Source organism: Onychomys torridus, chromosome 2 (genome assembly GCF_903995425.1).
Source record: "Onychomys torridus chromosome 2, mOncTor1.1, whole genome shotgun sequence".
Taxonomy (NCBI): Eukaryota; Metazoa; Chordata; class Mammalia; order Rodentia; family Cricetidae; genus Onychomys; species Onychomys torridus.
The window spans coordinates 162,379,570-162,435,582 of NC_050444.1; the positions used below are offsets into that span (position 1 = coordinate 162,379,570).

General features: G+C 46.0%; 1 protein-coding gene and 1 non-coding gene across 2 annotated transcripts; both read left to right on the plus strand.

Annotated features, from left to right (window-relative positions):
• The first annotated feature begins 20,135 nt into the window (after nt 1-20,135).
• On the plus strand, nt 20,136-35,803 carry Tnfrsf9 (TNF receptor superfamily member 9). The gene is made up of 7 exons (XM_036177399.1): nt 20,136-20,232; nt 21,490-21,594; nt 24,634-24,771; nt 25,333-25,402; nt 25,941-26,068; nt 26,867-27,004; nt 35,712-35,803. The coding sequence occupies exons 1-7, from the start codon at nt 20,136-20,138 to the stop codon at nt 35,801-35,803; spliced, it is 768 nt and encodes a 255-aa protein (XP_036033292.1).
• Nucleotides 35,804-50,754: 14,951 nt separating this feature from the next.
• Nucleotides 50,755-50,913, plus strand: LOC118579063. The gene has a single exon (XR_004944426.1). It is a non-coding gene; the product is annotated as a U1 spliceosomal RNA (small nuclear RNA).
• Nucleotides 50,914-56,013: the final 5,100 nt, after the last annotated feature.

A 56,013-nucleotide genomic window follows, 5' to 3' on the forward strand; every position in this document is an offset into this window, starting at 1 on the left:
GAGTACCTGGCCCCTTGTGTAGTCCCTGACTCAGAAAAGCAAAACTGCTCCTTTTCTTCTGCTTCTCTTCTCGATGCTGGCCAGAATCTATGCTTTTAAACTCCCTAATACTCAGCCTCTTCTTTTCTAAAGCTCCTTCCCCACTGTGTGGCTGCCTGCCACCATGTGCCAACCTCTGCGTCCACGCACTGACCCCTGCCTCCATGTGCTAACCTCTGCATCCATGTACTGACCCCTGCCTCCATGTGCCGACCTCTGCATCCATGCACTGCCCCCTGCCTCCATGTGTTAACCTCTGCATCCATGCACTGACCCATGCCTCCATGTGCCCACCCTGCCTCCATGTGCTGACCTCTGTGTCTGTGTGCTGACCCATGCCTCCATGTGCTGACCTCTGCATCCATGCACTGACCCATGCCTCCATGTGCTGCCCCTGCCTCCATGTGCTGACCTCTGCATCCATGCACTGACCCATGCCTCCATGTGCTGACCTCTGCATCCATGAACTGACCCATGCCTCCATGTGCTGACCCTGCCTCCATGAGCTTACCTCTGTGTCCATGTGCTGTCCTCTGAGGCCATGTGCTGATACCTGTGGCCATTTGCTGACCTCTGCCACTATGTAGCTGACTCTTTGCACTGTGTGGCTGTCTGTCTGTCTGTCATGTGCGGACATCTTATCATCTCCATTCTTTCTCTCCAGACTACTTTGAAATGAACAGCTTGCCTGTTTTGGGATTTTCCTTTCAAACTCTACTACATAATCCTCAAGCTTCTTTCTGTTTGAACCCATTCTTTAATTATTTTAGTAATGAAGAGGAGACCCTGATTTCCCCAGGATCATATGCTGGCTCTATAGACATTTGCTGTAAGCTGCAGGAATGTAGTAAGAATTCAGCTAATGGAGAATTAAGATCAGCAATGTGGAAATGCTGGAACTTTGTCAAGCAGCAATGGTCACCGTGCAGTCCACACCAGGTAATAAACTGCTAAACAATTTCTCATCCCTTTTTATTTCTTTTAAGATTCATTTTTGCCAGGCAGTGGTGGCACACGCCTTTAATCCCAGCACTCGGGAGGCAGAGGCACATGGATCTCTGTGAGTTTGAGGCTAGCTTGGGCTACAGAGTGAGCTCCAGGAAAAGCATAAAGCTACACAGAGAAACCCTGTCTTGAAAAAAACAAAACAAACAAACAAACAAACAGATTCATTTTATTATTGTTATCTTTGTGAGTCCACATGAATAGTATAGTTTGAAATCAGCTGTCAGCCTGTGTGACCCAGTTCTTCCTTTCTACCGTGTTGGTTTGAGGACCACACCACGTCCATCAGTCTTGGTTGCGAGCACTTTTACCTGCTGAGCCATGCCATGATAAACACTGAGCCCTGATATTTTTTTGTCAATTGTTGGGTTTTTTTTTTTTTTTTTTTTTTTTTTGTTAAACAGGCTGATGAAGTTCAGGCTGACCTTGACCTTCAGACCTTTCTGCTTCCATCTCCAGTTGCTGGGATGACAGGTTTTACTGCCCTACCCTGTTTATGCAGAGGTCTTGTGTGTGCTGAGCAAGCATTCTATCCAATGATCGCCATTTGGTATGAAAACATTGATGTAGCTGAGTTTTTCATACACAGGTCTACACTGAAATCCTGCCCCAAACCAAACCAAAACTGCAAACACAGACGTGCGTGCGTGTGTGTGTGTGTGTGTGTGTGTGTGTGTGCGTGTGTGTGTGTGTTTTGAGATGGAGTCTGTCTCAGTTGCCTAGACTGGCCTAGAACTCACACTGTAGCCCTTGAATCCTGCCCCTCAGCTTGGCTTCCTAAATTCCTGGGGAACAGGGCTGGACTAGGGAGTGAGCAAGCCAGAGCACAGAGTGGCCTAACTGTGTGTCTGGGGGCTCACAGGCAGTAGCCAGAGGTGCATGACAAGATCAGAATGTTCCTAGGATTGGATTAGAATCCAGAACCTTGCTTGAAATGGAATGCCACCAGTTCAGCATGGAAGGATGGGAAGAGGCCCAGGATTCAATCCTCTTGGGGTTGAAATGTCATGAGAGTCTCATGTGGGCTAGGGCCACAAATGCAGTGTAAGGCATTGTTTATGAACAGAGAGATATACACTACTGAGGCCATGGTCATGGCTCTGCTGCAGCTTCAGTGGCCTCATATAGAGGGTGAGTGAGCAAGTCAGGGCCCTGGACAAGGACAAGGAGAATGATGAAAAGGAGGCTTCCTTCTTGCTCACTGGTGGAACGCACTAAGCTGAGATTACGCAAAACTGAAAAACCTCCCAGGTAGCAAAGTATTGCAGAATCCTTCCACTTCTCACATGGGAAACTGAAACAGAGAAGGAAGACAATCATGGCTAGAGCAACTCTGGGTATTGTTCTAACTGGTTATTGTAACTATGGTAACAAGTGTGGTGCACTTACATCTGTCTGAATAACAGGCATAGGGAGGTAAAGTCACTCAACAAAGGCACAAGACAATAAATAGACCATTAGCAGGATTTGAACCCATGTATCCCAGGTGTAAAGTTTTTAAGACTGAAAAAAAAAAAAAAAAAAAAGAATTCAGCTAACTATGGTAAAGCTATACCTGGAAGAATCAAGGAATTCTTCCAAAGGAAAAGCCAAATCTCAGGGAGTATTTAGTGTTATTCAGCTTTTAATATATCAGCTGTTTCCTGCTATGAATTTCATGTTCATTCTCATACTAACAGTGTATTGTATCTGAAATACCTCTCAAGCATCCAAGGCCAAAACAGCAGACAAAATAAGCATTTCAAACCAACTGCTGATCTCCTGAATTAAGGTAAATATCCATGTGGAGACACTGCCTAGGTACATAGCTTTATTTCTTGTGCAAATTAAGCTCAGACCCTCCTTTACAACCTTAGTAATATCTCTAGAACTTCCCTTTTGACATTTAACTTAGAACAAAAGGGTTTTTGCATACCAGATACATCAAGCTGTGACACAGCTGTTTAGAGATCCCCACCCTGCCAGTAAATAGCACAGCCGAGTTACTGAGACAGTTAAAACCCTAAAGAAATATAAGCAGTTTTATTTTACTCGTAATTTATACCAACATTATAGACTCCTAACATTTTACCTAACCACTTCTAAGAATGTAGTTTGAGCACATAAATTCCCCTTTTCTGATATTATAGCTCTTAGTTGACCTCCTCCTTTAACCACTCCCATTTGGGGTTGTAAAAGAAAGCCTGACAGTCTCTGCCTGAGGATAACTCTTATCTGCCTTGATGATACTGTAAGAATTCAATGCCTTAGCCAGGGCATTGCTATTGCATGGGTATATAACTGTAAACCTCAGAGACCAGGGAGAACTAGATTGGAGGATGAGAACTAGGATGAGATGGAAGATGAGGAAGAGCTGGGTGGGTAAGAATGAGATGAGAAAGACCAAGATGGGGCAGAAAAGATGAAGGAAATAGGATAGCACATAGAGGGAAAGAAGCTGAGTAAGAGCAGAACAGAAGCTGTGGAGAGAGAAAAATGACTCAGAAAAATAAAGTGAATGGACTAAAGAGTTTCACGTACATAGATTCATTCACCATCCTTAAGATTAGATTATCAGCTGGTTGCAGATTATTCCACGGACCCTGTGTAAGGATTCTGTCCTTAATTACGTCATCAGCCTGGGATGGCAGCCCAGCCTAAAAACGGGGGGGAGGGGGCTCTGTGTGTCTCCCTTTTCTCTTTCCGCTCTCTTCCCTCCACACGATCTCTCTGTTTCTCTGGTCTTCTCTCTCTCTCTGTCTCCCTCCCTCTCTCTCCCTCTCTCCCAATAAAGCTTTAAAAAGGTAACTATGGCTCATGACTCCAGTACTCTCCTCTGTTGGCATGGCCTCCACCTGCGGCGGCCAGCCACGAGCAGCGCCAATTTAACCAACTCCCTGGGAGAGGGCTATTGAGGGGCTAGACTCCCAGTGAGATTTCCCAAGATTTGTGTTAATACATCCTTCTTGCCTTTTAATTCTTTAATTGGAAGAGAATATGAACCCATTCCTGCATCCCTAGACAGCATCACTTGAGAAGCTGAGGCAGGATCTCAAGTTCCAGGCCAGCTTGGGCAACTTAACAAGACCCTGTCTCAAAGCAACAACAAAATATGGCTGAGGTTGTAGTTAAATGGTAGAATGCATGTGTAGCTTGAGCTCCCTCATTCCAAACCCTAGTACTAAAAGGGAAAAACAGAAAAAGGAGAAAGTAACTAATACAGTATCATAATTTTCATTTTGCAGATATGAAGACTGAGGTAGAGGAGAATGAGTATAAGGTTTTGCAGGCTTGGGAAAACTCAGATATTCTGATGCCAAAATTCACACTCTGCCCACCATACAAGCTGCCCAGCATTAGGCACTAGTACCAGTAACTCTCACGACACCTCAAACATTTCTCACCACACATTTACAGAACAAAGCCAAAAAATCCAACCATTTACCAAAATATATTATTGTAATACTGGTCATGAAGACACCTCTTAGCTACTCAGAACAGCCCCATCCTATCCACAAACTTTTTCACTCAGCGTTTGACAAGTTATGCACTGTGGGAAGAAGTATAAGCTAAACTTATCCCCGCTTCAAGGAAGTCGGTGTGCTGAGCAATCACCTTATTTAATCTATTTCTCACATCAAGGTCTTTTGAGCAAACGGTGCCTGTGACACGTGCACTTGTAGCATGAAGTTAACGTTTTCATCTCTTTTTTGCTTCCCTGAATTTAAATCGCAGGTACGGGGCAAAAAGGCCTTGGGACATTTCCCGAAGTAAAAATTTTAAAAAATATTTTAATTTATTTATTTGCTTATTTATTTGTTCATTATTCATTCATTCATTCATTCATTCATTCAGAGACTGTCTCACGTTGCAACTCAGTCTCGACTAGAACTCGAGCTCACGGCCATGCTCCTGCCTCTGACTCCCCAGTACTGGAAATAAAAGGCTTGCGCCTCCACGCTGAGCTGATACTCGGGTTTCCACTGTCGTGGAGAACTTCCCCCTCGGAGCCCACGAAAGGTCAGGCCGGCGCGATAGGAGAGTGGGCGAGCCCTGACCTTTGAGGCCGCGCTGGCGCAAGGGGGGAAATTCTGACTCGGAGCTCTGCGAGGGGCCGGGACCCGCGCAGCCTCGGCCCGGACCGTGCGAAAGCCTCCCGGGGGTGGACCACCCGGAACGCCTCCGCCTGACCACGGGCTACCGGAAATGGGTCGGCTGACCCGCAGAGACGCACGACTCACTTCCGTCAGCAGCGGCGCCCGCGATTGGCGAAACCTAACCGCAGTGGGCGGGCGCGAGAGCTGCTCGTGCGGGACTCTGTGCGCTTGCGCAGCTGCCGAAGCACCGCAGAAAGCTCTTCTTTGCTGTGTCTGCTGCGGTCCTTGGTCGTCATAGGGTCACGGAGAGCTGAGACCCTGCGGACTTCCGGGAGGAAGAGGGTGGCTTGAAGGTGTGACGCGCTTGCTGGTGACCGAGGCGAATGGGCTGGGTAGAAAATAACACTGTTTAGCGAATTCCCAGCCCTGGGGCTCGGGCTGTCGTGACATGTGTGAAGACACTGTCATGCTCCAGAGTTACTGAGAGCTAGTTCTTCAAGCGGCAGTGAGTCTTCCACAGTAAGGGTTCTGTAACTGGCCTGGCAGAAATGAAAATACTATAAAGAGACGCTGTGTCTCAGCCCATCAGACTGTTAAAACGATGGCCACAAAGAAATGGGAATGTCCCCAGGAACCTCATGTTAGGTAGGAAGGGAAAGGACCAGCCCGAGCGGGACTTGGTTTTCGCAGTAACCGATTGCACACAGTTCTAACAACCGGACTGACCACCTTACAGGATGAGTCCGAAGCCCAGACAGTGATGGACCACAGCTTGACCTGCGACTGCATAGGTGTGCATATCCTTGGCCCTCTATTAGAACTTTGATCAAACTCCAGGACCATAAAGATGACTTAGAAGGCAGTCCTCTGCATCTCTCTGCCCCTCTCCCCACTGTGGCATTGAATAATAGGTTTCTGCTTTTCACTATTACTTCAACTCTTTATTCCCTTATTGAGGACAAGGGACCAGACCTTACTGGGGAACAGATTTTGACACAGACTCAAGATGGATAATAGTTAGAGTAAATATAAATAGTTCCCTTCTACTCTAGGGTAAGCAGTGGTTACCCTCAGCACAAAGACAAAATGGTTGAGTGATGGTGTACCTATTTGGAATTCTGAGTCTGCTTACTGATTGGGGCAGCCACTCCCATGCAGACATAAAATCAATAGTAGATAGGCCAGCCACATTCCACCCTTGCCACAGTGTGGCTCAAAAATCTGTAGTCTCATGGCCCTTTGTCCCAACAACATTATAAGGCAGCGTGTGTCATGTTTGTTGCCTCATCCTCTCCTGGCTGTTAAGCAGTCGAACAGTGCTGTCTGTCTGTACATGCCTCACAAAACAGGAAGATGTTCATGATCGTTTTTTACTATGCTCATTGTGCCAGGGATGTAATGGTGGACAAATGATGTCCTTCCCTGTAGAGACCCACAGAGGTTTCCTAGTGAGAACTTACTCAGGGTCTGAGAATCTGAGCTTGCTTTATCCAGCAGGGCTGCATGAGGGAATGATTTGACCACAGGCATAGTTACCAGGTGTTTGGAAAGGTCTGCACTTGGTGAGCTTTGAGCTAGCAAGGGGGAGGTCTTTTGCCCTGACCCTTGGCATTGTTATAAAAAGCCTTTTGAAGAGGCAGAAGAGGCCATTGGGTTTTGATACAGGTCCTCCTGAAGCTATCCTGTGTTTCTGTCTTTCTCCTCTTCGTTATCTTTCTATCTAAAAGTTTCATATCTCTCTCTCCTCACATGAGGGACCATTTAAAAGGTGGGAGCTGGCCTACCATACTTCCCTGACTCTATAGCAGATTCTGTTGGGTGGGGGAAGACAGTGAACATCAGCAGAGATAAATCCTGTCATGTGTCACCTGATGACGAAGATGTGTTCTGAGAATTGCATTATTGGTTTTGTGTAGACGTCACAGATGTACTTATGCACACTCAGCTTCAACGTTCTTAAGTGAGCATCTGGTACCACGCTGGTGTGTATGGTCTGGTGTTACTATATGTAGCATATCACTATGTATGTGTGTCAGGCTCTAGTGTGTATTATATTGTGAAGGACAGGAGAGGATGAACAGGTGTGTGTGTGTGTGTGTGTGCGCGCGCGCGCGCACATGCGCGCGCGCACGTACATGTGTAACACATCAAGGGACACTCTTATTTCCTTCAAGGAGGAAGCGTGAATAAGATTGGGGTATGAATAGCACAGCTCAGGAAGAGCATGTCAAACTAGAGAGCGCCAACCAACAGGCCAGCCTGCCACAGACGTATGCTTGGTGTGTTGACAAGCAAGAAAGGTAGCTAACATGATGGTGGCATGCTAAGCAGACACTCAGTCCACAGATGCTGGGTGAACTGAAATTGCTGACTTGAGGAAAACACTTGATGTGTCTATTTTTGTACTTGGTCCAATGCATGCCAAGCACACACTGTGTTACCAAGTGACATTGAGAGCATTTAATGACTGTAATATGAATCTTGGAGATTGCTTGAGGTTGAATGTAATGTGTGTGTGTGTGTGTGTGTGTGTGTGTGTGTGTGTGTGTATGTATGTAAAACAAGTTGCACACAGGTACTTTAGAACTTCGATTTAGTGTGGTGACATTTAACAGAAAAAAAAAAAAAACAACAACCAACCCAATGGTTTATGCATCCATCCTTCATCATAAAACAAATTCAAGAAAACAGGAGATGGACACACCAGGAGAACTAGAATAATCTGGAATTATTTGGGTTGTCTATCACTATTTAAAGGCTCAGGGGGTGGTTGGGGATGGGGCTCAGTGCTTGTGCAGAAGCACAAGGACCTGATTTTTATCCCAGAACTCAAATTAAATAAATAAGCCAAGCTTTGTGGCAAATCTAATCCCAGCAATGGGATGGTGGAGATAGGACCCTTTGGGCTCTCTGGCCAGCCAGTCTTGCCAATGGTAAGTCCAGATTCAGTGAGAGATGTAGTGGTATTTTCTCCACCCATGACTTGGGCTTTATGGCCTGAAGGAGGCAGTGCTTCCTGCCATTGTAGGTGACCTCTCTTTTTTTTTTTTTTTTAATTTATTTACCTTTATTTCATGTGAGCTCATGTTTTGCTTGCATGTATATCTGTGTGAAGGTGTCAGACCATCTGAGACTGGAGCTACAGACAGTTGTGAGCTGCCATGTGGGTGCTGGGAATTGAACTCAGGTCCTCTGGAAGAGCAGCCAGTGCTTTTAACCTCTGAGCCACCTCTCCAGCCCGTAGGTGACCTCTTCAGAGGAGAGGGGGAGGGTCTTGAGTTCCTTCTCCCACCAGGTGGACTCACTCATCAGAACAGAGGGCAACTCCATCTGTTTACTCGGTTCTGTATTCATGAGTGTATCTCCTCAATTTATATCTTAATAAATAGTAGACTAATGTGGATTGATCATAACAGAGACCCTATCAATAGCTCAGGGGACGAATTGGTCTTACTTTTCATTTGGACAGCAGCAAGGTCTGACAGAAGTTGAACGTATGAAGTAATTAGGTGAATTTGGGGATTGATTTGGATGGTCTCTCTCACACCTTCACATGCATTTTGTGCTTTGGTGAGCATTGGCGGGGGGGCGGGGGGAGCCTGAACTTCACAAGTAGAATTTGCTGGAAACACCAAGTCACACAAGTCTGGATGTTGCTTGGGAATGATTCTGCCGTGATTACAATTATCACTGCAGTCCAGAGAATATATTTCTCCAGAGTGACATTTGACTACTGTCTAAAATAAACACAGCACGTTTATTTGCTTAATTGTTTTTTGGTTATGTGCTCTTGATGTTTTCATTTTGTTTCTGGGAGCTGAACCCTGGGCCTCCTTGTACATGTAAGTACAGACTGCACCACTGTGGTATTAGCTTTAATTGTCAACCCAACCTAGAATCACCTGGGAAGAGAGTTATAATAAGGGTCAATCTTGATTGGGCTGGCTTGTGGGGGATTATCTTGTTAACTGATGGAGATGACAAAGCTCACTGTGGGCAGCACTATTCCCTAGGCAGGGGTCCTGGATGGTATGAGAGTAAAAACAGCTGAGCACAAGCAAGCAAGCCTGAGTGCATTCATTTCTCACAAGCTCATGCTGCTGGAACGCCCTACTCAGATGGACTACAATCTGGAATCCCGAGACAAGATAAGGCTCTCCTCCTCTAAGTTGCTTTTTGTCAGGATATTTGATTACAGCAACAGAAATGGAATTAGGACCAACAATGAGCAAAAAAGCAGTGTGTGTGTGTGCGCGCAGAAGCCAGAAGAGGGCTTCCGATCTATTGAGGGATATTTGTTTAATTATGCAAAGATGTGTTGCATTTGTTTAACTAGGTAAAGATATGTTGCTGTTTCACCTTGCCTGCCTAAGGCACCTGATTGGTCTAATAAAAAGCCAAATGGACAATAGGGAGGGAGGAGGTATAGGTGGGACTTGCAGGCAGGGAGAGAAAGTAGGAGGAGGAATTTAGGCTTAGGGGAAGAAGAAAGAGAAAGAGATGACAGAGAGACTCCAGGGGACAGACAGACAGACACAGAGGAAGCAGGAAAGTAGGACATACAGAATGAAAGAAAGGTCAAAACCCCTGAAGCAAAATGTAAATGAATAGAAACAGATTAAATTATGTTGAAAGAGCTAGTGGGACAAACCTAAGCTAAGGATGAGCATTCATAATTAATAATAAGTCTCCGTGTCTTTATTTGGGAGCTGGTTGATGGCCCAAAGAAAATGCCAACTACACACTACACAGATTCTCTCTGGCTGGAATTACAGGCAGTTGTGAGCTGCTTGACATGGATACTGGGACTGGACCCTCTGGACGATCAGCAAGTACTCTTAACCACATAGCCTTCTCTCCCAATCACAATTTCTGGAAGCATGGCTCCCATATAACCCCTGACGCTGCTCTTTGTCTCCAGTGTGGCACGGACTGTCAGTCTCTGGGTAGTCATTCACGTAGCTGTGGTTTCTGTCTTAGCTCTCAACCACTGTGTCCACAGTATCACTCTTGGCTGCTGAGTCAACACACTTTTTTTTATTCACAGTAAAACCTGCAGAGCAGCTCCAGAGTTAGTCACCTCTCTTGCCCCAGGTTCAGGTGACTTCTGAATGAGAAGTCCTGAGTTCCATCCCTGGCATGCATCTTCCTTCCTCAACTCCGGCAGGGTGGTTGTAGTTGGAAACCCTGCTCCCTCTGGTGGCAGCCTGAGCCTGGCCCCTTGCTGTTTGAGTATTCCTGAACAAATTGCTAACCCCTCATGCCTCAGGCTCCCTGCCCATAAAACACTGTAGTGGCATCTGTATACTTCGGAATCTTGTCATGGGGATGAAGAGGTGGCAGCAGGTATTGGAACATTGGCCTGCAATAAGCCAGGCTTCCCTTCCTCCCATATTAGAATGGTAACCACAGTTCTGAGTGGATATGAGCTTAATTAAAGGCTCATGACTGTAATCCCAGCATTCAGGAAGCTGAGTGTCTCAGTCTGTTCTGTTGCCATGAAGAGACACCATGACCAAGGCGACTCTTACAGAAGAAAGCATTGAATTGGTGGATTTTTACAGTTTCAGAGGCTTTGTCCATTATCATCATGGTGGTAAGCATGGTGGTAGACAGATGTGGTGCTTGGGAAGTAGCTGAGAACATCCTGATCCACAATGGGGGTGGGGGAGAGACAGAGACAGAGAGAGACTGGGCTTGGCATAGGCTTTTGAAAGCTCAAAGCCTACCCCAGTGACACATTTCCTCTGACAAGGCCAGACCTGATAATCCTTCCAACCCTTTCATATAGTGCCACTCCCTAGTGACTAAGCATTCAAATATATGAGCCTATGGGGGGTCATTCTTATTCACACATCACACTGAGGCAGGAGGATGGCTGCATGTCCAAGGCCAGCCTGAGCTACAGTGTGAGACATGTTCATGCTGCACATAGGTCTCCAAGCTTGCCTTTGCTTCCAAATGCTAAGAGTGCAAATACATGCTGTTGGGGGCACAGAGGTCCTTGCTCCTACAGTTCAATAGGGAAGCCAGGAATGTTAAGCATGCAGGATTGTCTTCTCAAAGGAAAATATGTATAATCTGTTCTTTCATCTAGAAGGCTGGGAATGGAGGCAATAAATAGTCTGGTGATCTGGGTAATCTGAAAGGCCAAGCTCCCACAACCAGGGACAGAGATACTTAAGAGTCTAGATGACCCTTACGTTATCTGTATATCAAGGGGCTCCCACAATTAGGACAGGAGATGGCTAACAGCCCAAATGACCTCGATGCTGTCTGTATGACGAAGACCACGACACTTCCTCCCCAAGGCCCTTAAGCAAAAACAGCCGATCTCTAGAAGCCATCTTTGTGGAAGAAATGATGTGTACTTTGAGTTGAGTTTTGATGTAATTATGTCTCCTTGTACATTGGGGATTGTATTACACCAGGAACTTTTTTTTCCAAACTGTACAGTGTCAATAGGTTTACAATAAAGTTCTTGGAGTCAGACTCCAGACCCAGCCTGACTTTGAACCTGGCTAACTAAGTTGTGCTGACCCATCTTTCCTTCTTCTCTCTCTGTTTCTCTGCTGACCACAGCATTTGCAGGGATCCCCACAATGTGCCACCAGCCCCAGCTTTGCTTTTGTGATTAATTTTAAATTATGGCAGGCACCTGTTAATGAAGAAATTCATACAGTATAAATCCCACATTGGTATTTAAAATTCTTGGTAGGGACTAAAGAGATGGCTCAGTTGGTAAAAACATTTGCCAGCATCTAGAAGAGGCAGTTCACAATGCCCTTAACTCTAGTTCCTGGGGATTATGTATACACACTCAACACAGACGGACAGACAGACACACAGTTAAAATAATTTATTTTAAATTTCATGTTTGACTTTATAGTATATTTTTTCTAAAGCCTGCAAAATTATCTTTAAAATTAAAATATAAAATAAAAATATAATGAATAAATAGCAAATATCTACTATTAAATACTAAAATTTAATAAAATATTTATTTTTAAGCCAGGTGGTGGTGCACGCCTTTAGTCCCAGCACTTGGGAGGCAGAGGCAGGTGGATCTCTGAGTTCAAGGCCAGGCTCCAAAGCTACACACAGAAACCCTGTCTTGAAAACAACAAATATATACATATATATATGTATATATGAAAATATTAAATATGGGATTTTTATTTGTTTTATCTATTGAAACAGGGTTTCTCTGTGTAGCCCCGGCTGTCCTGGAACGAGGTCCATAGACCAGGGTGGCCTTGAACTCACAGAGATCCACCTGGGTCTGCCTCTCAAGTACTGGAATTACAGAGGTATGCCACCACCTTTGCCTGTATTAGACTCAATTTATCTATAATCTGGAATTCGCTTTCACTCTAGATGATCCAGCAAAGATGGAGTTTTTGTGTTGTGTTGTCCATACATTGTATCTGAGGATGTGGAAAGTCACCGAGTATCGCTGCAGTGGTTACAAAGTCCTTGAGTCACAAGGCTTTTCTTCTAGAACTACAAGTTGGAACATTGTAGGATGAAGAAAATGGACTCTTAGGACATGTGGGAACCATGATTTCCTGAACATTCCTACACAGAAGTTGGTTGTACAGGAGTGTGTTGCACCCTCTGTGTCTAGGAGGCAGGGACAGCTCCTCCACCAGCATGGTGGACGGCACCTGCCAGGCCCCAGTCATAGGCACAGATGCTTGCTAACTATGTGTCTGTGGGCCTGGGGTGGAGAGCTCTTTTTTTAACAGGTCTTACCTGACAGATTTCTTCTAAATGTCTGGATACTATGTGTGGGTTTCATGGATACTCTGTTCTGTGCACTGTGCAGGACTGGAACAGTGTGGTTGGTCTGAAGTAAGGTGTAAATATTTATGAGCCACCAATGCAAAGTGGACACCCCCACAGGGAGAGCACAGAAGCTGGAGGAAGCCCAGCAGGCTGGCCTCAGCACCTCACCTCACATACTGCTTCCTTCCTCAGAAAGGTTCTTTTCCGTGGTTTCTTATCCACTTTCCTTTGTCCAAGTTCTGTTTGATTTCTCTCCTACAGGTCAGATAATGTTGGTATTCCAAGTGAATAAATATCTTATCTGATGATTACCTACTGGACAGTTGATACATCTGTCAATTAGATAAGATTGATGCCTTCTCCCCCAATTAATAAGATGATTGGGAGAGAAGGCTATGTGGTTAAGAGTACTTGCTGATCTTCCAGAGGATCTAATCCCAGTACCCATGTCAAGCAGCTCACAACTGCCTGTAATTCCAGCCAGAGAGGATCTGTGTAGTGTGTAGTTATATCTAACAGTCCTTGGATTAGATGTCTCTAAAATGTTTCCGAGGGAACAGAAGCATTTTTCAGAGGAAGGGGCTGTTTTCCTTTTTAGTTTTCTTTTCTCTTCTGATGGCCTCCCCCGTCTCCCTGTCTTTCCTTCCCTGCCTCTTTCTTTTATAGGATCTCAAATAGTCCAGGTTGGTCCTGAACAAACTATGTAGCTGAGGATGTCCCTGAGCTCCCGATCCTCTTCCAAGTCCTGGGTTTGCTGGTGTGCTCGGCATCTTCGTCTTTCTTGTAAACTTCTCCTTTATCTCCTTAGAGTAGATGGGACTTCATGCTGCCCAGCCCCCGAGTCACACTCACTTGAGATGTTCAGAGACACACAGGCAATTAAACCATACAATGCTGGCCCCTGATTCAGACTAAGATCTTAGAATGTGGCGGAAGCAGTTTTATGGATACTGTCAAGGGCTGATGCTCACTGTCTCAACCTGGGAAGATTTTGTAGTTTTGTGATTTTTTAATATTGCATTTGAAAGACAAAATGGATAAAACAAATGACCATCTAAGCTCTTTGCTATCATCTACCCTCTGTTGCCATGGTGATTTTATCACGCAAAACTGCTGGGATGTCATGAAAGCACTCCTGAATCAGTTGGTCTGGTTTAGCTGCAGGCTGATAAAACTAATCTTGAGAATCTCTTAGCTCAGTGGAGACATGTGACACAGGTGGAGGGGCCCAAGTGAATGTCTCTGTGCTGGAAAAGGAGTGACATCACTTCAGGGGAGGTGACAGCTCTGCCCACAAACACCCAGATGGCAGGAGTAGGCAGCACTCAGCTAAATGTCACTGTGCAGCAGGGGCACAGAGCACACGCACATGGCAAATGATATGGCCACTGGGTCAGCCCATGACTTAGAAAACTTCAGGTGATCTGATTGGCAGTGTGGCTTTGTGTCTTTTTATGGTGTGACAGACTGACTTCCAGTCACCAAAGTCAGAGCAGGACGACTCTGCAAAGCTCACAGGGTACATTCCTAGATGGTCACTTCCCTCTGTTTCTCTCCTGGAGCTGCTTTTTTGTGGGTTTTTTAAAAAGATTGATTGATTGATTGATTTTTATGTATGCCTGCAGGCTGGAAGAGGGCACCAGATCTCATTGGATATGGTTGTGACCCACCATGTGGCTGCTGGGAATTGAACTCAGGACCTCCGGTAGAGCAGTCAGTGCTCTTAACCTCTGAGCCATCTCTCCAGCCCTTGGTTTGGTTTTTGAGACAGGGTTTCTCTGTGTAGCCTTCCTGTAGACCAGGCTGGCCTCAAACTCAGAGGTCTGCTTACCTCTGCCCATCCTGAGTGGTAGGAGTAAAGCCATGGGCCACCACCACCTGTCTTGTAGCTGCTTTATTGATGACTGTGGTGGGAGGCTGGAGGTGGAATATTTCAAAACCACATCTTGTGAGAGTTCTGTTTTCTTAGGACATGCGTGCCAGGTACTGAGTTATATAACTAACATTGGCTTGTTTCCTTTGGTCCTCAATATACAGGATAGACCAGAACTGCTATACTATAAAGTCCAATTGGGTAAACGGCTACTTATGAGCGGCGGCGGCGGGGGGGGGGGGGGGGGGGGGGGAGGATCTAAAGTCATATGACCATAAATGTCAGCATCTGGATTCATCCTGGTCAGACAGATGGCCAAATGTGGGCTTGTAACCATCACACCATGCTCCCACTCCTTCCCTTGTGGAATTCCAGCAGTCAGAACCCTGAGGACAGAAAATCAAACCTCAGTGATTTACCACCTCAACACCTCCAGGATGGCATACCACTTTTCTTTAATGGAAAAAATCACCACTGTCAATGTGTGGGGAACTTGAAAGCTCTGTTTGCTATGGATGGGGCTGCGAATTGACGCAGCTGCTGTGGAAAACCCCAGAGTGAAACTCAACTACTACTTGGCACAGGAGTTCCACCTTTAAGGGTACCCCAAAGAGAATGATTCAGCCATGCATACGGCATGCCTGAATGGCAGGATAAAGGCCCTGAGTGGAAGCAACTCAGATGTCCATCAGCTGCTGGACGGATAAACAGAATTGAGATATCCTTCTAAGGAATATTACTATACCAAGAAGAGGAGTGAAGTATCAATACATTCTACTACAGCATTGATGGATCTTAGAGATACGCGAAGTGAAAGAAGCCAGTCAGAAATCCAGATTGGCTAATTATATTTTATGAATTTCTAGAAGAGACAGTACACAGAGACAAGATTAGTCTCAGGGACAAGATTAAAGCTTCTGGGAGATACAATATATGTGGGGTTTTGGTTTTCTTATTTCCTGAGACAGGTTTTGTGGTGGGTATTGTGTTCCCTGAAATATTGTGTGTTCCCCGAAATAAACATATCTGGGTTCAGAGAACAGACAGCCACTAGAACAGAGCCAGAAATGGTGGCTAGAAAATGGGAAGAGTAAGCTATAACAGAAGTTGGGCGGTGGTGGTACACGCCTTTAATCCCAGCATTTGGGAGGCAGAGCTAGCCAGATCTCTGAGTTCAAGGCCACTTTAGAAACAGCTAAGCATGGTGACCCACGCCTTTAATCCCAGGGAGTGGGGGCAGAAAGAAAAGGTATATAAGGCGTGAGGACCAGGAACTAAAGAGGAAAAAACATGTAGTTAGTTAAGCATTGGAGCAACACAGTTTAGCTGAGATTCATGTTGAGGACTCAGAAGCTTCCAGCCTGAGGAAACAGGATCACTTGAGGAACTAGCAAGGTGAGATAGCTGTGGCTTGTTCTGCTTCTCTGATCTTCCAGCATTCACCCCAATAACTGGCCTCGGGTTTGAGTTTTATTAATAAGACTCTTTAAGGTTCATACTACAAGGTTTTCTCTATGTATCCCTGGCTGTCCTAGAACTCACTCCAGACCAGGCTGGTCTTGGCCTCCTGAGTGCTGCCATCAAAGGATGTGCACACTGGCTTTAGGGATTTCTGTTTCTAAATATTTCTTAAAAGCTTGGCATGGTGGCACATGTGGATCTCTGGGAGTTTCTAGCACTCAGAAGGTAAAGACAGGTACAAGTAGATCTCTGTGGTTTCTAGGCCAGCCTGGTGTACAGAGTGAGTTCCAGCCAAGGCTACATACTGAGAGAGACACTGTCTCAAAAAACTAGGAAAACTTGGGGTTGAGGATTTAGCTCAGTGGTAGAGCGCTTGCTAGGCAAGCGCAAGGCCCTGGGTTCGGTCCTTAACTCTGAAAACAAACAAAACAAACAAACAAACAAACAAAACTAGGAAACCTTAGGTGTATGTATGTTTGCCTGTGTGAGTACATGAGTACCATATGCACACAGTGACTAAGAAGGTCAGAAGGGGCATCAAATTTCCTGAAACTAGAGTTATAGGCAGTTGTGAGCTGCCATGTGGGATGCTGGGAATCAAACCTAGGTTCTTTACAAGAACAGCTGGTGCTCTTAACCACAAAACCAACTCTCTAGCCCTGGGATTTCTTTATGATGGGGATGTTATGTAATTAGCTAAAAGTGATAGTTTCATAGCATAGTGAATATACTAAAATCTACTGAACTTTGTATACCTTGAAGGTTGAAATATACATTATAGGACATGGGGCCTTATTAGGGTGAGCTATAGTTCCCAACTTTTGTATGTGGGCACAAGAAGCCATCGGAAGTTTATTTTTCAAGATTTATTTTCTAAAGATTTATTTAACTATTTTTAAATTACGTACATGTGTGTGGGTATGTGCAGTGTGCACCAGTGCCTGCAGAGACCAAAAGCATTGGATTCCCCTGGAGCTGGAGCTACTGGCAGGTATGAGCCATGGTGTGGGTGCTGAGAGTTGAACCTGGCCCTCTGCAAGAGCAGTATGTACTCAACACTGAGCCACCTCTCCACCCTCTTTTTCTTTTTGAATCATGCCTATGTGGCGGATGTGTGCATGAATGCAAGTACCCAGGGACTCCAGAAGAGGGCGCTGGATTTCCCCTGGAGTTAGAGTTCCAGGTCATTGTCAGCCACCCAGTGTGGATGCTGGGAACTAAACTCAGATCCTCTGTAAGAACGCTACACAATTGCAACCACAGAGCCACCTCTCCAGCCCTTCCACTGGAAGTTTCTAAGGAGGGCAGTGACATGATTGGCCTCGTGTAGTCTGGAACATGTTTAGCATATAAGTATATTACTAAATGTCAGCTCCTTCTGTTCCCTCAACCCTCAGCCCAAGAGTAAATCTCCATTTCTCTTGTGGAAAAAAAATATTCCCTTGCCATCTGAATTCTTGGTGGGAAGTCCAACTATTTTAGATATGACTGCCCCTTGTAAAGACAAGGTCTTGCTGTGTAACTCAGGCAGACTTGCAAGTCAGAACTCATTATCTTGCTTCAGCCTTGCAAGTGCTAGAATTATAGCTGTGTACCTCTCTGTCCAGCCTCTCTCCCTATGATCGCCCTCCCGTCCAGGCTACGTTCTCCTGAGCATCTTCAATCCATAGCAACCACTTCCTCCATTCCTCCTCCTCCTCCCCTCCTCCCTCCCATTCTCTTTCTCCCCCTCTCCTCTCCTTTGCTTTTCTTCGCCCTTCTTCTCTTCCACTCCCCCCCCTCAATTTAACATTTCCCTAAAAATCCTCATGGGTCCCACTTTGCCCAGTAACATCACCTAGCGCCTGTGAGCACCAGGCTTCCCTCCCTCCCCCCTGCCCATGTTTTTCCTTCCTCCCCAGTCTCACGCACACTGGCGCAGCCCAGGACATCCTGCTCACCCTCTGCCTGAGGACCCCTCACACCTAGAGCCTTCTCATTCGCTCTCGGACGTCCTAACAACAACAGCAATGATTCTGACCCCTGGGTCCCTTAGAGGGATGGACAGCACTCTCCACAGTGCAGCTCCGTGGTGGGCTTAAGAGGCACGTCCCTGTGTTTTATAGTTTAGGAGATGGTTTGTGGCAAAAGCACTGTTTAGTTTCACACCACCCCTTAAGTCTCCAATATTTTAAGGACACATAGGAAAAAGGCTACATTAAGTGACCAAATCTTTTCCCTAAAGTTCTTTAGGAAATGTCCTAAGCGACAACTGATTCCAAAACCCTTTCAAAGTGACAGTATCGAGAACTGGGTACTGGGTATGGGGATTTTGAGAGTGGCGAGGAGATGAACGGCCTCCCAGAACTGTGTTGGGGATTTCCCAGAAGGCCCCTCGCGCTCAGTTGAGTCACCAAGTCCTGTGTTTGACCTGTGGTCTTCTGGGGCGGCAGAACTTTGCTGAGCTTCTGACAGAGCAGAAGGTTCTTCACTGCCCTGAGATCACAAGGTTTGTCTACATGGGACTGGGGGGACTAGAGAAGTAAGGATGGACTGTAAGGATGGATCACTGCAGATTTCTAGACTTTTCTTCCCTTGTAATTTATGACTTCTGTCTCATAGTCCCACTATATAAAGACCAAGAAAAATGAAGTTGCCTCCCCCATCTTTTCTTTTTTCTTTCTTTCTTTCTTCCTTCCTTTCTTTTTCTAAAAGACAAGCTCTCATGTAGCCCAGTCTAATCTCAAACTCTCTATATAGCCAAGGATGACCCTGAATTTCTGATTCTCCTTTCATCTCCTGGGTACTGGGATTACAGGTGTGAACCATTCATTGTGCCTGACAGAGAGCTAGGGGAGGAACCCAGAGCTCCATGAACACTAGACAAGCACTCCAGAAGTTTTTTAATTGCCATTTTTATTTGTTTGTTTGGTTTTGTTTGTTTGTTTGTTTGTTTTTTGCAAGCTTCAAATCTCAAAATTGGCAAGTTCAGGTCTGTGCTTAAGAAACTCTCTGACAGTGAAATTTAATGGAGGTCTTTCAAAGTTGGAACAGTTAAATATCCAGTCAAGGAGGACAGAGCAGTAACCATGAGCTCCCCTCTCACTGAAGGGACCCATTAGATGGCATTCATCATCAGGACTTTGCTTCAAGGGCAGCATGGCCAATGCCAAGGACCTGAAAGTATCTAATGTTCCTGCTCTCACTGTCCCTGGATTTGTGAAGAACATGAGAGTCCATCCTGGGCTTTGGTGGACATGCGCTAAGTCCGTGGTGGTTGTAGAATCATCTATGAATTTGCTATGTTTCCATAATATTCCAGGCTTTTAAAAAATAGATTTTTAAAATTTAAATTATGTGTATATGTGGGTATGCAGACAGCCAGAGGCATAGGGCCCCCTGGAGCTGTAGTTATAGACACTTGTGAGCCACCCAACATGTGTGTTGGGAACCAAAACTGGGTCCTCTACAAGAGCCGTGTGTGTGCTCTCAACCCCTGTACGATCTCTCTAGCCCCAATATTCTGATCTTAATTTGCCTTAAAGCCCCGCAGAACTGTTTAAGTATTGGTGGCAATGTAGATAGTTCTGGAAGAAAAACCCACCCTGCTTGTATTTTGCAGAATGGCATTTGTGAGATAACCCCCTCTGTTAAAGGCAAGGTCTCATATAGTTCAGGCTGGCCTTGAACTCACTTTGCAGTTGAGGCCAACCTTGAACTCTTGATCCTTCTGCCTCCACCTCTTGAATGCTAGGATTACAGGCATGCACCACTACTATGGTTTCTGAAGTACCAGTGCATGTTAAGCAAGCACCCTACCAATTGAGCCACACTGCCAGTGACAGGGCAGCTCACTTGATTGAAATTCTTTTGGAATCTTCTTTGCTAGTGTCATATGTATGTGAGACTTTGTCATGGGAAACAGCTGCTACATGGTGGTAACTGTGCTGCTGGTGGTGGGCACCAAAAGGACGAGAGCCCTTCAGGATTCCTGTGACAAGTGTGAGGCCGGTGAGTACCAGAGACTGACAGCTCATTTCGGACTGTGGAAAACTCAAAGGCTTGTTGGATACAACAAAGTGGCTGTGAGGACCCGGCTCGCTCACTGAACCTCGGCACCTCAACTTTGCCATTTGAGTACAATCGGAGAAGCTGTCTCAGGGGTGCGTGGAAGGTGCTGGGAAAGGCTCAGAACAGCACAAGTAAAGGTTAGCCTTGTATACGGGGCACAAGCAGGTGGCAGCAGTGCTCTTCTCCAGGCTCCTGTCCCCAGGCTCTGATCTCCCAGAGGAATCGTAGTCTGGCTCAACAGATTCAGGGTTTTCTTCTCTTGAGTTCTTTTTTTTCAGCATTCATATGTTGTTATTAATGTTATTAATCCTAGTTGCTAGATCATGCCAAGAGTCACCCTGCAAATGTATAGTCTTAAAATGCCAATCCATAAAAATGTCTATTACCATGATGCCTAGACAACAGATGGAGCATTTATTTTGATTTCCTCATAATGCTTTGAGTGATGGTCGAGTATTGTCAGACACAGATACCTATGATTGTAGATGTAACGATCTTGTTAAATAAGAAACACAGAGCCAATTGCAGAGTTAAAAGCCAAGAGGTCAGAGCAATAGCTTACCCTTCACTGCTGCTCTGTCTTTCCTCTCCGCAAGAGACCTACTTCCTGTGTCCTGTCTTTTTTATAGACTTTCTGTTCTGCCTTCTCATTGGTTGTAAACCCAGCCACATGACCTCCTTGTCACTGCCTGTCTGTACAGACCTCCAGGTCTTCTATGGTTGGTGTTGAAATTAAAGGCAAAAAAAAAAAAAAAAAAAAAAAAAAGAAAAGAAAAGAAAAGAAAAGCCGGGCGTTGGTGGCACACGCCTTTAATCCCAGCACTCAGGAGGCAGAGGCAGGCAGATCTCTGTGAGTTCCAGGCCAGCCTGGGCTACGAAAAGCTAGTTCCAGGAAAGGCACAAAGCTACACAGAGAAACCCTGTCTCAAAAAGAGAGAGAGAGAGAGAGAGAGAGAGAGAGAGAGAGAGAGAGAGAGAGAGAGAGAGATTAAAGGCTTGTGTTGCCATGCAGGCTGTATCCTTGAACACACAGAGATCCTGCCTGGCTCTGCCTCCCAAGTGCTGGGATTAACGTGTGCAACCACCATCGCCCAGCTTCTGCTATAGCTTGCTCTGACCCCAAGGCAACTTTATTAACATACAAATAAAATCACATTTCAATACAAATAAACTATCACCATATATGATGGCTTTCAGGTACCTTCTGCAAGAAAGACAATCCAGTTTGCTCCAGCTGTCCTCCAAGCACTTACTCCAGCAGGGGTGGACAGCCATACTGCAACATCTGCAAAGTGTGTGTAGGTAGGTCTGCTTGTCTGTTTTGAGACAGGATCTTGCTGTTGCCCAAGCTGGACTGGAACTTGTGATCTTCAGCCTCCCAAGTCTGGAGGTCCGCTTTAAACTGAGGCATCTCCGTCTTTAAGATTGCTGTGGGAGAGACCAACTTTGGTCTCTCTTTACTAACTAGTCTCTATTTAAAATCTCAAGCTTCACAGAGGCGCTGATGCCTCTGTCCACAGCAGGTGTAGGCAAATTGTTTCATGGAATAGCTCTTACCACTCACTGCCTTGAGGACCAGCCTCCAGCAGCTCAGGGGGTGGGGGATCCAACGAAGTCAGCAAACTAATCATTCAATTTGGCTTTTTCTATCTGAGGGAGTAAACTTAACTCTCTGGGGCTGGCAAAAAAGGAAACACACACACACACACACACACACACACACACACACACACACCTTTAGGGTTTCTCCATCATCTTCTCTCTCTGTTCTCTGTTTCTTTTCTTGCCTCTATCCAGATGCATCCCTTCTGTCTCTCTTGATGTTTTCCTTCTAACTTTATTTTTTCCCTTACAGCTATGTACCCCAGCAAAATCTTGAAAGCAGTATAAAAATTATAATGAGATTACATACTATTTTTAAGTGGGTGATTATAATGAATTTTTACAGGTAAAAAATAGCATGTTTTTGCATATCCCTTACACGATTAGACATTTTACATATTATAGGTGAAAAACAAGTTGTCCTAAGAACCCACATACATTCATGTCCAAGCAACTTGTTATAGATAACAGAGTGTAAGCAGCAAGGTATTTTTCTCAGCCAGTTCTTTTACTGGCAGGCTGCATTTTTTTTGGTTACAAAGAAAGGATCAACCATTCTATTATTTATCTCAACAGGTAATCTTACAAGAAATCTTAGAAGAATCACAAATCTAAATTTTTCTATATGAAAAACAATCAGCTCTACTTTCAATCCTCACGGTGCATACCCACTCATCAACAGGTTTTTTATCAGGAAGCTGAGGGCAGAAATGGGTACAAGGAATTAATCATCACCCTTGATCACCAGCTCATCCTAACAAGAAAGGTGCATCAGCCAGCAATAGCCAGGCTATCATTGTTCTTGTTCCCTGACCTCAACAGGTCCCTTGCTCAGCTATTAGAAGCATGTCTTTAAATTGTTTTCCAAGATTTTTTTTTAACCTCAAATCCATTAACAAAAACAGCTTAATCTAACCTCAAGTCATATTTAAAGCTTTGTTTTAGCTTTGATGCACACTGAAACCCGTGAACACATCTCTCAATATTAAGATTAAAAGAACTTGAGCTAGCCTAGCCTCTGGGACTCAGTTATTTTTCTTATCCATTAACCTAAGCCACAGTCTATAGGGCTCCTCAGGAGAAACCAGCTGTGTGACATTTCCTTGTTCTTATTTTCTGTCCTCTGCAGCCCCCATTTTATCAGGGGTGGGGACAACACCATATCTTGCTTTTACCTATATTAGTTTTCCCACTAAGCTAACCTTTATCATAATCCCTTACTATATTTATTAAAGACCCTAAGTCATCAAAATCCTATTTAGACTAATACTATTGTTGTATAAAATCATTGCTTCAGTTAAACAGTACAGCTTAGGAAGAAATCATCTTCATAATAATCCACAGGTTAAAAATGCCCACTAGAACAGGATATTTCCATGAGATGATCACACCATGTTAAGGACAGTGGTTGTCCCCTATGCCCATTCACACTATGCCAGATACCATAGAAAAATGGCATTGGCAAACATGTAAAGACACAGCAGTAACAAGAGACTTTCTGGTGGGGCCGAGGCTCTTGGGGCCTTGCCTATCTGAGATTCACTCATCAGTGTCTTGCATGCTGGTGTACTGATCCCCTGAAGTCAATTGCACCTGCTGCTCCTCTGACTTGGCCACTGGCAAACTATCACTTTTTGGTAAATTTTTTAAATAATAGAGGAAATAGTCATTTGACAAGGTTTTTGTTGTTTGTGTTTTGTTTTGAGACTGAGTCTCATTATGTAGCCCTGGCTGACCTGGAACTTACTATATAGACCAAGCTGGCCTGGAACTCAAATCTACCTGCCTCTACCTCTGGAATGTTGAGATTAAATGTATGTACTACCACACCTGGCCTTTTTGTTTGTTTGTTTGTTTTGTTTTGTTTTTTTTGAGACAGGGTTTCTCTGTGTAGCTTTGCGCCTTTCCTGGAACTCACTCTGTAGCCCAGGCTGGCCTCAAACTCACAGAGAGCCACCTGCCTCTGCCTCCCAAGTGCTGGGATTAAAGGCGTGTGCCACTACCGCCCAGCCTCTGGTCTTTTTTAAGAAATAGGGTTTCACATAGCATAGGCTGGCCTCAAACTTCTCATCTTCCTGCTCCAACGCTGAAGTTACAGGCATGCACCACCACACAGCACCACACTACAGGTGCTGGGGATGGGACCCAGGGCTTTCTCATGCTAGGCAAGCATGCTACCACTAAGCTCCACAGCCCAAGAAAAGCTTTTAGTGAGCAAAATGTAAAAATATCTCAATGGGGGTTGAAAATAGAACAGTATAAGCCAGGCATTGTGGCACACAATCCCAGCACTAGGAGACTGAGGCAGGAGGATTTTTAGTTTAAACCTAGGCTAGGCTACACAATAAGGCCCTATTTCACAAAAAGACAGTAAATAGTTATAATGTTGTCACTAACATTATAAGCAGAGAAATGAATATATATATATATAAAGATTTATTTATTATGTATACAGAAGAGGGCACCAGATCTCATTACAGATGGTTGTGAGCCACAATGTGGTTGCTGGGAATTGAACTCAGGACCTCTGGAAGAGCAGTCAGTGCTTTTAACCTCTGAGCCATCTCTCCAGCCAGAATATGTACACATATATACATACATATCTGTACACACAGACACACACACACACACACACACACACACACACACACACACATATACATACACATGTATACTGCAGAAGAAAAATTTGTAACCCAATTTGGAGGTCAAGGGTAACACAGAACTGGGGCTTTGTAGGTTATTTCAGGTTCAAGAAGCCTTGCTCCCCGACCAGTGATGCAGAGTGTGAATGCACCGAGGGACTCCACTGCTTGGGGCCAAAGTGTGCCAGGTGTGAAAAGGACTGCAAGCCAGGCCAGCAGTTAACAGAGCAGGGTAAGTTTGCTCTTTCTCCACCCAGCCCAAGTTTGTGATGGAGACATTTTCTTATGGTTTGAGAACCTCAACAGAGATGAAGTATGTGGTGCTAATACTGTGTTTGAATTGTATTCCATTATATATTCTACTGTGTTTCCATAAATAGAAATAATCAGAAACCAGCCATGTATTTTTGCACATTTTAGATATACACAATATTCCTTATGTGATTAGATTGAAAATGAGAAATCTCAGGGTTTCAATCAGTTAAGACTGACTGCTGTTCTGGCAGAGGACTCAAGTTCAGTTCTCAGCACTCACATCAGGCTGCTCACAATGGCCTGTAGCTCCGGCTCCAGGGGATCTGATGCCCTCTTCTGGACTCTGTGGGTACTGCACTCACATGCGCATATGCACATACAGATACATGCACACATACATGTGAATAAAAGATTACATCTTTAAAATAATCGTGAAGCAATCTTCACAGGCTAACCTAATGACACCAAGCCACTTGTTCGTCACAGGAAAGTTGAAAATGCTAACGTGCCTCGTACTGATTCTCAGCTTTTCTTCTAGGTTGTGAAAACTGTGGCTTCGGGACATTTAATGATCAGAACGGTGGTGGCAGCTGTCAACCCTGGACAAAGTATGTATATGTTCTCATTCTTCTCACAACATAAAGAACCTGAGATAAACTGAAAACAAAGGACACTGTCGCTGGAGTGTAGATCCACAGCGACACACCCCTAGGTGACAGGGGAACTCTGTGAGGTCATAGTCTTGTATGAATGTGGGCATTCCTCAGAAAGCATGCTAGTGTGCAGTGAGCGGTCTGGTGGAGCTTGACACCCTCTGCCTTGATGGGTCTTCAGCTCTCTGTTTCTAATCCCTTGGTTGTCCCCTTCCCTGACTGATTGGCCCATAGTAAGTGCTCAGGGTCATCACTGAGCGTGACAGGGCAGGATACAGCCATCTGTCTATGTAGATGTGCTGGCCTTGAAACTGGTGGAGGCCAGAGGGTCACGTGGAACTTTTTCACATGATCTATCCATTTCTTGTGAGCCCAACCCCACCTACAACATGACTTGGTTACTTTATGGGGTGACACACATCAGGCGCTTCACTGTGCTCCTCTGCCCCCAAATTAATCATCTGAACTCTTTTTTTTTTTTGACCTGTCTAAGCTGCTCTCTAGTTGGAAAGTCTGTGCTTGAGAACGGGACCAAGGAGAAAGACGTGGTCTGTGGGCCCGCTTTGGCCAGCCTCTCTCCAGGTAAAAGTCAGGTGGTTGTTCTATTGCTATTAAGTAAAAGTGAATGGTTGGGTATGGTGGCACACACCTGGCATCACTCCACCACGGAGGATGAGGCAAGTTCCAAGCTAGCCTGGGCCACATGGTAAGATTCCCGGAAAGAGCCCATCCAAACAAATGCATCATGTCTGTTAGACTCTGGGGAATGTCCTCAGCACGGCTGCGTCTCCCAGCTCTGCCCACAGTAGGCAGCTCTGAGGTACTACCCTGGGTGCCTAGTTTTCCTGAGTATTGTTACTCAATCAGTAATCGGCAATGGTGACCCTCATCCCAAACAGAGAGCATGCGATTCCAGAGGCCAAGTCCAGGGAACTGAAGGGCCTCATGTTTCCTCTATGCTCAGTAGTCCAGGCTGCTTAGTTTCTGTAGGCTTCTGGGAAAAATCATTAATTGGGTTGATTTTTAAAAGTCACTTAGGTTTAGGACTTGGGATGTGACTCAGTTGGTAGAGCCCCTCCCTCTCATGCTGGAAAGGCCCTGGATTCCGTACCCAGAACTGTATGAATTTGGGTGTGGTGGTGCATCCATGTAATCCCCATTCTGGTGGTGGAGGCAGGAGGATCAGGAGTTCCAGGTCATCCTCAGGTACATATGGAGCTTGAGGCTAGCCTGGGATACATGAGACCCTATCTCAAGAACAAAACAGAGCAAACAAAAGACAGTAAAGTCATCTAAGCTTGTTAAGTTATGGGTTAGAGGTGCTCAGGGTGCTGCCTCCTTGGAGCCCACGTATTTGGGGGGCGAGTTCAAATCCAGCTTGTCTTCACTAACCACTTCGGCCTTCTCTCCTTGCTCTAGAAGGAGGGTCCCCCTTGCAGGCCCTCACCGTGTTCCTGGCGCTGACATCAGCCATACTGCTGTTCCTGATCTTCATCATTCTCGGGCTCTTGGTGGCCAGATGGAGTGGCAAGCAATTCCCCTATATATTCAAGCAACGTAAGGCCGACCACACAGGATGGGGGGGCGGGGCAGGACACAAGTCTGGATTCAGGACAACTTTGCGGAGTGGGTTTTCTCCTGCTTCAGGGCCCGAACTCAGGTCCTCAGACTTGCACAGCAAGTGCCTCTACTCACCTAGCCTCTTGCAGGTTTAGATTTTTTTAAAGTTATGATTGGCTAACACAATAGTTGCAAAACCAGGACAAGTTTGTTCCCACAAGGATATTGGCAATGTCTGGAGGCAGTTGGGGTACTTGTGACTTGGGGCTGGAAGGAATAGTTGGAGTAGGGGGTGGGGCGGCTCTCCACCCCCACAATGCACAAGGTGGCCCCCTAGCCACAAGAATTGTGCTTGCATGTCACTAGGGAAGGGATGGAGACAGAACAAGACCCAGAGTGTTGGGAAGACAAGGGACAGATATGCAGCGGTTCCAGATAACTGTGCACGTGTAAGTGTGGGTACCCAGTCAGCTGGTGCCCATGGCACAGAGGAACCAGAAAAGAATATTACCTCAGAAGTCAGGGAGATAGCTCAGTGGTTAAAGTGTTTGCTGGTAAACCCAGATCCATGTAAAAATGCAATGGCATGTGCTTATAATCCCAATGCAGGGAAGGCAGTGACAGGTAGACCCCAGGGGCTTGCTACCCGCTCAGCCTTGCCTAGTTGGTAAATTCTAGGCCAGTGGGAGACCCTGGCATGCAAACAAAGGTGGACCTTTGCACACATGTGAACACACACACATCCCCATACAGAGCATCACCCGACCCAGTGTTACTTCTTGTGTTAGTAAACACCCTTGGCCTTAGCTCTGATCTGTATTTGAGGAAGTGGAGAGAATCAGATGGTGTTGAAGTGGGTGTAAGGTGGCCTATAACAGAGAATGAAAAATTTCAAAGGCAGATTTCATCCATTAATAAGCTAAATATGATTCTATGAGGAGGTTGGGCAGTGGCGGCGCATGCCTTTAGTCTCAGCACTCGGGAGGCAGAGGCAGGTGAATCTCTGTGAGTTTGAGGCCAGTCTGGGCTACAGAGTGAGTTCTAGGACAGCCAGGGCTACATAGTGGGACCCTGTCTTAAAATATGAAAGAAAGAAAAGAAGGAGGAGGAGAAAAAGAAGAAAAGAAAGAAAGAAAGAAGGAAAGAAAGAGAGAGAGAGAGGGGAAGGAAGGAAGGAAGGAGGAAGGAAGGAAGGAAGGAAGGAAGGGAAAAAGGATTCACCCACAGGTTGGGTTCCAGTCCCCTGTGGCCACATTCCAGTCTTCTACATTCTTTCTCAAATGACAGTACATGGTTCTATTCTATGGGTTTTTTAAACTGGGTATTTGTGTGTGTGGTGTGCATGTGCATACGTGTGCACGTATGCCTATATATAGGTGTGCATGTATACCTGTGTATAGGTGTGCATATGTGTATGTGTAGACACCAAGGCTTGTATCAGGCACCTTCCTAGAGTGCCCCCCACTTACTCTCTCAATAGAACCAAGAGCTTATCATAGACTCATCCAGCTAGCCAGCTTGCCCCAGGGACCCTGTCTCTGTCTTCTAGGGTCACAGTGGTCACCGCCCTGCCTGGCCCTTATGTGTGGCACTGGGGATCTGAACTCCACTCCTCATGTTCTCAGGGCTAGCACTAGTTACTGAACCATTTCCCAAGCTTTGTTCTTGTTTTTTAACCTAGGGGAAAAGATGTGGGAATGCATAACTTGAGTCCTGTCCAAGTAGGTGGGTCAAACTTTTCCAAAAATAATGGGGACCACATCGAACGCCTCTTCAGTGGGGTGTGAGTGCTCCATTTGCTCCACTTCCGTGTGAATGATGGGTGACTATTTTTAATCTGTCTGGTGGGTGGGGAACAGTGGCTCATTGTGGTTTTGATTTGCATTTCCTTGATGATCTCTGAGGTTAGATGCCTTTCAGTTTGACTGGCTGTTTGGATTTCTTACTCTGAGAAGTCTTCCCACAGGGCCACCTGTCCTTTCCTTATCAATGAAAGGGACTCTATCCCCAGCTGCAGACCTCTGTTTGTTTTCTGTGGTCTTTCCCTCTCTGTCCTGGGCCTCTATTTCTGGAGGAGACCTCTGTACTGCCTTGAACGATCACTATATTCCCACCCAGAGTGGCAACAAGGTTTCTGTGAACATGTTTTCAAAGGTATTAATCAGTAACGAGGGACTTGTAGTCATTAAAAAAAACAAAACCTTTTCATTTTTATGTAATTACACAGTCACAGAGTCACAAACAAGGAGCAGAATAGTATCACGTGCCATTCACAAGACTCTAACCTCACAATGAGGCCATGACTACGATGCTCACAACACACATGGCTGTATGCCACTTTGTCACACCTGTAGACCCAAGTAACACAACTGAAACACAGAACTGAAAGCAGGGTGTTGGGGGTGCTTGCCTGAAGCCCCAGTATGTGGGAGACTGAAGCAGGAGGCTCCCAAGTTCAAGGCCATTGAGTACATGACTGAACAACAAACAAGCAAACAAACAAACAAACAAACAAAAAACCCAAACTATCCATAGCCAAGATCCAGCCCTGCTGGCCCTTGTCAGTCAGTCAGCCCTGCTGGCGCTTGTCAGTCAGTCAGCCCTGCTGGCCCTTGTCAGTCAGTCAGCCCTGCTGGCCCTTCTCAGTCAGTCAGCCCTGCTGGCCCTTCTCAGTCCTTTCCTTTTTCAGGCAGCCACTCATCTATTTCTGATTTTTGACTGCTGGTTGTTTGTTTTAATGTATTTATTATTTATTTACGTCACATATGTTTGCTTGCATGAGTTTTATGTATTTCACATGCATGCAGGAACACATACATGGAGGCCAGCACCCCGAAACTGGACTTTCAGGCAGTTCTGAGTGCTGCCTGTGGGTGCTGGAAACTGAACTAGGGTCCTTTTCAGGAGTGACAAGTGCTCTTAACCACTGAGCCATCTCATCAGCCCTTGTTTTTTACTCTTACATGTTAAAAAAAAAAATCCTATGGATACTTATGCATAGGTTTCATGTGAACATGAGTTTTTTGTGTCTCTTAAACACAATTGTATTACGTTTTAATTTTTATAGTTTAAGTTCATTTTTGCTTATTTTGTGTGTGTGCACATGCCACTGTGTGCAGCATGTTGATGTCAGGAACAACCTGCAGAAGTAGACTCTCTCCTTCCACTTGGCAGAGGCAGTCTCTTGTTTCTGCCAAGCCAGGTTGACTGGCTGACTCTCAAGCTTCTCCATCCATGCCTCCATCTCTCATCTGTCCATGTGCCACAGGAGTGCCACATTATCTGTATTTGGTTTAAAAATAGTTGTTTTTTACTTTTCTGTCTCTCCTCTCCATCTGCCTCTGTGTGTGTGTGTGTGTGTGTGTACAGTAACATGCAAGTGTGTGTGTGTGTGTGTGTGGTCACATGCATGTGTGTGTGTATGTGCAGTCACATGCAAGTGTGTGTGTGTGTGTGTGTGCGCGTGCGCGTGTGCGCGCACGCGCGCGCATGTGTTTAGGTCAGAGAAGTCCCTGTGGGAGCAGGTACTCTCCTCCTACCTTGTGGGTCCCAGGGATCAATCTCAAACTGTCATTCATGTGCATTCAAGTGTTTCTGCTTGCCGAGACCAGCCCGCATCTCAGGCCCCTTCACTGCAGCCTCGGTCTGAAAGGTTGAGACTTCCCCCCAGGGTTAGGGTCTCAACATTGCACGTTTGTACTTGACATTTAAAGCTGTTAGTTTAATTGTTGATTAAAGTGTTAGTTAGAGGTAAAGTGAGAAATTAAGGTCAAGATTTTTCTGTTGGGGGTGGGAGCTGTGTCTCCAGTTGCTCCGGTGTTAATCAGAGGAAGCATTGTCTTCCCTGCTCTGTCTACCCCTAAATCATTGGCTGAGCTTATGGGGGGCAGAGCCCCCATTGTGTTCCAGCACCACGGAGTCTTGGCTACTGGAGTTATAAAACCAGTCTCAAACGGCATAGAGAGTGGAGGAGACACTCTCCCGCGTCATCTTTCTTTATCAGATTTGTTCTAGCTCTTTATTCTGTTTCTTTTCTGTTTCGATGTAAGTTTTATGAGACTCTCATCTGTGTCCACAGAAAGTCAGCTGGGATCCTGACAGGGATTGCAGGAAGTTTGTGGACCAGCTTGGGAGGAAATCTCCGTTAGCTATCCCAATCCATGGACATAGTTGTCTTTCCATTTATGCTTTCTCTTCCCTTACCTATTTTGTAATTTACAACGTGAGTCTCATATGCTTTTGTAAAGATTTAGGCCTGAGTATTTATGCCCCTCCCCCATTTTCATGTGTGTGTGTGTGTGTGTGTGTGTGTGTGTGTGTGTGTGTGTGGTGCATGTGCTTGTAAATTTTTGCACACATGTGGGCATACCTGTGTGGGTGACTGCATGTGGAGACCCTGTGCTGGTGTTAGGAATCATCTTTAATTGGTTTTTCTCCTTATTCATTGAGGCAGGGTCTGTCAATCAACTGCAGAGCTCACCAATATGGCTAGCCTGGCTAGCCGGCTGGCTACGGGGACCTGGTCTCATCTCCCTACCTCCCGAGGCTGGAATTACAGCCAGGCTGCTATACTCACCTGGCCAGTTTGTGGATTCTAGGGAGCCAAACTCCAGCTTTATGAGTGAGTGGCCAATGCTTTAATTACTGAGCCACCTCCTCAGTCTTTTAAAAAATACTTTCCTGGCCAGGTGGTGGTGGGACACCTTTAATCCCAGCACTCAGGAGGCAGAGGCGGGTGGATCTCCATGTGTTTGAGGCCAGCCTGGTCTACAGAGCAAGTTCCAGGACAGCCAGGGCTACACAAAAAGACCATGTCTCTAAAAACAAAACAAAAAACTTTTCTTAAATTGTATTTTTATTTTTTAATGTGTATATGCCCATGGAAGTGCCATGTGTATGTGTACTATGTATCTCAAAGGGTGACAGACCCCTCTGGAGCTGGAGTTACAGTGGTTGTGAGTTCCCTGACACAGATGCTGGGAACTGAACTTGGGTCCTCTGTAAGAGCAGCAAGCTCTCTTAACCCCTGAGCCATCTCTCCAGCTCCAGTCCCCCCCCTTCCTTCCTTTCCTTACTTCCTTTGTGTGTGTGTGTGTGTGTGTGTGTGTGTGTGTGTGTGTGTTTTGTTTTGTTTTTGTTCTTCAAGACAGGGTATTCTCTATGTAGCCCTGTCTGTCCTGGAACTCACTCTGTAGACCAGGCTGGCCTTGAACTCAGAGATCTGCTGGGATGAAAGGCATGTGCCACCACCACCACCCCACCCCCGCATGCTCCAGTCCCCATCTTCTTTTCTTTAAACAATTGGACATGATATAGTGTCTTAACTCATGTGTTCATTATAGAGGTAGTATACTTGGGAAACTGGTTATATCCTGTGTCTCTGATGAACACACTCACATGCTCTAAGAGTGTTTGCAGAGTCCTTGGGATTTTCTGCATAGACCACAACATCATCTATCATCAGTGAGGACAATATTTCCCTTCTGTATGGTGGGAGACACTTCCTGCTGGCCTCCATGATGCCTGATAAGAGATATGCCATTGTTCCAGAGGGATTTCCCCTGTAAGTAGCATGGTGTCTCTAGTCTTCAGAGATTTGACTGTGATGTGGATTCCTGGACTCATTCAGTTTGAGGTTCAATCAGCTTCTAGAACATGTCAGCTTTTCCTCTTTCCAGATTCAAGGCAGTGGTGACCCAGTCATTATTCCTTCAAATGCCTTTAAAGACATTCCGACCCACTTCCTCTCTCCTGCCTGTCATGCTCCAATGATGGGAGTTTAGATCTCCTGTCTGAGCCCCCCATGGCTTTGAGGCTCCATCCATTTCTCCCATTTACCTCTCTCTGGATAATGACCCCCCCCCATCTTTTATTCCTCATTCTATTGTAAAACCATTCATTGATTTTCAAAATTTAAATTATCATGATTTTTCAGTTTTAATTTATTATTATTTATTATTATTATTATTGTTTTGGTTTTTCAAGACAGAGTTTCTCTGTGTAGTCTTGATGCATGTTCTGGATCTCGCTCTGTAGACCAGGTAAGCCTCAAACTCACAGAGACCCACCTGGCTCTGCCTCCCAAGTGCTGGGATTAAATGCCACTGTCACCCGGCCGATTTTTCAGTTTTAAAATAGCTACTAGGTTGCTCTGGATTCTCTCTCTGGGTCTCATTGTGTTCCCCAGGGCAGTCTTTGGTCTTCAGCTTCTAGTCTCAAGCAATGTTCCTACCTCAGACTCTGGGCACACTCTACTGTAGGTGACTCTCCAGCCTTTAGTCCACATTTGCTTCTGATGTCTTCCTACTTGCTTGTTGGACATGTTGATGACAGCAGCTATGGAATTCTTATCCTAACGTCTGTCTTATCCAGAGTCTAGCATCTGTGACTCAGTTGTCTGTCTCACATTGAAATCTCCCAGGTTGCATGATTGATTTTGCATTGAAACCTATCCTGTTAAGAGACTTAGAGCCTAATTTAAACTTTGTTTTCTCAGACTTCCCATGAGGCCACTCCCAGGAAGTTCTGCCCTAAACTTCCTAGAAGGGCTTGCTGTCATTCTTCTATGTAAATCCTTCCGGGCCCCAGCTGACACCACCATGGCTTAGATGACAAAGCACACTTGCTTACTGCTGTCCAGGAGGCCTCCATTGAGATCTCAAGGGTGGCACCAGGGGTGGCAGTAGAGTGACTCTCCACTGGCTTCCTCTGAGGAAGAGCAAGTGAACCTGGACACAGTCTAGCCAGAGTGACAGGCCCCATTCTCTAAGGGGCCTAGAACTGGCCCTGGCCTTTGCTGTGACGATCCCTGATTGTCTAGAAGCTTCCCATCTTGCTAAGCTGTTCTGTTCCTGGTCTCCTAGCTGGAGTGGGCAGGATTTTCTGACCTCTGTGCTGGCATCCCCAGGCTCCCCGGTCTCCCAGCTCCCCTCCAGGAACAGGAGGCAGAAGGAAAACCCAGATCACTTACTGCCATGCTGCATCTTAGGCCCATCCTGCCCTTTCCTCTCCGCTGTGGATATCACTCTGTATGCTGTCAATGTGTTGCTCTGATTTGGTTGATAAATAAAATGCTGATTGGCCAGTAGCCAGGCAGGAAGTATAGTATAGGTGGGATAAACAGAGAAGAGAATTCTGGGCAGTGGAAGGCTGAGTGAGGAGACGCTGCCAGCCGCTGCCGCCACTACTGCCACCGCCATGAGAAGCAAGATGTAAAGATACTGGCAAGCCACGAGTCTTGTGGCAAGGTATAGATTAATAGAAATGGGTTAGTTTAAGATGTAAGATCTAGCTAGCAAGAAACCTGAGCCATTAGGCCATACAGTTTTAATTAATATAAGCCTCTGTGTGTTTACTTGGGTCCAAGTGGCTGCAGGACTGGTGGGTGAGAGAGATTTGTCCTGACCACAGGCCAGGTGGGACACAGGAAACCTTAAGCTACACCTCTCTATCTCCAACCATCTTGTGCTTGTTTCATAGGTTATATCTGGAGTTTTAGACAGTACAGAGCAGCAAATATTGGAAATATGGCATCTTCTCCCTGAAGCAAATCATTACTATTTTGGTTAATTTTGGATGTAATTTCAAAAGATATACCATCAGGATTTCTCAGTCTTGACTTAACTTCCCTCCCCTCACCCTCCTCCCCTTTAAAATAGGATCTAGGACATAGAAGACATGGCCTTGGAACAGGGCCTTTTGCTTTGTTAAGTTTAAAGAAACTAGAGATGAAAGGCTGTTCAGCTGAAGGGCAGAGAGGTCACAGCTGCATGTAACAGAGCCCCCTCTGCTGTGCAGGATCAATTCTTTGCTTTCATAGACAGACGTGGTGGGACACAAGTGGGTGCCACAGGATCACACGGAAAAGAAGCGCAAATCTGAAGAACTTGTGAGAATGAAATGGAGGTGTGCACAGCTAGCGGTGGTGGTGCACGCCTTTAATCTCAGCACTCGGCAGAGGCAGGAGAGATCTCTGTGAGTGAGGCCAGCTTGGTCTACAGAGCTAGTCCAGGACAGCCAAGGCTACACAGAGAAACCCTGTGTCAAAAAAAAAAAAATGGCGTGGGGGTGCTGCTGCATTAAATATTAAATACACAACTGTGCCTGCAATGTAAGCCGTGCTTTATGGTGCTGTGAGCTGGGCTCAAACTTTGGTTTATTGTTGTTTTTAAGCCATTGTATAAAATATAGAAAATGGTTTTTGAAGGAAGGATGAAAGGAAGGAAGGAAGGAAGGAAGGAAGGAAGGAAGGAAGAAGGGAGGGAGGGAGGGAAGAAGGAAGGAAGGAAGGAAGGGAGGGAGGAAGGAAGGAAGGGAGGAAGAAGGAAGGAAGGGAGGAAGGAAGGAAGGAAAAAGGAAGGAAGGAAGAAGGAAGGAAGGAAGAAAATCCTGGAATGTTGAGGCATGCCTATAATGCTAGCACCTGGGGGACTGACCTAAGGAGATTACCACATGTCCAAGGCCGGCTTGACCTACAGAGAGAGTTATAAGTCAGCCCAGACAATAGAGTGAGACCCTGTCTGCAAACAAAACACAGTAAGATAAAATAAGCCATCTCCAGAAAGCTCATACATGCTGTTTCCTGGTTAGTAGGTAAATTTGCTCAAATTAGGATTGAGGAGGTTTGTGGGTGTGACTTGTGGAACAGAACTGTGTCTGAGGCAGGAGTCTGGAAGTGTCTTACATTGTGTCCATTGTTTCCCAGCATTTAAGATGGCCGTTCGAACAGCTCAAGAGGAAGATGCATGTAGTTGCCGATTTCCAGAGGAAGAAGAAGGAGGAAGCTATGAGATGTGATGTGCCATCCCAGGAGATGTGGGGGTCCTCAGAAAATCGAGGAGCAGCACAAGAACCCCACTGTCCTTTCAATGTGCAAGCGATCACCCCATCCAAGCCTCTTCTAATGCTAATGGATTTGTCTTTACCATTTTTAAATTTTTTATTTTTAAACTTTGTGTATGAGTGTTTTGTCTGCATGTATGCATGTGTGCTCATGCACACACACCATGTGGTTTCTGATGCCAGATGAAGCCCGAAGAGAGGGTGTTGAATCCACAGAAATTGAAGTTATGGATAGTTGTGTACTGGGAACCAAACCTGTGTACTTTGCAAGGGCAGCCTATGGTCTTAACCACTGAACCATCTCTCCAGCGCTGCCCTAGCCATTTTTAATAGGAGTGTGGGAAGAGCAGGAGGTGAAAGACCAATCTTTGGATTCTCCTTAACAAGATATAGAATGTTGGGTGTGAAGTTGCAACCTTTAATCCCAGCACTAGGGAGTCAGGGGAAGGCAAATCTCTGTGAGTTCCAGGCCAGCCAGGGCTGAACAGAGAAACCCTGTGTCAAAAAACAAACATCTAGCTAGGAGTTGGTGGCACACGCCTTTAATCCCAGCACTTGGGAGGCAGAGTTGGAAGCCAGCCTGGTCTACAGAGCGAGTTCCAGGACAGGCTCCAAAACTACACAGAGAAATCCTGTCTCAAAAAATAAAACAAAAAACAACTAAAAATCAATCCTCCCTCCACAAAGAACTCTAAGATATATAATCTAATCTAAAGAAAATGGTAGTTTCAGTTGCATTGCATAGACCAGTGGTCCAGCTAAAATCCTTGTAAAATCAATGTAGGGGTGTGTGTGTGTGTGTGTGTGTGTGTGTGTGTGTGTGTGTGTGTGTGTTAGGTGTAAATAGGATGCATGTATGGCTCTATGTAGTAAGCAGTGTGTTTCCCCACAAATTTCCCCAGGTTTCTCACTTAGTACAACACCTCCCTCCACTATCTGGAGAGTGGGAGGCCCCGTGTCCCTGTCTGGAAAAGGCCTGTCAGAGTTTGAGGGGGAATCTTCAGAGGAGTGCAAATGTGTGTCTGTCCTGTGTCCTCTCCCTCCCCACACTTCTGCTGTTCTGTGTCAGGCTCATAAGTAAACATACCAACTAGGAACGGCATAAAACACTGAGAAGAGGGAACATCTGTGACCTCACTGGAGCAAGGCTGCCCACCCCCACCCCCCCCCCCCCCCGCCCCACCTCACCCCCACCCCACCCCACCTCACCCCACCCCCACCCCACCTCACCCCACCTCACCCCACCCCACCTCACCCCACTCCACCTCACCCCACCTCACCCACCCCCACCCCGCCATGGTCAAACATGGCTGCTGCTTCCCTTTATGTGGCTCCTGTACAGCTTAAGAGCTAAAAATGGTTTTAAATCTTATTTATTTATTTATTTGAGACAAGATCTCACTGTGTAGCCCTGGTTGGCTTAGAACTCACTCTGTAGATCAGACTGGCCTTGAACTCTGCCTCCAGAGTACTGGAATTCAAACTGTGCACCACCATGCCTAGCTATCTTTTCAATTTTTAAAAGCCACCCAAAATTATAAAAATTGGGCTTTTGCGAAATTTGAGCCTGTTTTTCTCTCCCTGTTTTTCTCTTGTTTTGTTTTTCTTTTCTGTTTTTCTCTTGATTCCAAAAATCCTTATCGTGTAGTTAGGTACCTCATAACTGAGGTGAGTGTTTTTTAGCATCCCAATATCATGCTGTGTGGAAGCAGCTTGCTTTAGTCATCAAAGCTGTATTTATAACTCCCGTCGCTATGTATAGCACCAAGGGGTGTCCCTTCTGCAGAGACTGCGCAAGGGAACTTACAAGTCTGTCTTCTCCAGAGCTGGGTTCAGGATCTTCAGTCACTGTGTGGCTACCCAAGTTCTTTTACTATTGTCTGGCGGGAGGGTCACCAGGGAGACAGACTGAAAGGTAGGATGGGCCAGGTTATGCAGAAATAATAATGACACCCTCATCTCAATGGAGTCCAGCGAAATGGAGGGACATTTCTCTTTGAAAGTGTGTGTGTGTGTGTGTGTGTGTGTGTGTGTGTGTGTGTGTGTCTGTGTGTGTGTCTGTGTGTCTGTGTGTCTGTGTGTCTGTGAGCCGGATCTTTCAGATCTCTTACTGATCTAGGGCTCAGCTGGCTGGCCCAGGAGCCCCAGGGTCCTCCCAGGCTCCACTTCCCCGGGGCTGGGATTACAAGTATGCATGACCACACTTGGCTTTTTCACGTGGGTTCTAAGAATTAACTCAGGTCCTCAAGCTCGAACAACAAGCACTTACCTGGGCAAGTGTCTCCCTCCCCAAACTCACCTCTTACTGTGATCACAGGCCCATTCTAGCTGTGGCTCTGTGTCTGTTACAAGCTTTGAATGCTTGGATCCCAGCTGGTGGCTGCTGAGTCTTTAGGAGGTGAGCCTAGCTGGTAGGAGATTTAGGGCAGTCCCTTGTTGGTTCTACATGTCCCTGGCCCCAGCCTGCTCTCTCGGCTCTCTGAACTACTCAGAGTGAAGGAGCCTGCCATGGCTGCTCCTGCTGCTGTGAATGCCACTATATAACCCTGGTACCGTGCCTTCTCTGCTGCAATGGACCAAAATACCCTCCGAAACCAGGAGTCAAATAAACTTTTCCTCCCACAGACTGCACTGTTCAGGTGTTCCGTCTTAGCAACACCATAAACAACGTCTGTGCATGTTCTGTTTCCACGACACCACAAACAACGTCTGCATCCTTTGTGAGCTGTCTCTAGGACCTGGGTGGAGGAAGCAGCATCTACTTGGAATGTTGGGCATCTATAGCAAAGGGGGGTTGCCATTTCAGACCATATATGATTGGTTAGATGCTAACCTTTTGCAGCCAGGCACATAGCTGAGCCAGGCAATACATACAATAGTTAGGTGGGCATGGCAGCACATGCTTCTCTGAGCGTCGGCCCATCATACTGCTGCCTTCTTGCCGGCATCTGACTGCTTTAATGGCTGACAACCTCCCTGCCCTGGCTATCATCAGACTCCCTTATCTTTCAGTGTGGTGATGCAAATGGCATTTACTGTGGTCTCATTGTGTACTTCTTTCTTGACAGATGAGTGACTTGTCACATAGTCATATCCTGTTTGATCCTTTTAAAAAAGAAAGATTTAGGGCTGGAGAAAAGGCTCAGAGGTTAAAAGCACTAACTGCTCTTCCAGAAGTCCTGAGTTCAATTTCCAGCACCCACATGGTGGCTCACAACCATCTGTAATGAGATCTGGTGCCCTCTTCTGGCCTGCAGTCATTCATGCTGTATACATATAAATAAATAAATCTTTAAAAAATAAATAAATAAAAAGAAAGATTTATCTAGGCACGCTGATGCATGCCTTTAACCCGGCACTTGGGAGGCAGCAGCACAGGCAGGTGGATCTCTGTGAGTTTGAGGCCAGCCTGGTCTACAGAGTGAGTTCCAGGACAGCTAAGGCTACACAGAGAGACCCTTTCTCAAAAAAAAAAAAAAAAAAAAGTCAAATAAATAAAATTAAAAATAAGTATGTGGTGATATTCTGTTTGTGCTCTAACAAATGAAGCTTGCCTGGAGATCAGAGTGTGGAGCTAGCCACTAGTTAATCAATATCTGGCTCTGGGTTTTTATTATTAAGACCAATTAGAATTTGTGCCATATAAATAAAATAAAAAGGTCTACTTATTTTTATGTATGTGCCTGTGTGTTTATGTGCATCCTATGAATGTCAGTGCCCATGAAGGCCAGAAGAGGGCACTGTATCTCTTTGGAACTAGAGTTATAGGAGATTGTGAGCTGCCCCACATGGATGCTGGGAAAGGAACCCCTGTCCTCTGCAAGAGCAGTCAGTGTTTTTAACACTTTGTGATTCTTCTTAAATGAAATATTTGCTCATGTTTTATTTTTCCCCATTAAAAATAACATGCCTTTTTCTTATCAACTCATAAAAATTGACAACAAACATTGGCTGGAGCCAAAGCTGGATGGTGAGGCATGCGCCTTTAACCCCAGCACTAGGAGGCTGAGGCAGGCAGATCTCTGAGTTTGAGGCCAGCCTAGTCTACATAGTTAGTGCCAGGACAACTACCACTATACAGAGAAACCTAGTCTTGAAAAATAAAAAATAAATCCAAAATAATAGGCCATTATCTTAGTTCCTTTCCCTGTTGCTTCAATAAAACACTCTAACAGTGCTGGTGAGATGGCTCAGCAGGTAAGGTTCTTGCCACCAATCCCAACAACATAAAAAAAGAGAACTGATAACCATATATGCCCCACAGTTCAAACATGTGCCTGAATGTGCATACACACAGAAGCAAATAAACAAGTGTAAAAAATTTAAAAAATAAATAAAGGAGGTTGGGGATTTAGCTCAGTGGTAGAGTGCTTGCCTAGCAAGCACAAGGCCCTGGGTTTGGTCCTCAGCTCTGAAAATATATAAACAAACAAACAAACAAACAAACAAATAAATGGAAAGAAAGAGAGAAAGAAAGAAAGAAAAGAAAAGAAAAGAAAAGAAAAGAAAAGAAAAGAAAAGAAAAGAAAAGAAAAGAAAAGAAAAGAAAAGAAAAGAAAAGAAAAGAAAAGAAAAAAGAAAGATGAAACCAACAGCTCGGTTATAAAAGCTAGAAAAAGGACTTGGCACCAGTGTGGCATGCAAATGAAGCATTGTAATTTGCACCAATCACTGCACAGCTCTGAGTTCCACCAATCAGAGACCTTACATAAAGGCCAATCACAGGTTGTAGCAGTTACTAGCTCTCTGCAGAGCCCCCAGTGCTCCCTCAGATCCGTGAGAGAGAATAGCTGATGGGGAGCTGGGCCACCTGTTTATAGAAGCTAATCTTGGAGTGTGTCTTCTGAGGCAGGCCAACGAAGGGCCTGTGGGGCAGCCATGCCTGGAGCATGAGTCTGAGCTCCGCTGTAGGGGTCCCCGGAGTGGAGGGTAGATTGAACACATCTGGGCTGCCTGCCAAATGTTTTCTCGGCTGGTGGTTTCCCATCAGAGGCAGCCAGGCGGGGGCAGGGAGCTGGCACCCCCAGCTCAAATGGCTGAGTGGTTTGTTTCAAGCAGTTCAGGTTATTTCAAGAAAGAAAAGGACTTTATACATAAAAATCAACATTCCTGAAAGTGCCTGCCACGCTGTCAAATGTCCTTAGGGAGAGCAGGGTCTTCTACTTACACATTTTTGTCTCACATTTTTGTTAGAACTAAGGTTTCCTTTATTATTTTACTATGTGTAAACTGTCTGTGTGCAGGTATGATGTGCATGGGGGTGCAGGTGCTCTTGGAGGCCTGTGGGTGACAACAGACCCTTGGGGTGGAGTTGCAGGGGCTTGTGAGCCACCCAAACCCAGATCCTCTGCAGGATCAGTAGGAACTCTTAACCACTGAGACTCCTCCAGCCCTTTTAGAATGTTGGAGATTTAGAAAAACTTCTAAAACTTTTGCTTTGTTGTTACTTCTGGATGGTTTGCTTTGCTGTTGGAGGTGGGGATGTGGTTGGCCTGCTCAGCTGCCTCCTGGACAGCCCTTCCTGTCATTTCTAACAATATGTGGATACATTGTTTTCCTCATTGGCAATCAATTTGTTTCCCTTTCTAATCTATTATTTCTCACCCTTGATTTAAGTGATAGGACTTAATTCAATATGATAGTCTTTTCTTCTTTTACAGAGAAAATGTAAAATTCCTTGATCAGGCTAAGAAAGTTGTCTCCCATTCTTGGTTTGTGAAGAGAATTTTCTTCTTCATCTTTGTATTCTTTTTCTCTTTGAGGAGTGGGTATTTAGGAAATAGGAGGCCATATAGCCCAGGCTAGCCTTAAATTTGGTAAGTAGTAAAGTATGATGTTGAATTCCTGATCCTTCTGCCTTAGCTTCCCAAGTGCTGGAATTACATGTATGTTTATATATGTATATATGACACAGACATAGATATATGTACATTTTACACACAGTAAAATAATAAAATAAATCTTAATTCTAACTAACTAACTATGTGTGTGTGTGTGTGTGTGTGTGTGTGTGTGTGTGTGTGTGTGTATTTTTTAAGATAGGGTACATATCCATAGCCCTGGCTGTCTTGGAACTTGCTCTGTAGACCAGGCTGACCTCAAACTCACAAAGATCCACCTGCCTCTGCCTCCTGAGTGCTGGGATTAAAGGTGTGTGCCATCACCACCTGGCAGCTATTTTCCTTGATAAATTTGTTTTGTGACACAAAGTGCCAGTTTGTTCTCAGGCTAGAACTGCCAGGCTCAAGGATCCTCTTGCCTTAGCTTTCTGAGTAGAGGGGACAACAGATAAATCACCTACCTGGAAACCTTGTCAATTCTAAAGTGACGTCTCTTGCCTTTGGGCACTTGGTGTCTTGGTCTGTGTGTGCTACCCTCCACATGCCATGGGGCCCTCTGACCTGTCTGGTGTGGTGCATCTGGGGTACCTGAGTTAGATTCTCATTTGCTCCCCACTAGGAACACAGAAAACACACAGCATGTGCTTACCGGATGGAGGCTGCGTTAGCTACCTTTCTCATCCCTGTGAGGAGAACCTCAGAAAAGCTAAGTGGACGGAGCTTTGCTGTATTTCTGCATCTCGGAGGAATCCAGGCTGTTGTGGTAGAGATGGCATGGCAGCATGAGTGATCCATCCTTGACAATGGGAGGAGTGTGTTACATGGTTCCTCACATATTGGTGATGAGGAGGTTAGACCAGCACCAGAGGCTTGTGTAACCTTCGAAGGCCCGTCCTGAATGGCCTACACCCCTGAGCTATGTTCCAGATCCCAAAGTTCCATAATCTATGGGAACAGCCAGCTGTGGCCACGTGCTCAGAACATGTGCCTGTATGGAACATTCCAGATTCAAACCATAGCAGAGTGTGTTTACTTTCTGGACTGTATGACACCTTTGTCATAGTGTATTTTGGCATCACTTATGAGTAAGTGAAAAACACAGGGACTTGGAATATGAGTCACTGTCTCCTCAGGAGATAACAACAAAGGAAAATGGAGACTGGAGAAAACCGTTCTGTTTGGAAGGTAGTTTCCGAAATCCAACAATTTGTTTTAATCGAACAAATATACACTTCAATGACCCAAATAAATGAAATTATTTAAGCTTTCAGATTCTTAAAAAGAAGCCCACGTTATTTCTGAAACAGATTTTGATTTTGTTCTTAGTGGAAGATGTCACTCTGATGGAAACTTTAGATCCCAGGGGTGACTGGTTACTCAAGTGGGCGTCTTCACTTGTGCCGAGCAGATGTTTCCATTGTGGGTAAGATGTACCACAGACCATGGCCAGCGTGGCCCCGTGTGTTCTGTATGGGCTAAGGTTAGAACAGTGATTGTTATCGCTGCTTTTACAAGAGACTATCGTGAAACCCGAGATTGTCTTTAGAGAAAAATAAGAGGCTTAGGAAGATAACGTTTTTTGTGTATGGGGGAGCCCGTGTGCATATATGTACATGCGGAGGCCAATTCAGTGTTGGGTGTATTCCTTGATGCTCTCCACCTTGATTCTGAGTCTTTCACTGAACTTGGAGCTCAGTAACTAGCTAGTCTGGGTGGCCAGCAAGCTTTAGGAGCCCCCTGTCTCTACCTTCCTAGGACTGGATTTCTGGTGTGCAGTTGTACCCAGATTTCTGCGGGGCAGAGGGAATCTAACCCAGATTCTCGTGCTTGTACCACAAACACTTTAGTTGACTAAGCTGTATCTCCAGTCCAAGACAATATATGTTTAAAATCTCGCAACAGCATATTCCCAAACTTGAGGTCATACTCTGTATCCAGAAAGCCCAGTTTGGCCACCTGTCCTTGAAAAGCCAATTAAAGCAGCCAATTCAAAGTTTAAAAAAAAAAGTCACGCCAGGACTGGCGGTGCACATCTTCCCCTCAGAAAATAATTCATGTTTTAGACTCTTCTTCCACCAAATTAGCAACATAAAAGAATGCTGATTCTGGCAAGTTCACAGGAAGAGCTGAGATGAACCTGGACGACCCCCCATGGGTCAGGGCTACTGAGGCATCTGCTTCCCACACTGCACTGCCATAAGATTCAAAGCCACCAAGACAACTGAGAACTCTGAGTCAGGGGAACTGCGAAGGTGAATCAGAGCCACACCAGGGCACAAGTTCTCTAGGAGGACCCTTCCCGGCACACAATGTTCCCGATCCTGAGGCCCTACTGTGTGCTGGGACTAGGCAATGCTCCAGCCTAGGGCAGCCTGATGCTGGCAGGTGGCTTTGTGCCTGGGGCCTGCAGCTTAAGGGTAGAGGGAGCTCATGCTAGCAAGCCGAGAGGGGCTGCTGGGGCTGCAGAAGTCAGGTGTGCTGGAGTCGGAGGTCACAGAGCACCATAGGGCCAGGGAAGGAGGGTGAGAGCGTGTGAGCAGGGACCAGGTGTTCCCATTATCTACACTAAAGCAGCTGGGGTTTTAACCTGTGGCAGGAAGCCCCAGGAGGGGTCTGATGGGATTTACAGTTTAGAACAATCTCCTTGACTGTAAGAAAATGGATTCAGGAGAGTCAAAACAAGACTCCAATGCCAGGGGACAGTGCAAGAGCCCAGTGTGACGATGGACGGGGGAGCTGGGCAGGACTTTGGGGATCAGAATGCCCCCTTGGCTGGGGTGGCTGGAAGGGTAGTCATTGGGAGCCTAGAGATAAGCTGGGGGTAGAGCAGTGTGGGTCACAGACACCCCTGAGGGTGGTTATGGTCAAGTGCAGGAAAGACAACCAAAGACAAGTGGCCCAGGGACAGCGAAGTTTGTCCTTCATCCAGTTGAACACCTGTAGAAGGGGTCTCTGGTGTAAGAGTCAAACTGGCCATAGCTTACCAGCTACTCCCCAGGGCTTGCTCATTGACTTTCTTACACAGCCCAGGGCCACCTGCCCAGGGACGGCACCACCCACAATGGGCTGGGCCCTCCCACATCAATCATTCATCAAGAGAATGTCCCACAGCTGGGCGGTGGTGGCACAAGCCTTTAAGGCAGGTGGATCTCCGTGAATTCAAGGCCAGCCGGTCTACAAAGCAAGTTCCAGGATAGGCTCCAAAGCTACACAGAGAAACCCTGTGTTGAAGAAAACCCAACCAACCAAACAACAACAACAACAACAACAACAAATAAAAACCACACACACACACACACACACACACACACAAAACAACCCCCCCACAAAACAGTGTGTGTGTGTGTGTGTGTGTGTGTGTGTGTGTGTGTGTGAGAGAGAGAGAGAGAGAGAGAGAGGAGAGAGAGAGAGAGAGAGAGAGAGAGAGAGAGAGAGAGAGAGAATGTCCCACAGACTTGCTTATAGGTCAGTCTGATGGAGGCATTTTCTCAGCTGAAGTTCCCTCTTACCAAATGGCCCTAACTTGTATCAAAAACTAATTGGTACAATTGACCCCTTGATGTGACACACTAACACATTGCTATCAAATTATAACCTGGCCAGGAGCGATGGCACATGCCTTTAATCCCAGCTCAGGAGGCAGAGGTAGGCAGGTCTCTTTAAGTTTGAGGCTAGGCTGTTTTATCCATAATATCTTGTTACTAACACAGTATAAAACTCAGTATAACTTTTAAAAGGCCCACCATCTTTAATAAACTCAGTTTTAACATTCAGTCTCTTTAAATTACCCAACATCTCTTTTTAAAAGTCCAAAGTTTCCCTACTGTGGGTTCTTGTAAAATAAAAAGTAAGTTATGTGCTTCATTATTTCAAAAAGGAGGAGGAAGGGCACAGTTACACCAGACCAAAGCAGAAAGCCAACATCCAGCAATGCAAATATCTCATGTCCTCACAGGCTCCCCTCCGTTGAAAACTCCTTCTGTGGGTGGTTTGCTCTGAGGCACCCAAAGTCATAGACTGCAGTCTAATCCAAATTGGCAGCATTAGAAGGCCAGTAGATCTTGAGGGTGAAACTTTCAAGCGTGGAATTAGGACCATTGCAAAGGGCCGGATAGAACACCTTGTTTGGACATGGCTACAAGCGTCCATCTATAAACTCAAAATGAGCTCCTATCACACCCTAGATCTGCTGCCTTTGCCATCCACAAACATACATAGTTGGTCTTATAGGTTCATGCTGGCTTATGCCACACCTGCCGCTGTCCTCCACTGTCCTTGGTGACTGTCCCACAGTCCCAGAATCTTCAATGGGCTGGAACATCCACTCTAACTGAGGTTACGCTTCACCAGTGGCCTCTCCTGACATCTTCCGGGACTGACTACCCCCTGGTGCCTCAGCTTCTCTCCTTGACCCCTTCAGACCCAGAGTCTCTACCAATTACGGCTCCTGGCCTCACATGGTGTCAAGCCTCAGCCACTCTCTATGACCCTTTCATGCCACCAAATCATACACAACACAGGAGACTCTTGCACATTACCAAGTTCGCTTCCCACTTGAGATGCAACCTTGGCCCTCTATGAACCACAGCTTCTGTGTGCTGACCCTCAGGGAACACTTCCCAGAAGAGTTCACCTCAATGATGCTGGCCTCTTATTAATCCCAGCCGATCCCTCAGCGCCAGCTGACCAGAAACCACAGCTTCTTAATTCAAATTGAGCACACAAACGGCCCTGGTAGAGCCTTTGCTCACCTCTGAAACGTCACAAGCCAGGCCTCCATCACCTGCATTTCTCCTAACATTCTCTTCCATGCTCCCACAGAACAGTGTGGAACACCCAATGGCTTTTTCAACCCAAAGCTCTATACACTTCCGAAAATCTCCCAAAACAACATGGCCAGGTCTGTCACCATGATACCCTGTGACCTGTTGCCGTGGTAACACACTGACCAAAAACAACTGAGGGAAGAAAGGGTTTGACTTGGTATGGCCACCATCAACCCGAGGCAGGAGGAACTCCAGCAGGAGCAGAGGAAGGAACAGTACAGGAGAGCTGCCATGGCTCACTCAGCCTGCTTTCTTACACAACCGAGGACCACCTGCCCAGGGTGGCACCACCCATAGTGGGCTGGACCCTCCCACATCAGTCATGAGTTAATAAAATGCCGCATAGACCTAATCATAGGCTAACCTGATAGAGACATTTTTTCAGTCAGGGGTCTTCTTCCCAGATGACCAGAGCCTATGTCAAGTCGGCAAGAACCATAACCCGTACTGCAGTGTTTTTTGTTTGTTTTGTTTTTTTAAGTAGTCCAAACAGACTAAGGCAATGCCCCTGCTAGCTTGACAAAATCTTGCATCATGTGCAAGGTGTCTCCCTGTGACTCTGCCCTGTGTAGGGGACCCATCTACAGTGGACACTTCATACGTGCCTAAGATCGCTTACATTTCAAAATTTTATGGCTGCTACTAGATAGACATTCTTTTTGTTTTCCTTTTTTCTCTTTTTAGATGGGGTCTTGATATGTAGCTTAGGCTGGCCTTGAACTGGAGACTCTTTAGAACACAGGTGAAATCCCACAGCCTGAATCAGGCAGCCTTCTTGCTGTATGCCTGTGGTCACAAGACCACTTGGAGCATTTCAGAGGTGTGATGATTTCCTTCAGAGAACATGTAGAATAGATCAAAGGGGCTTTGGTACAATGAATTTGTTGTACCTCAAACACAACCTTTGTGTATCAATCAATAAACATGCTCCTGAATGGAGATTTGAGGTTCAGTTCACAGAGAACCTAAAATTACATTCTGGAGTGACTTTCCCGCACAATACAGAACACCCAACACTCCCCCAGTGTGAGTGTTTGCCTGCATGCATTTATATATGTCCACCATGTGTGTGCCTAGTGCCTGCAAAAGAGGGTATAAGATCCCCCTGAAACCAGAGGTATGGATGGTTGTGAGCAATCATGGGTGCTGGGAACTGAACCCGGGTCCTCTGTAGAAGCAACAAGTGTTCTGAGCTGCTGACCATCTCCCCAGTCCCCTCACCCCACTTTAAATGAAGCCCCTCTCCAGGTCTGAAGGAGACCCCTCTCCTCTCTCGACCCCCTATGCTGATTCTTCAGATACCATGTTGCTTCTGTCTGACGCTCTTCCCCCGCTTGAGACCCCATCCTACTCTGAGACCCTTTCTTCACAACAAACCTCATTCCTGAAGGGAATTATGCATCGCACATGATCTTGTTTATGTCATTATGACAGACCCTCCTTGTGTTGGCTTATTCGTGCATATCACCAGTAAGCCTCAAGGCCACATAAGACTCCTTCAGGGGGAAGGAGGTGTAGCTCCTGAATTAAGCTTTGAGTAATTTTGGAAGAGTGCCAGCAGCCATCTCCTATAGTATGTATATGCTAGAGTGTCTGAACAAAGAAAGGCACATGGCTGTGAGGAGCCGGGGCGGGGAGGGATGTGTTGAATTCTATTGACCCAGTGAAGGAGTTGATTAAGGGTTAGACAGATGGGCTTTCTCCTCCTGAAACATTCTGGGTAATCCTCCAACCAAGTTATGGATGAAGAAAAAGGCCAAGTTAGCATGAGATTTGAGCTGCCCCACAAGATCCACACAGAGCATTTCAGGTTGGGAGACAGTTAGGTTTAACATCTGGAATTTGAAAGTATCTCCGCTACAATGTTTGTTTGAGATATATCTATATATCTACATCTCTCTCTCTCTCTCTCTCTCTCTCTCTCTCTCTCTCTCTCTCTCTCTCTCTCTATCTATATATATATATATATATATATATATATATACTATTATATATTTTTTGGTATTTTGACTGCATGTATGTTTGTGTGAGGGTGTCAGATTCCCCTGGAACTGGAGTTTCAGGCAGTTTGAACTACCATGTGGGTGCTGGGAATTGAACCTGGGTCCTCTGGAAGAGCAGCCAGTCCTTTTAACCACTGAAATAGCCATTTCTCCAGCTGGCTATAATGTTTTTAGCATAATTTGTAAAAGTCCTTTTCAAATGACTGCTTCTCTCTTGAGGATGGACTGGCTGATGGCCGCTTGGACAGAGCTGCGCCAGTTCAACTCTGCCGAGGCTGCTGCCACCCCCGCCTGGCCTCTTTTCTTAAAATAAGGTTTTAAATGTGTGTGTGTGTGTGTGTGTGTGTGTGTGTGTGTGTGTGTGTGTGATTGCAAGGTCTGAGGAGACCAGAAGAGGGCATCAGTTCCTCTGGAGTTGGAGTTACAGGTGGTTGTGAGCCACCAGATGTGGGTGCTGGGAGCCAAACTTCTGAAGAGCAGCAGCAAGTGTCCTTAACCGCTGAGCCATCTCTCTAGCTTCCCTCCTTTTGTTCCAGACAGGGTCTCACATGGCCCAGGTTGGGCTTTTGCTCTCCTTGTACCTGACGATGGCCTTGAACTGCTGATCCTTTCCCCTCTACCTCAAAAGTGCTGGGATTCCGGGTGTGTGCTACTCTGCAGTGCTGAGGATGGAACGTGGGTGCATGCCTAACGTACAGGCAGTGATATTGACCTGGGGTCACTATGTTGGTAGTGGGTTGGTATTGGTTGGCATTGGGTTTAGGGTGTTGGTGTGGGTTGGTGTGAGCGTTGGATTCAGGGTTTTGGTGCTGGGTTGATATTGGTGTTGCGTTTGGTTCCTGGTGTTGATATTACTTTAGTATTTTTGTTCAAGCTGTACTTAAGGTGGGGAAATTTGAAGAGTTTCTATGTTCACGTGCCTTCTTTGTGGGAGTAGTAAAAAGTCGAGGAAATTCTATGGCTGGTGAAATGTCAGCAGATAAAGACACTTTCCACCAAGCCTAAGGATCTGAGGAAGGGGCAGGTACCAGTTTCCGGCAGATACTCAGAAAGCTGATGTGGCCACCTCCTATTCTGTGTGTGACTAATTCACCCGACAGACAGTGATATGCTTCCTCGAAGTTTATGAAAACAGAAAGTGTCCCCGGAGAGTGAAGACCAAGGTTTCAGATTTGCTTCTCTGAATTCCACAGGAGCTGGGGAAGCTCCCCCTGGGTAAACAGGCCTTATCACAACTCAGCCGGAAATCTAACTTGGCGAGCTTCTGGCTCTCCTGATAAGAACTCCGCCCTGACTTGAAGCTGCTGACTGGCCACCCTGCGGGACCCCTGGGACACCACCCACCACATCACGGAAACTCCGGAAGTGAAGCTCAGTTCAAAGATTGCCGCCTCCTGGAGGGGGCTAGCAGAACTGCAACCCGCTATCTCTGTGTTCCCTGTCCTCAAAAGATGGGTGTCCCTGGGAAGAGCGGGTGTCCCAGTTTATGGTCTACAGGTCAGCTCATAGGAGTCCCCCTCAGCAGAATCTGTCTTGAGACCTTTGATTGACTGGATAAGACCCTCACCCTGCGATTTCATTGTAAAGTTTTTATTAGGATATACGAATTATCCCTAATAATGAGTTCATTATACCACTTTATATGTGTATTAATAGATTTCTGTCACATTCACTTAACCCGTTACTCTAGCCCCCCTCCCTTGAGTCCCCCCTCCCTGTCCCAACCAGCCTCTCTACGTTCTTTTCTGTCAGTGTGTGTGTGTGTGTGTGTGTGTGTGTGTGTGTGTGTGTGTGACTCAGTGGGCTCCCGTTAGTCATGTTTATAGGAGAATGTGCATCTTCTCAGTAGCTAACCATCGAGGAGAATGTCTCTCCTGCCCCAGCGACCATTAACTGCATGTAAGTCCTCAGGGAGAAGTAGGGCCCGGTGAGCTCCCCATTCCACATGTTGGAAAACCTCCATGGCGACATCTGGAGCGGAGTTTGAGCTGCACCAGGCTGGCATGCTCAGCGGGGCCCAGCAGATTCTTCTTTACCCTTTTTCTAGGCTTTAATAACAAACACTGCATGGCATACACGTTTAGGAGTCAGCAGTAAATAGCAGTAATCAGAATTATTCTGCAATGAAAAGAGTTAAAAACAACTCACCTGCATGTGACTTTACTGTGTATGTTAGACACAGTTGTTAAAACCACACTCGCCTGGCGAGGGATGGGGACAAGGGGATGTGGGGGGGGAAACAGGGAGACAGGGGAAGGACAGCTTGATCGCAGGGTGGTTTCCCAGGTGAAGCTCATCCATTGCCCTCGGATGTGCTGACCCCTGTGATTTCCCCAAATGTGGGAAACTTAGCTGCATAATTTGCAGTAGTGGGCAGCTGCATTCACACTCTCCTAAAAAAGACTTTTTAAAAAGAAGACCCAGCGTAATAACAGTTTTCAGTAGAGATTGGAGGGACTATTCAGTGGTTGAGAGCTCTTGCTGAGGACCCAATTCCCAGCATCTACATGATGGCTCATAACTGTCTCTTAAGTCTAGTTTCAGGGGATCTGATGCCATCTTCTGGTCTCCCTGGGCACTGCATGAACTTGGCGCATACACACATGCTCAGTCGAAACATCCTACAGAAAAAATAACTATATTTTAAAATATTTACACTAGAATCAACAAATTCGAGGGGCTGGAGATATGGCTCTGTGGTTGAGGGTTTATACTGCTCTTGCAGAGGACCCAAGTTCAGTTCCTAGCACCCTTGTCTGGTGGCTCTTTTCAGCCTCTGACTCCAGCTCCAGGAGATCTGACACTCTTCTGGTTTCTGCAGTCACCTGCATGCACTTGGCGTGCTATTGTGTGCATGCACGAAAACCAGAGCCATAAAATTTGAACAGTAGCAGAAGTGATAAAAAATAAATTCCAATATAAATATCAGAAGACATTCATTCTAGGATTCAAAAGTTTTCAAAACCACAAAATCAGAAAAGCCCAATGTACAGTCACAAGCACCATATTTGCTTCGTTTTGTCCTGGTGCACAGAGCATCTCACATGGGGGTGACACATATGCAGTTCTTTGCTGAGATCGGATCATCCTGGGATCGTCAACAAGCAGAAACAGGCATCAGGTTGCTTGGCGATTCCTGGATCTTGTTTAAATATGTTCAGTTTCCAGAGGTCTCTGGATCCTTCTCTCCCTCCTTCCGTCCCCCATTTCCCCTGATGTCACTAAGTGTGAGGCTCAAATATAAGTATTTGACATCCACACGCTGCCACACTGGCTGTTGGGAAGTTTTGTCAGATGAGAAACTGAAAAGAACAAAACCCCCTCCACCACAAGAGGGCGGTAGACGCCAGCAGTGAGTGGGTGGCTAGCTGGGAAGGAGAAGACTCCAGGATGAGCTGGCACCCTGGGATCATCATCAACACCACTGTCTGTTATCCTCAAAGGCTAACTCGCCCTTAATCAGACAGCTGGAACCTGGCAGTTTTTTACTAGGGGTGCTCTGGATATGGCGTGTACAGGTATAATTCCAGCACAGGATGGGGGCAGAGACAAGTGGATCCATGTTGCTGCCCAGCCAGCCAGCCTACTCAGTGAGTACACCAGGCCAAAGAGAGGCCTCACCTCAAGAAATCAAAGCAGATGGCTCCTGAAGTATGACACCTAAGGTTGTCCTCTGGCAGGTGCGCGTGCGCGCGCGTGTGCGCGCGTGCACACACACACACACACACACACACACACACACACACACACGATTTCTAGGGAGAGATTCCTGCCATGACAAAATGACCAATGTTTTAGGAAAAGCATAATTCACCAAAACATGTGGGGGCTATTGTGTTCCCCAAAATATTGTGTTCCCCAAAATAAATGTATCTGGGGTCAGAGAACAGACAGCCACTAGATACAGAGCCACAAATGGTGGCCAGAAAATGGGAAGAGTAAGCCATAGCAGAAGTTGGGCAGTGGTGGTGCACGCCTTCAATCCCAGCACTTGGGAGGCAGAGCCAGGTGGATCTCTGTGAGTTCAAGGCCACATTGGAAACAGCCAGGCGTGGTGACACATGCCTTTAATCCCAGAAAGCGAGTCTTTAATCCCAGGGAGTGGGGGCAGAAAAAGAAAGATATATAAGGCGTGAAAACCAGGCACCAGAGTTAGTTAAGCATTTAGTTAGTTAAGCAGTTGGCTGGTTTAGTATTCAGGCTTTGGAGCAATACAGTTCACCTGAGATTCATGTGGAGGAGAACTCAGAAGCTTCCAGCCTGAGGAAACGGGACCGCCTGAGGAACTAGCAAGGCAAGGTGAGGTAGCTGTGGCTTGTTCTGCTTCTCTGATCTTCCAGCATTCACCTCAATAACTGGCCTCGTGTCTGATCTTATTAATAAGACCTGTTAAGATTCATGCTACAAAAACAGACTTAAGATAGGACATTTTAAATAAAACTGCTGTTGGAAAAACTGAGGTAGAATTAAAAATCTTTGTCAAGTTAATCCAGAGACCCAGACAGTCCTTCACAGTTACAGAACAGATTATTCCAATATGTTCAAACTTCCATGGGATATAGACACAGGCCTGGAAAGTGCAGGAAGTATCCCACTTACTGCCATGATAGGTAATTGTGCATGTGCACCTGTGTGTAGTACCTGAGGAGGCCAGAAGAGGGCAGCAGATCCCCTGGAGCTAGAGAGTTACAAGCAGTTGTGAGTTGCCATGTGGGTGCTGGGAACCAAACCCGGTCCTCTACAAGAATAGCCAGTGCTTTTAGCTGCTGAACCATCTGTCCAGTCCTTCAGTTCTGAACAGACTAGTGATTCTTGAAAATGAAACAGATTGGACAATACAACCCCTTATCTCTTATCATAAGAGCTTTTCCCCAGTTTTAATCATCTCAGATGGTGGTTATCTTCAAATTAATGATTGACCAGTTATTGATTCTAACAGGCCTTGCACCCCTGGGACCTTCCATTTTCTGATACAGTGTGCCCTGAGCTTCCTGTCCCATGGTTAATTCTGACTCACTCTCTTCCCTATGCCTTCAAGGGGATGGGATTTAGGGAGGGAAACATCTTCCCCACATTTTCAGTCCAGGGCTGGGGAAGACAGGCAGCTCAGTTGCTTGAGTGCTGGCCTGGCATGCACGGACTCAGTACTACATTAGACTCAGGAGCCCTGTAATAATACTAGAACCCGGCAGAAGGTAGAGGACAGTTCAGAATCACCTTCTGCTACACAGTGAGTTGGAGGCCAGCCTGGGCTACTGATGACCTGAGTTTGATCCCCAGGAACCACATGATAGGAGGAGAGAAGTGACTCCTGCAAGTTGTCCTTTGGCCTCTATATGTGTACCATGGCATATGTGTGCACATGCTCACACACATGCTCACAAACACAGACACAAAAGAAATATAAGTTTTAAAAATCTCGTCTTAAGCAGGGTGGTGGTGGCACACGCCTTTAATCTCAGCACTCCAGAGGCAGAGACAGGTGGATCTCTGTGAGTTCAAGGCCAGCCTGGTCTATAGAGTGAGTTCCAGGACAGTCAGGCTACATACAGAGAAACCCTGTCTCGAAGGAAGAAAAAAAATCTTGTCCTACAACAAATAACATTATTGTCACTGTAGGTCTGATTTGACAAATTTCTCTACATGCAAAACTAGCAAAGGTGACATGAGTTGGACATCAAGATATAAAAAGGAGAAGAGGCAAAAGTGAGAAACAGAGGAAAAGCCTTTCAGGTATTTCCAGACTCCCGGGATGTTTCCTCATCCTCCATCTCTCCGGGACCACCGCGTTCTTCCTGTGATCTCTGTGGCTGTAGACTTGGCTCCTGTTTCTTTCTTTTCAACCTGATTTCCCTCATGGATGACCCACAGAAAGATCTGGGTCTGCAAAAGTACATGTCCTGTCCAAGCATGGCATGCTCACTTGCAATCCCAGCGTTCAGGAGGCTAAGTCAGGAAGGGTGTGAGTTTGGGGCCAACCTAGGCTACATAGCAATACCCTCCTCTTTTTTTTTTTTTTTTTTTTTTTTTTAAGCAGGAGTCAGGGCTGCAGAGATGGCTCAGAAATTAAGAACATTTGTTGCTCTTGCAGAGAACTCACCTACAGCAGCTCACAACTTCCTGTAATTCCAGCTCCTGGGAACTCAACCCCTTTTTTGGTCTCTGTGGGCACTTGCACACACATGACATACACACAGAGATATATACACATGCACGTAAATAAAAACAAATCTTTTAAGAAAAAAATACATTCTGTTTAATATTAAATGGGTTCTACCTTGAGAACTAGTTAGAAATGTAAAATCTTAGAGGCCAGCATCAAATCCAAATCAGGACCTGCAATTATTAAGATTTTTAAAATTGTGTGTGTGTGTTGTGTATGTGTGTGTGTGTGTTGTGTATATGTGTATGTCTGCATGAGTTTATGTGTACAATGCGTACAAAAGCCTGTGGAGTTCAGAAGAGGGCAGGGGACCCCACAGAGCTGTAGTTCAGGAGCCGTGAGCTGCTATGTAGGTGTGGACAATGATGAGCCTGGGTCCTCTGCAAGAGCAGCAAGCATCCTTAACCACTGAGCAATCTCACCAGTGTGTTATTATCTGAAGAATGGATAGTGTGCCATCTATATCATATCAAGATTTGTTTATTTGTTTGAGACAAGGTCCTCAGGCTGGCTCCTGACGATGGTGGAGATCATGGCGTGGGGATGATGCCCAGAAGGAGCAAGAAGCAAGAGAGGCTGCAGGCATCTTCTGGTACAAGCCAGGATGCCAATCTTGCTACAGGATGAACAAGAACATGACTCACTAGTGACACAGCAGAGTCCAAACCTGGGTGCAGCACAGTTGGCACTGGGGAGTTGGGGAAAGTGGGGTAGGTGGGGTAGGTGAGGTAGGTGAGGTAGATGGGGTAGGGGGAGCAGGGGACGTACATGGGGCAGCAGGGCAGCAGGCCATCTTGTAGCTGCTGCATTTAGAAGTGTCTGAGTGAAAATCGTGTGTGGCTGAAAACAGCTTGGGTGGGGGAGGGGAGAGGAGAAGGAAAAGTCAGGCTTGCAGGTCAAGTACCAGCTGGACCGTAAAGGGTCCCTGCCTGGACTGGGGGTCACTCTGCTCTCAGCCCAGATGCAAAGCTGACTGGTGCTTAGCCTCTGAGACCCTCTCACACACCACTTCCTGCTGGTCCCTGAAGAGTTTAGTGCATTAAGGCAGCACCAGGGTAATGCTTTGAAGAGGTCCGGCTCTCCTGTAGGGAGATGACATTTCCCTTGGGGCCTGGAGCTCAGTTCTACAATGTCTCCATTTAAGTAGCAGTTATTTCCTTCAATTTTGGGTCTGGGAATTGAACTCAGTCTCCCTTGGCTAGGCAAGTTCCCTGACAGATTTACACTGTAGCCCAGAGTGGCTTTGTTTTTAAAGAATGACCACTGGCACCATGTAGGGGGTAGCCATCCCACCTTGGCCTGGAAGTTCCAACCACCATTGAGGCTTCGGTAA

Coding starts and splice junctions, on each gene's coding strand:
- Tnfrsf9 (XM_036177399.1), top strand. CDS start 20,136: ATGGGAAACAGCTGCTACATGGTGGTAACTGTGCTGCTGGTGGTGGGC. Junction 21,595..24,633: donor CATCTGCAAAGTGTGTGTAG/GTAGGTCTGCTT, acceptor GGGGCTTTGTAG/GTTATTTCAGGTTCAAGAAG. Junction 25,403..25,940: donor AGCTGTCAACCCTGGACAAA/GTATGTATATGT, acceptor GACCTGTCTAAG/CTGCTCTCTAGTTGGAAAGT.